At 39.5% G+C, this 71266-nt stretch overlaps 3 protein-coding genes across 3 annotated transcripts; 1 reads left to right on the forward strand and 2 right to left on the reverse strand.

Annotated features, from left to right (window-relative positions):
* Positions 1-534: 534 nt before the first annotated feature.
* kpna3 (karyopherin alpha 3 (importin alpha 4)) lies at positions 535-20252 on the reverse strand. The gene is made up of 17 exons (XM_085920068.1): positions 19963-20252; positions 15117-15161; positions 12764-12853; positions 11921-11950; positions 11777-11829; positions 11576-11671; positions 10928-11013; positions 8456-8542; positions 7359-7528; positions 7103-7147; positions 5203-5334; positions 4985-5113; positions 4112-4216; positions 3892-3963; positions 3525-3687; positions 3345-3439; positions 535-2753 (listed from the first exon to the last, which is right to left on the reverse strand). Exons 1-17 carry the CDS (start codon positions 20029-20031, stop codon positions 2655-2657), a joined length of 1566 nt encoding a protein of 521 aa, XP_085776194.1. The 5' UTR covers positions 20032-20252; the 3' UTR covers positions 535-2654.
* An 815-nt stretch (positions 20253-21067) lies between these two features.
* On the reverse strand, positions 21068-26177 carry spryd7b (SPRY domain containing 7b). The gene is made up of 5 exons (XM_085920956.1): positions 26015-26177; positions 24488-24604; positions 23373-23539; positions 22813-22915; positions 21068-22089 (listed from the first exon to the last, which is right to left on the reverse strand). The coding sequence occupies exons 1-5, from the start codon at positions 26118-26120 to the stop codon at positions 21992-21994; spliced, it is 591 nt and encodes a 196-aa protein (XP_085777082.1). The 5' UTR covers positions 26121-26177; the 3' UTR covers positions 21068-21991.
* Positions 26178-26541: 364 nt separating this feature from the next.
* Positions 26542-29010, forward strand: trim13 (tripartite motif containing 13). Its single transcript, XM_085920955.1, is given in 9 exon segments — positions 26542-26784; positions 27775-27841; positions 27844-27900; positions 27903-27935; positions 27938-28086; positions 28088-28216; positions 28218-28265; positions 28267-28421; positions 28423-29010. Coding segments are annotated over 9 exon segments (783 nt in total). The 5' UTR covers positions 26542-26766; the 3' UTR covers positions 28550-29010.
* The last annotated feature ends 42256 nt before the right edge of the window (positions 29011-71266 follow it).

Here is a 71266-nt window from a genome sequence, read left to right on the forward strand (position 1 = left end):
TATATATATATATATATATATATATATATATATATATATATATATATATATATATGTGTATGTGTGTATGTGTGTGTGTGTGTGTGTGTGTGTGTGTAAATAGAACGGCAAAGAGAGATACACATCACATTTTTATACAAGCCAAGAGTGTTGAAAGTACTGTGAAGGTGCACCTTCTTCTCCCCCAAGTTTCGGTTTCATTTTTGTCAGTGAACATAAAAGCCTGGAAACGAATGAGGCCACACTGAAAAGAAACTAAATAATACCATCTAAAAAAAAAAAAAAAAAGTCTCGGTTGTGAGAGTCTTCAGAAAAAAATAATGTCAAAACATTATGCGTAATAAGTTGTCATTTTCTTAACAGTTGTGACTATGATGAAAATGTTATGAGAATAAAGCGATTTGATACGGTCAAACGTCACTTTTCTTTGAAAAAAATGTACTGTTGCGTGGGGAAAAACATTGCATATATACGTGTATATACAATTTTTGCACAACATTCATATATTGTTGTAATACTATGAATTCTTCTGGATTTTCTTTTAACATAAACTAACATTTCTTGTGACCCCCCCCTCATAATATTGCAAAATATACTTTTTTTTTTTTTTTTGGTTGTGTCACTTCACCAATTTTCCCCAATACTACATTCAGACTACTTCTAGTACCGCTTTACTTTTCTTTTGTTTTCTAATATTGCAACTTTATTCTCCAAATGGAATGTTATACGGAAAAACTCGCAACGCTATGAAAAACAGCTTTTTGAAAAAGTTCAACGTAGTAAAAATAAATTTGCTTTTTTTTTCCCCACGTAGCATTTTTACTCTATTACCCCAGCATAACATTTTCTTCAGAATACATTTTGGATAATTTTACATTCTTTTAGAAGCTACAATGTTATCATACCAGGAAGACAATTACAAAAATGTTGTAATTTTTGTATTAAGAGAATATGACAGAATTTTGATATGAAAAAGTTGTAATATGAAAAAAATAGGACTTTTATCACAATAACAAACTCAATTATATCTTCATCCTAATTTTTTTCCAATTTAACAGCATCACCTCATTGTTTAAGTCAGGACTTTAGTAGAATAGTCGTCAGATTAAGAAATCCACATTTCACAAGTGTTATTTGTCATATTTACTTTTCTGCTCATAAATTTAAACCTAAAAATATTTTGTGGGCAAAACAATTGTCCTCAAACAAGAAAAACGTAATGCTAAAAGCTATGAGAATAAAGACAATTTTACTAGTAAAAAGTACCACAAAATGCACCACTACAAAATTTGTACAACTTTTTCCGCATAACATTTTAACTTAATGTGAAACTTTACACGTTTTTTTTTCTTTCTTTTCTCGTGATGTTCCAACTTTTTTTCTTGTAGCTTTTTTTTCTCTCAACTCCCATTTCTTGTGATTCGGGTGACTTTTTCCTCAAAATTTTCCTTTTCTCCAGTGGTTTTAGCAGTCCGCCCTATACTCATAAGATTAAAATATGGTGAAGCTCCAAACAAAACGCAATTGGAAGATCCAACCAGAAGTAACCACATCATGAACTGAAACTTACAAGAAAAAAATAATAAGAAATAAAATTCAATTCATATATACCAAATATTCAATTCAGCCCAGATTTAGCAAATTGTGATATAATCCCCACCTCCCCTGTGGCCCCCACCACCAACAACTTTGAATTTCACATTACAGGGGAATCATGAGCAAATAGGACGTCCAGTGCAGACCAGTCGGCGGGAGGAGACGCTACAGTGGTCACAGAAGGTTTCTGCACTTCCTTCCCAGTTACCTCTTTTCTTACTCTGCCAAGTCCTTCTTAGCAGCTAGTTCAGTTTTAATTAAACAAGAAAAAATAAAAATGATGGCAGTTACTTCACTTTTGTGGAAAAGGGCTTTAGTACACGCCGCTGAATAATTCAATTAAAGTCACATTAAAAAAAAAAAAGTGACATCATGAAGTCCGTCCGGTCAAGTCTGTCTGCCACCATTGGAGCCCTTTCACGCTCAGTGGAGTGGGGAGCGAAGGTGAGGTGATATATCCGTGGTTAATTATGGCTAATCATTACTTGGAGGGGTGGGCTAGGTGCCTGGGGGTTAAACCTTTTGACCTGAATAGTGGGTGTGTTTGTACACCAAGTGTGTGTTTGTGTGAGACAAAAGGAGGGCAATAAAAACAAAACAGCAGTATTTCTCTCCCATTTGTGATATGACGGCTTCCAAAAGAAGTGTGCGCACTAATTGTGTGTCAGTGAGGGAGACGACCAACTTAAATGTGCTAGTGTACATTTTGGCGATCAAACGTTGCCACTGACGATGCTGTTTTGGCCTTCCCGTTTTCTGCGTTGTTGTGATATGTCGAAGCAAAAATCCTTCTTGGGATGCAGGCTGGCAGATGGTGGCAAGGAGTGACCATTACAAAAAATGCTAAATGCAACCCCCACAGTGCAGAGGTGGTGGTGGGGGCCATAAATCCATCAGTGACTGTGAGTATCCACGTTGAAGTCAATCTTTCCATATCGGGGTGCCAGATTTGAGGCGAAATGGATGCATGTCATCATGGGGAGGGGGTGGAGATTATAGAGTACCCGTGCAGCTGGTTGAAGCAAATATCCTGGCTTTTGTTTTTTTTCCTTCTCTTTTCAGAAATTAAACTCCTTTGCCTGCATGTTGGAAGGAGGGTCAAAGTTGAAGGTTCCTCCTTGAGTGCTTTCCGGGATCAAGCTGGAATCTTCATCGATCTAAAAGGGGTAGGGGAGACCCACGGTGAACTTCGACGTGATTGGAATAAGAATCGATCATCAGAAACTTATACAAACGGTGCTGCCCGATGACATTGCTTCCATACAACATAGTAAAAGAGAACTAAATTACCCTTGGGAATATTAACACTATTAGTGGATAATGTAAAACGCAAGGGATAATATTGGCAGTCTGGAAGTATTTTGATTTGGTTTGCTATGACAGCGCAATAACTACTTGTGCAGTCTGGGCGTATTGAACGGAATATTTCTGTTGTTGATTTCAAGATTAGACTACGTGGGCCATATTATATTGCAGGGTAGACCATATAAAAAATAAAAACAGTCATTGAAAAAGTACAGTGGATGACCAAGAGGTGGAGTTTTCTCATCACTCATTCACTGGTGAGTTAAACACCACTGCGACACGATGTTGCACATTTTACGTCAATGGCGAACTGAGCAGCATCCTGCCTTCACAACTAGCGGTATTAGAAACAACGACTAGATCTAGTATTAGGTTTCAGGACTGTGGCACTGGGGGAATAGTGTCTTATATCTGTGGATTCCGGTGACTTTGCGTGAACTTACGTCATCTCCTGAAAAGTACTGATCAATAATCTCGAAGGCTAGTTTGTAGATGTCCTCGTTTTCATGTTGCTGCAAGCTTTCGATCTTCTCCAAACCTGAGAAATTGAGAGAGAAAGGGGGATGTAGGGCTAAAAAAATAGCAAAGTAACACAAAACAAAATGCCGCGGCACACCACGCACCACCACACTCTTCGATGATCTCGGCGATGGTGCTGGCTTCGTCGCCCGCCATGATGAGGATGTTCTTGAGGCCGTCCAGAACAACCTGCACAACCTGGGGGTCCTTCACCAACATCAAGTTACAGAATGGAGGGATGACATTCTTCTCCACCAGGTACTCCACCTACACAAAACACATAATATTCACAACTTATTTGCTTACAAGAGTGGAAGATCAATCAACATCACCTATAATGTGCTCCTTGAACAATGATTTATTAAAAAATACAGTCAAACTGAGTTAAAAGCTTGGTTATAGACTCAAATTAAAATTCATAATTCAGAATTACTATCACTGTACGTGCACGCCTCTCTCAAAACAACTCACCTGGTCTTTCCTTCCACTGATCGTGAGGTTGCTGATGGCCCACGCAGCTTCCTTCTGAGTGCCAAAGTCCCCCTGTGGAGAGTCAGGCTGTCACTAAGACGTACGTGACAAGGTTATTCCTATCACACAGGCTGTAGGGCCCAGTCGGCACATCGTGGTACAATATAGCAATAATACTATAATCCCTGAAGGAATATGGAAGAAAAAAAAAAAAGGAGACCTTGGCAAGTTGGTGAATGATCATGGGGATGAGTCCAGCATCGATCACAGCTTGGACCTGTTGCTGGTTCCCAGCTGTAATGTTGGACAAGAACCACACTGCTTCCTACAAATCACATACAAAAAAAAAACAAGAGCAATTTTAAGTTCAAACAATCCTTCATACATTATACACAAGAACTACATACCACGGAGCATGTGACTGCCATTTTGAGTTATTTATAAAATTGGTGTCATCCCAAGTCCTTTATTGAGTATGGCCTTGATTCAGTGGCTATTATAAAACATTGCCACATACAAGTCGTTCCTCTTTGGTGCTTTGAATGAGTTTTTTTTTTTTTTCTTTTCCCCCAAATATTTTTGAGACGTCTTACTTTGCTTGTGGTAATTGAACGCACCTCAAGGTGTACCTACGAGTTTTAGTGAACTGGGGTTTTAGTGAACTGGGCGTCTTACTTCTGATTTAGAAAAAGAGCCACCAAAAAAACAATATTTTATAAGAAATTTGATTGTTATTGTGCCAACAGTAATATAACCATATATGTGCCTATAAAGATAACTGTGGATAGTTTAAAAAAAAAAAAAAAAAAAGCATAGACGGACAGTTCCTTTAAAGAGCTGTATTGTATTGTATTGTATTTGATTCCACAAGGATTCCAATACTTGAAGTGGAAGTCTAGTCAAAACGTTCTTTAAAATAATACGATTTATGCAGTCCCTCAAGTCTAAACAGAGTATTGTGATCTGGAACAGTTTTTGAAAATCAACTAACTGAGGTCAAACGTGCGATCCAGAGCAGATTGCATGGTGGTTCAATAACAATCCTTCATGTGAAGGTAAAGCTCATATCTGTTGTGTCCCGTGCTTGTGGTACCTTATTGATCTTTTCTTTAGGGTGTGTGAGCAAGTTGGGGAAGTATCTGAGGACCTCGCAGTTGAGAACGACTTGCGTCTGCTCGTCAGTGCCGGTTACGATATTTCCCACTGCTCGCAGAGCTGCAGTCTACATGTTGAGACATAGCAAAGGCAATATTTAGGTATCACATTATCAAACAGATTGATTCATTCATTCATTTGAGTCTGGAGTCTCACCTGCACTTTCACTTCCTGGTGGCTGAGGAGAGGCACAAGAAGTGGAACGACACCAGAGTCAATAACCATCTGGATCTGCTCATTGCCACCGTCCGTTAGGTAGGACAACGCCCACACTGTGTCAACAAGGATCTAAATGGACAAAATGTCAACACATTATGCCAGGTGCACACCCAGCAAGTCTGCTGAACTCGGCGGACTGGACGATCGAAAAACGCATTGTGTTGGAAATTGACCCTTGCACACCTATCGACTATTCAGAACTCCTTAAAGTTATAAAGCGAATTGGTCTAAATTGTTTTGAAGTTAATCGTGACATGTTTCTTTGAGAGTTGAATTAACCTGAATAGTTTAGGCTTGAGAGAACTTTTACATGTTGGTACTAGTTAAAAAATTTGACAAAAGCCACAAATACTCAATAATCTCTTTGAAGTCAATTCGTATTGTAAAATGACTCTCCTTGTAACAAGAAACTCACTGCATCATACCCTCTCGATTTGAACCATTCCTTAAACTGGTGTCTCACTGAGCGGTGATTGATTGTGATTGCTTGCGAACACCGCAATTGTTGCGTTTTCGTCAGGGTTCGTAAAAGGTTGTAAAATTGTTCAGAGTCTTTGAAGAAATGTTGAACTTGTTCAAAATGTCCTCATAGTATATTCTTACACTGTATGTGTATAAACACACATATGCACACACAGGTTCTCGAGTAGTGCCTTAACATGCAAGTTTTATTTGTCCCGTGAGCATCATCTCAAATCAAAATACTCATGTCAATAAACTTTTTTTCATTTAATTGAACGTCATTTATTGTAATAAAAACAAATGAATGACATCAATAGAAAAAAAAAAGTATGAAACAGTTTTTGTCACATTGCATCAACTGAATGCTTCTCTTTCTAGTCTGGATTGGCCACACGGAGGCAGTAAAAGACAGACAGATGGAATATACGTATTGCTTCTACCAGCTTTATGGATTAAACCTGAGTTCTAAGCACATGCAGTCCTTCCTGATTGCAACAGCCAATCATATCGCAGCTGGACGTATCCTGCCTTGAACTCACCTGCCTTGAACTCACCTCCCTTAGCTCATTAGGGCAGCACTAATATTAGTCGTTATATGCAGAGGATAAAGGATATCGCATATAAATGTGAGTAATGCTTAATAATTAATTATAAATAAAAATAAAATTTAATAATTGTTAATGTAGTTGCACAGTTTGTTTTCACTATGGGCATTTGGAAATTCATACTGAGCGTACACAAGTTCAGGTGTGGCCGTTGGAAAATTCAGTAGGTTGCTCGATTTTGCCTTTCGGAAATTCAGTGCACCAAAATCGAAGTGCCACTCAGTGCTCAGCCTGGAGACACTTTGTGCCAATGCTAGCTGCATTCAGAAATTAATGGGAGCGGAGCGCACTCCTCTACGACCACGCTCACTCGCAAAGTAGTGCACGGGCATCAGTGTGAATTTCTGAACAGATTTCTTGTTGTTGTTGTTGTTGTACGGTTAAAAGCATGGCAACAAAGATAGAAATTTTGGTTAGCATTACGCTACCTTACAAAAAAGCCAATCCACAGTGGCTTTAAATATACAAGGTGTATTTTATGTTAATTTTGACAATCAATTTTAACTTGGAGTGGCATTAAGTAGTCTTGAGTTTTTTTTTTTTTTTTTTAAACCTTTGCCAAAGTGCTGCTACTACAAAGGGACTGAAATGGAGTTCACTGCTACTATGTTCATATCAAGTTTGAACTCATAGGTCAGACAAAGAAAAATTTGATGAAAAAAAGAAATCACCAAAGATAAATCACAGCTCATATCACCGAACAATTGAAAATCCGGGAATGTGATACAATCAGGATTATGGAATGGAACTACCTTTTGTTTGATACTTACATTTATATCTGTGTGATGGATTAGCACACAGAGGGCAGGCAAAATCTGTGTGGGAGAGAGAGAAGAGCAGTTTAGATGACGGCTGGACGAGGGAGGAGGGGTTTTTGCATCAAAATATGAAGTCAAAACGATGCAGAGTCAGGAGAAGAAAACAACAAAGATGAAGTAGCTGTCAAGTGCCAGGCTACAATGTTTCAAAAAACATCCCCTGTGGTGGGACAAGACAGACAATCTCTGGCTCATTCAAGCATTTTACCTCTTGCACTGTCTCCATGGGCGGGGGCGGGTCCTTATTGCGGCACAGGTTGACGATGACCCACGTGACGTTGCGCAGGAAGGTGATGGGGATGGAGGGGTCAATGAAGGAGAGCAGTGGCTTGACCACGCCCAGGGAGATAACATAATCCCTGCACTGTGGCCCGTCACCTGGACCGGCAAAAAGTACAACTCAAGGTATTCAGGCACGAGAAAGAAGTTTCTATTTTCCAATGAAAAGTATACAACTCCATATTTTTACATGAAGCGGTAATTATTTTAGTACCGTATTTTCCGCACCATAAGGCGCACTTAAAAGCCTTTAATTTTCTCCAAAAAACGAAGGTGCGCCTTTTAATAAGATGTGCCTTTTGTGTGGATCGAATTCCAAAATCTGTAAAGTTGTTTTGTGTGGCTTCCGCAATGTACAGGCGAATTATGAAGACCCGATAAACCAATCAGAGGACATTACGTTTTACATAGATCGAGGCGATAAACCAATCAGAGGACTTCACGTGACACGAGTACGTACCCCCGCCGCCATTGATAAATAAATAATCTCGTTTGTGCAAAGAAAACAGCATTAGGACCCTCTAAAATGGCACAGACAAAGAGACATACTTACGAGGCACAATTAGAGCTTTCTGGAAAGCCAGGATCATTGCAGAAGAGCAACGTGACAACAACGAGACAATGACGAGAGGGAACTTGGCATGTTTAATGGCAAACTTGCCCAACTGTTTCATTTGGATACAGAAGATGAGGACTTGGACGGATTTGCGTGTGAATAACGAGTAACAATAATGTGAGTACAGTAGAGTACCTGATCAAACAGTAGAATAAAGTACAACTGAACTCACTGTCTTGCTCCCGTGACGTTTTTTGTTTTGTTTACCCTGCTATGCATAAATACAAAATAGACCCTGCAATTGAGTCTGCGCCTTTCAAGCTGAAGCCCCATATGGTGCGAAAAATACGGTAATAGAATTGGGATTAAAAAACATTTACAGTACTAAATTGTGAATGAGTACAACAACAAAAATACTCAAATACAAGAGTTGATATTAATATTTGCACAAGTGCACACAGTCTACTGACCTATAATGTTTCCCAAAGCCCAAACAGCTTGTTCACATACGTTCTGATGAGGCGAGCGGAGCAGTCGCAGGAACAGCGGCACTGCATCTGAAGACACACAAGCATCATCCTTGAGCACTCAATGACAAAACATTAACCACATAGTGCAGCAGCCAAAATCAAAAGAGCAAAATCAAGCAGAAAGAAATACTAGGGAGAGACACAACAATCAGTTAATTTATTTTGCAGAATTCTGTGACCTCATCTTTTCTCTGAAATAAGGTGTACATAAAAGTCCCAAAGAACCACAGAAGTAGCTCATCAGCCTGTTGTGAAAATAGCATCCCAGTGATGGGGCATTGTGATTACCTAGCAATATTGTTTGTATTGTAAATTGTTTAAGTGATCTTTGGAAATAAATAGAAAATAAAGCATTGGTATTTATATGTTTATCCATTGTGGGTGAAAGCATTGGCGTTTTTTTTATTTTATTTTATGCGTATTTAATGATAGAATGTGGTTTGATCATCTAAGTCACAAGACGAAACAGAATCCACTTAAATTAATATTTTACAAAGAATTTCATATGCAGATTTTTATCGATTCCCTTCATCAGGGTAGTGAGGAAAAAGTGAGCGAACGCTTCGGCAGCAATAACCTCAACCAAATGGTTCTGTAGTTGCAGATCAGACATGCACAACAATCAGGATGGATTTGGGACCATTGCTCTTTACATAACAGTGCATAAGAGTTGAGCAAAATTCCTGGGAGGTCTTGTGTGAATAGCTCTCTTGAGGTCATGCCAGAGCACCTCATTCAACCCAACCAGTTGGGGTCAAGTTAGGAACTGACCCTTTGTCTTGACCCTGTTAATCCGTAAGGAGACCAATCCTAACATTACACGCCAAAACAGTCCAACCAATTGCGATCTTGTGGGTGGAAAAAGGAAACCCTCGGCCCACTGATCTTTCGCAATAATCTGGAGAGGGCGCCCAGATTACCGAGCATATCCTCAGAACACCCTAGAATGGTTGGCTGTTTGGCGTGACAAGCTATGATGATGAACCAACCAGTTGAGGTCAGGACTTCGAAACTAAACATCTTCAAGTTCATCAATCCATGGTTAGAGAAATTCAACATGGAGAAGTGGCCCTTCTAATTAAGATTGCAAGAGCAGATCACAGAAAGCCCAATATGGTGAAAAAAAACAAAAATAGTCAGTTGAGGACAACTGGCACATGCCACCACCATTGTGGACAAATCTACCGTACGACAAAATGAAACAAAAATGGGGTTGATAGGAGAACACCAAAGAGAAAGCCAAAATATGCTTGCAGACAGATGAAACCTAAGTTGAATTGTTTGGAAGAACACAGAATGCCATGTGTGGGGGGAGGAAAATGGTACATCACACCAACATCCATACATGACAATAAAGCATTCCGGCAGGAACATCATGGTGTGGTCATGCTTTGCTAACTTAGGGCCCGGACAACTATTATCAATAGAAAAAATAAAGTCACAAGTTTATAAAGATAATTTGTAGTGAGGCAGTTGAAACTGCTAAGGGCAATGATCCAAAACACAGGAGGCAATCAACAACAGAGGGGCTTCAGAAGATAATACACATTTCAGAGTATATCAGAAAAAGTTTTGAACGCAATCTGATTGCGAGGCTATGTAATGATCTCAAGAAAGTTATTCATACCAGAATTTCCAGGAATATTGCTGAACTGCAACAGCTTTATAAAAAGAAATGGTCCAATATTCATTCATTCATCCTGATTGTGCAGGCCCGATCAACATCTACAAGAAAGCCGTTTTGAGGCCGTGTGTACAAAAGATGGTCAATCAGTTATTAAATACATTTACATTTCCCATTCCTATTTACATGTTATGTTCTATGAAAAATAAAATACAATTGCTTGTTGAAGTGGTCTGTTTATTTTTCTTATTTAGATGATCAGACTACTTTTTATTAGCATTTTTTTTTTTTTACAGAACGTTGAGAAAGTCCAAAGGGTTCACGTACAGTACTCTTCCATCCCACTGTAGTTCCAAAAATGTTTGTGACCTGCGGTCTATGCTAAGACCACTACGGCATTAGTCTTTTAGGCACCATTACACAGCTCTATGCAACATTTCCATAGAAACAGAACTTCAGAGGATTCACCCCAATATTTTGCCAGACTTCAATTGCAACCTTAACTAGTCCACCAGTGACTAGTGGAATCAGTAAACCTGTATTACTTGCATTGTAAAGTAATTGCTGAGTGTTGCTAGACTTTGTTTACATTAACATGATCATCAACTACAACCTGCAAGCTGTTTTATGTTGTTATATGTGCTCTGTTAGTTGCCTGTGAAGAGGTTTTGTTGAGCAAATTCTTAAGTCTAGATAAGATAACACTAAAACAAAATGTATGATTGCTGGGCAGTCTGCCGCAAACACAAATAGCTGGGGAACACTGAGGGGTGGTCAGGTCAACTTACTGGATTCAACCACAGCTTGAGTCTGCGCTGACGTCCCAGAGGCAATGTTGGTCAGGGCCCAAGCTGCCTCGAACTGAAGAGAGGGGCTGTGGGACAGCAACAGAAACACTTATTTTGTCATTTGGGAAACAGGAGGAGGGGGTGATAAAAGGCGGACAAGCATCCCAAAGGAGTGACGTGATATGCAAACAAGCATTGTCTAAAGCAGTGCTTCTCAAATATTTTCTGCTATGCTCCTCCAAGGGAGGACCAAATATTTCTTGCCCCCTCCAACTCGCCACAATAGCAAGAAAGCGTATCAATTGTCTATAAAACTGCAATAAGTACACCTCTGCAAAACATAGTTAACTAATTCATATGATCCCTAGGGTCACACACGGGGAGGGGGGGGGGCACTATTTGAGAATCACTGGTCTGTCGAATGTAACACCAACGGGTACTTCGTGTTAACATGACACTAGTCACTCCTCCTCCAAATTCCTTCAATCCAGTTATTCATCCGCTCATCCACGGTGAACACGGGGTCCCGGGAATTCCGGACCTCCGAAAGGCAAGAATGCTGTTATATTTGGCCCGGTCCTGCCAACTGGCTGCTGCATTTCCTCAACACTCACACAGATGCACACCAACACTGTGTTTCAAACTCACTTGTCGTCTCGTTCCAGGCAATTGACTAAAGCAGGCAGGATACCAGACTTTATTAAGTCGTCAATTGGGGGGTTTCTGTCGCTGGAGAGCAATTTTCTGACAGATGAGAAACACGCTCATGTTAAAAATGAACTGGGGGTCACAACATGCATTGGCACTTCTGTGTGTGGGTAAATGAGAGTGCGTGTGGGAATTTGTCACCTGGCCGCCTGCACGGCGCTGAGCTGGATAACCGCGTTGTCACTGGTGGCATTCTGCAAGCGAGAGAAAAGAAGCCGGGCATGACTGACAAACAGCTAAGGCGTCTCACGTGTATATTTGCGAAAACATTAAGGCAGCTCTTACCAGTAAGATGGCATCAAGTGTAACATTTTGCTGCAAAAGAAAAAAGGAGGACAAAATGAGATACTAGCGCAGGGATGTTGACGCTCAAAAATTTGGGTTAAGGCTATATTCCAAAACATCAAGGTCAAATGATTCCCATGCTTTTTAAAGCGTAAATGTCAGGTCAAGAAAATGCAGCTTCAGAGGGGGTCGTCGCTTGAGTGCAAAATGTAAAACCGCTTAGTCATCGCAACAGTTTATAGAATTTCTTTCGGATCATGCATGTTTTTCTACTTTCCAGATTTGTCTAAAAATGTCTAGCTTAGCTTTCAAAGCCATCAGGCACCTGTTTTGATATTTTTGTCTTTTTGTTTTGGGGGGAATCCCTGGCGCAGATGCATGGCTTGAGCCGGGCAATTTGTTGATATATGAAATATAGAATGGCCAAGCTAAACAAATATTGCCATTTGTTTTTAGGGAGATTTTTTTTTTTAAGTTTCTAAAGCAATTCAACCCTTTAAAATTTTAATTTGGACTGCTGGCGTTCAACTTTTAGTCATCTGCTTCAGCTTGAAATATATATGTGAATCAGAAGAAAAAAAATGTCTTGATTGGTGGGTGAGCACAGTTGTCGACGAATATTTTAAAATCATTCAAAAGTTTTTTTTTTTTTTTTTTAATGGGGTAATGAAAGCAATGTGTATGTTGTAAACCACTGTTTCCTTTTTTGTATGGTGTAGAAATATGTCACAGTCCTTAATATTTATCTTTGGACAGCAAACTGGTAGACACTGAATCAATTAGTGCAGTCCATTTGCCTCAATTGCTCCAGGAGACAATGCAGGACAATAGACCACTATTTACCCCTTTGAAGTCTGAGTCGACGTCAGAGTCCTCCAGACTCTCCTCCTGTGGGACGTTTCTCTTCTTCAGTAGGTGCTCGTCTCGTTTGTTCTGGGAACGAGACAGAAGTCATGAAAAGATGAGTGGGGGCGGAAGGCGTTAATGCATTCATGAATTCTTAAAGCCCAGTGAATGCAGGCCATCCTCATGAAAGTATTCCTTTTGTTTCTAAGGGGGGTACAAGAGACTTCAAAGTTAATAGTTCCAAAAATATGAGCCTGCATCCTTACTGACAGGGAGTTGAGACACATAGACTGTGAATGTGCTCTCTCTCTCTCTCTCTCTCGTTCTCTCTCCCTCTCTCGAAGAGATTCCCTTGGCCTACATTCTTGTGCATCACGCCGCTGTGCGTCAGCGATGACTAATCAGCCTACTGCACTGTTTTGGTCCTGACCCGATCCAGCTCTGTGGAATGTGCTAGACGCCAAAGCAACTCAGCACTGCTCGGCCATGACGTGCTAACGTTGCTGCTTTTTACCCGCGAGCCCCATACGCCCGCTAATCGTACAAGTGCTTACTGACACAAACTCCCGCTGCCATTTATTTTGTACTGCAATTAAACAGAGCGCCCACACACTGCTGTACCAAAACATGTTGATGTGGTTCAAGTAGAGTGTTTGCAATTTGGCCTGTCTTAACCTTAGCGTGCATTGACAACACAGCGTTTCATATAGACTGTTGTTAGCGCATCCTGTGCTCATCTATTCTATATACTACATAAAGTCCGGAAGCGTGTGTTTACCCTGATATTGTTGACAAAATATTTTGAATGAAAATACAGACTTCAACAAAAGCACACACCATCATGGTCCACACTACATGTGGAAATGAAAGTTAAAAAGCTAAAGTAAAGTTAATAAAGCTTTTACAATAGGAATAGTTTGAAACGAGAGCTGATCATTCTTATTTCCATGTCTTAAGGTAAAAATATAAAAATATTTAAAAAAAAATTTTTTTTAAATGGAAATGCTAACAAATTGTAGATTTAGAGGCTCATGAAGTCTTGCGGTACGTTGGGATAATTGTCTTGATATTGTGTTAGTACTGTGTTGCTCCATACAGAGAGACCTTCTGGATCTTGCACATCTTTGCATTGCAAGAAATGCGTTGATTTAAAAAAATAAAAATAAAAAAAATAAAAGTGTTTTGGCAATCAGGTGACTGTGTTTGACAGCAATTTCTCTTGCTTTGGAAAACGATTAAGTCATTGATGAAATTGTCGTGGCTAAAAACTATATAATAAATGTATTAAACTAATTAAATATATTACATCTAAACATTTTCTTTGCAAACCTTTCAGTTTGGTACAAAATTGGGATGGTTCATAAAAAAAAAAAATTCTAAATTGGCTGATCTGATGCATGACAGCTTGATGTTTAAAAAAAACCTGCCTCATAAAATGTATTGAAATATATTTTTGTTATTAATAAAGCAATCATGAGGACGTTGCAAAATATCTGTCTTTGTTCCAGATGTATTTGTGAACCGCACTGTGCGTCAGCCCTAATGCTGATGTTCTTTTATAATGTAAGAGAGCCAGCTCAGAGGAATAAATGTGACATTTAATCTTCCAAAAATATTTCATTCAAACTAAGACTTACTTTGAAATGGATTTTAATCTTGATAGATCTAGCAGACACTGCGAGGAACAGGATGAAACAAAAATGAAAACAACTTCTTTGCTACTTTGGGAATCAAAATGGCCCCACAGGGTAGTAACCATTCAAGTTACTTCTTCTGAGGGACTCCCTATTACAGTGGATGGAAGGGAAGAAAGATTCTTCACGAAATGACTGATTCTTTTGGCAGAGCTGCAATCCGTTGATAGATGCACTTCCTTATAAAGTTCGGCGTGTCAGTGACAGGCATTACGGGGGCTGCATCATTCACATGACTTTCTTAAAGTGATAGGCGCATTAACGCGAGGCTTCTTACTGATGAGCTCGACACATGCGCCGACATCGGTGTTGCCGTACCAATTACTATGAAGCATGTATTTCACTGAGCAACAAAGGTTAGCAAGGGTTCGTGCACAACCTCAATGTTGAAACGGTCGCAAAGATGTTTCACGACAGTTTTAATAGTCGTCGAGAAAACACTTTGAAAAAAATTTCAAACTTTTTGGAACCCTGACAAAATACCAATATTTGCTATGTATGCAAACACTCGCAGCTCAGTGGCATATGGGCTTTAGAAAGCACCTTGGAGATGTTTGTGTAAAGATACCCATTTACCTTATTTGGTGGTGGTGTGTGTGTGTGTGTGTGTGTGTGTGTGTGTGTGTGTGTGTGTGTGTGTGTGTGTTGCACCTCACCTTTCTCAACTCCACTGTCACCTCATTCCGATGCCTTCGCATAGTCTGTAAGAGAGGGGGGGGGGGGGGGGGTAACAGTTAATACATCTTTAATTATATAGCGCTTTCATTTGGATAACTTGCCCCAAAAAGTGAGTTCAACTGGAAAAGAAGCGCTCTGCACCACTATTACATCAAAAATGTCACAGAAACCAGGATTACAAAGAGGATAACGATTAATTAGCTCACAAGGTTAACTACTCATTGTGAAATGTGGACTTTTATAATTGAACACAAAGTGGCTACACTTACATGAGGCCAAGACTTACAAGTTCAGCTCCTGGTTTATTATACCTTCAGCCATCTAAAGGAATATCATTTAATTGATGCTAACAAAAGTGAATGTGGATAAACTGCATCGATTTAGGATTCTTGTGAGTCAATGTTTATAATTATCAGTGAACAAACAAAAACCTTGGAGTCAGCGCTCATTATAGCACAGAAGTGAGGAGAGACCAGTTGGAGTAATTGCTGTATTTGAGCCTCTGTTGACGTTTGCCGTTTGAGATCTTGTGACTCTTTCAAAGGGTTCATGTTGCCTTCCCAAATAGCCTCTTGCATAACGTCCTCACAGTCGAAACTCTGGAGGCTACAAAGGTGTCGCCCCACAAACCACTGCTGGCCAACACATAATGAGACGAAAATTAATTGATGGGAATAAGTGGACAATGAAAAACAATTCATGCGTCAGTGTCACGACCCAAAGTTCTCTTTGATCGATTTTTCCCCCACTTTAAAACTGATAAACACAAGAAACTGAGAAGACCGAACCACCTTGAACTCATCAGTAACAACAAAACACTGACAAAAAACAACAACAATGGAGGAGAGTGAGTGTGTGCTCAATCTATTTAACTGCATGCGGTCACATTTTTAGACCATAGGAGAGTTTGGGCAGCAAGAAACCAACTCCGACAGCAACATGGAGACTATGGCGTATGATGAGACTGCATCCACAGCTGAGGTACAGCAACAGGTAAGGTAACGTTAGCATGCGGGTGGATGACAAACCAATCAGAAACCAGCAGTAGTTTATATCATTTGTGTTGTTGACTTGTGCTTGAAACTTGGGTTGTCCAGGACCTAGAAATAGTGTAGGGTACTACTTTGTATTCAGGGGTAGGGGGAATAGTTTCATCTCATTCGAATAGCACTAAAGAGAAAATAAAGCACTCTATCCATCTCATTCATATATCCCATGATCCTTTGCGTGAGATGTGGGACGCACAGGTAAAGTGAAACCAGTGTTTTATTTCTATGGGAACTGTTGGTGTGACTCCACTTTGTATGACTGGTGACAGACGTTAACAATGTAGGGACGCCAGTTGGTAGAGAAAACATTTCAATCTCGCTACCTGCGAATCTAGCGAGCTAAAGGATAACATAAAAAGGCGACCAGAGCTAAGTTGCAGTCATGCCTAACTACATTCCAAACTGTCGCTGCAGACGTGAGGCGTCAGAAAATCTCTGAGGCATACCAATACTGACACAGTCATAAAGTTGGTTTTCGTTTTGTTGAAAGATCTGTTTGCAGCCACTTCCCACTACATGCTAATCACGTGACTATAGCTTCATGTCTGTCATAATACTGCAATCATTCTTCAAGGTTCATGTGAACATCACAAACTAATGTCAACATCAAATGCCCGCTGCAAATATTAGAACCATCGGCTTCAATATTTTGAGTTTTATGAGTTAAACCTCGCTTAGTAAATCTTACTGACAAACATGCTAGTTACTGTTCATAAAATCCAAACTATTGTAGCGATCCTTCTGATCATTTCAGAGGTTGACAAATACTTAGGTTTGCCACACTCATTTAAACAAACAATAGCTGATGTTATTGTGGCATTGACCCAGTAAGTGGTTTAATGCAAGCGCATGAGTACAACATTCAATTCGAGCGTTGAAATGAAAAGTAGCACATGTACAACAGTTGTACATATTAGTGTAGTACACACTAATTCTTCTGGAATCTTTAGAAGCTCAGCACTGTTTCCTTGTCCGGCAAAGCCAGTTATAAACAATGCTCTTGTAGTCCCAGATTTAACTTCTTCTGCATATTTGTAAAACAACTAGCAGCGCAACAAGCTCCCAAGGCGTGCAAGACAATTTTCAAAGCCGGCCTTCAGCACACTTGGAACTATGGGCTGACCAGGTAATAGAGGTTTTACCCTCGAGTTAGTACTTTGTTTTGCCAATGGAAACATTCATACTGCATAGTCATGTTGAAGTGGGTAGGGGAGATAGCACAGCGAATTACGGAGATGGTGGGCATTGATCTGTCGATCTGGTGTAAATGATGTCACTGTGGATGGTCAGTAAAAGTGCTCTAGTGTTCACCTAAAAAGCTGTAGTGGGAGGCAGCATCAGTGATGAAAGGGAATTTTGCAAATTTGAGAGACTCACATTAACAGGATATAATGTAATAGATACTACTGATTGTACACTACACAGCATTCGTGGATGGATAGCTCATTAAAAATTGGTTATGGCCGGTCGCTCTGGAATTTCTGTAGGCTATGATATTATTGAAATGTTAAATGCTGTGAAAGATTGGCTCTGCATGGGAATTGTAGATTTTTCCTTCGCCCGACCAGCCTTCAGTGGCATTGTGATGGTGACAATTGTGAACCTAGAATGATGGATTTCCAGTTGGCTGGTCATTCCGAGAATTAATTATGGTCAGCCTAAGCGGTTCCACTGTTCTGGCATGTTTGGATTTTTTAAAGCTTCTGAGAAAAAAAAACAAAAAAAAACATCAGTGTTACTCAAACTTGAGTGCTACAACCACCTCATAGATTGTGTATGTAAATATGGGTTCAGATCATCCTAAAATAAACAAATTAAAGACAATAATAGTCATTCTGAGTCATCTACTTAAATCAGGGCTGTGTCGATCAGGCCTGTTGTCGCAATTCTACAAACAGATAAAACTCCAAGGAAGTGTTGTGCAAAGACCCCAAAACATAAGAGTAAAGCAAACATGCTGTTCAAGAGAAGCTAGGATGCCTGAAATAGCATCAAGAATGCATTGGCAAAGTCCATCTGCCAAAGCAGCCATGTGCTCGTTGCACCGACTCCCAAACAGATTCAAAACAAGCACTGACTGGACATTGAACTGGAAGTTTGAAGCTGAGTGGATTGGTTGAAGACGGGTTTTATACGCACTGTGCTGCACAAGGATTATCTCAAGATTACTAATAGAACAGTGGGGATGAATAGTGCTATTTCTTTACAAAGATTGTACTTTTGATGAATCCTATTCATTATTGTCAAATTAAGTTTTATCTTGGAAAAGCATAAGAAAGGCTTGCTGTTTTGAACACAGGAGCTAGCTGTATGCCCAGTATGTATCCGTCGCTGACTGGCTGTCTCATAGAATAATTGCATATGCCTGTATGAATGTCATCATATAAAAACACATTTGTTAGAACTACTTAAAAGCATGGAACTGCTGTTTTAAGTCTTTCACTGCTTTTGCATTATTAACCTCACCACTACACACCATTACTGATAGTAATAGACGAACTAAAATCAAAATTTCAAAAAATAGCAACTGTTCACGTTACAAATTACTTTGAAAACATTGTGTTAATTTATTGGGGCCCGAACGTTATGGAATTTTTTTTAGACCAATGCTGATATTTGAAAGAAAGAAGAAAAAAAGATAGATAGGTTATTTTACAAGTAGAACAACGGTCGATTTAATCGGCAGAATAATTATTCGGTCGGGCCTTAAAATTAGTAGCTTCTAGTTAGGCAAGGTGATATTTCAAATTCACAAAGCACACATTTTTCCCTGCTTCCGCCAAAGTTAGTTCGCCCTTTATGTTCCTGTAACCTGCCATGTCTAATAATTTCCTATTCTTTCCTTTATTATATTTATTCATTCCTGAGTATTTCAACATGTGAAGTGTATGTTTAAATCACATCACCTGACAACCAGCTACGAAATCTCTTTAGCTCTTTTTTTAACCATTATTTGTGAAAGTGAGTCCTTTTGTATCATTATTTTAGGTTCATCATGACTATATATTGTCTGATTCTTTTCTCAGCCTTTTGAAAATAACAAAAAAAGTCCATCTAGAATCTTATCTTTTAAATTTTCAATGAGAATGATACATAATTGGAATCGTCTTTATAAGATCTGACCCATAACCATTGACAGTGTTGAATACAGAGAAACATGCGCGTGAATGTAACCGTAACGTCACATGTGATTAATGCTTAATCCCGAGGCTCGCTTTAGCTAGCTCACCTGGCAAACTCAGGAGTGGCGCTTGTGATTTGCTTTTAATCAACAGAGTGTTCGCAGTTCAAATAGCGCCTGCGACAAATGTATGCAAATATTTTAATAAAGTGGTCGGAATGGAATAAAAGGGCTATCATAAGGATCATTCCACCGGCCCAGGCCCGCCCTTCGAGCAAGCCACCGGTGTCCAGCCGACTAGCCAGCAATTAGCCGCCACTGACAGCTAGCTCCATAGTTAAGCCTACATTTGATCAATTCCACCCAAACGTGTCGCCGTATCCACTCAAGAGCAACACTACGATTTTAGCAACGATAATCCTATTCGGTAGAAATGCGTGGAAATGTCCAAATTGTAAACCAACAAGGACTTTTGACAGCGGACTTTAAATGCTAACCAAGGTTAGCTCACTTGGAGCTGTAGCCGGGGCCGGGCTGCTACTCCTGGTGCTGCTTCTGCTGCTGTTCCTCCTCCTTCTCCGAGCGAGGCCCAAAGAGACCCGCTCGAAAACTACCCAAATGACCCACGGTCGTCGAATGGACTCGCCGGCTCACCTCGACATCGCGCCCCTTGTTCTTAAAGCTCTTGATGCGGTGATTTTCCAAGCCGGCGTTGTCTGCCATGGCTGTGTGCGTGAGTGTAGAGGCGGGATGGGGGGGGTGGGAGTTCTCTTCCGTTTCTCCGGCTTTCGGGATATCCTTCTTGAGCGATGAGGCTCAGGCACGGCAGCTCGTGTCCTGGTGGTGCTGCTGCTCCTGCGGGTGCTGCTGCTGCTGGGCTCCGGAGTGCAGGGCGGACGGTGACGTCACAAGTCACATAGCAAAAGTGGGCAGGGTTGCGGGCTGCTGCTGGGCTCCAGAGTGGATATGGGTGGGTAAGTGATGTCATATGTCACGTGGAAAAGTAGGCGGGGTTACTGGTGAGCGTCGGCATTGGTCGGCCATCTTAGAACAGAGGACTGTCCTGTGTGCTGTGCTATAGTCAGTGGTAAATTGGATGATTTACTCAATCAAATACTCGTAACTTTTTTTTGAATACTTGACTGATTGGCAAACGGATTGGTTTATTATAAACCGTAGTACATGGCTATGATTCTGAATAAATGTTTAAACCACAGATTTTTTTAACGCAGCATAGTTTGTGTCAATACATCTCTGGCAGTTACCCAACAAAACAAACCGTTTGAAAATTGGTTGTGTAGGGCAATTGAGTTAAACTCAATTGACTGATTTTATGATCTCTGGCCTAAGATGGCCACCACTGGCAAGTCACTTTAGATTGGCAGATGTATCCAGTTCACCACTACGCCATCTCTCTCTCCCTCTTTCTCTCTCTCCCTCCCCCCATCCGTCCGTCCATCCGTCCGTCCGTCCATCCATCCATCCATCCATCCATCCATCCATCCATCCATCCATCCATCCAGACACCTACCTACCTTAACTATCCATCTTAGCTTAGACAAAGAACTATTCACACTTAGAATCACTCCTACGAACAATTTGGAGTGGTGTATCGACCAATCTGGTTGAAGTCTTTATTACCTTTTTTTTTTTTGCTTTCCAAAAATATTGAAAAAGAACAGGCAATTATGCTTTGTAGCTGCCAAGATTTTATTTTTGGGAGCGTCAAAATGCTTTTTTTTTTTTAATGATCTGAATATTAAATAATTTTTTGCTTTTGATAATTATAAAACATTTGTTTTGGTTAAACATTCAATCAAAATCATGCAGAAATATTAGCGTAAATGTGTATAGAAAGCCTTTCCTGGCTATGAATCACTTAAAACAAAAACAACCTAATGATTCCTGCAGACAAATGTTTAATCAACAACAGTATTTGGATTTGCTTGTACAATCAATTACATGGTTAGTGCAAACAAAGACAAGTACAGAGCTGGAAACTTAAGCAGCAAACCTCCAACAATATGAACCATACAGCATTTCATTATCAGAGCCTAGCGTCACGACTTCCGATAATATTCATATTGAAGAATAAATACGTCATAAAAGATTTCAAGATATACATCTAAGGAGAAGGGGATCAGAAGGTGTCTGTAGAAATGACTTCTCATTCCAATCTTAATGTTTTTTTCTGTCAGTTCCAAACAGCAAAAAAAAAAAATAATTGCCATCCTCAAGGTTTCAATAATGAACTTCATGAATTCAGACAACGCAAAAGCGATCAAGCCATTCAAAAAAGAGAGATCATTTGAAGTTTGATATGTGAATAAAATAAATATAATTACAGGTCAGTGCAGGCATTTTTAAACCATTAGACATTATAAAGAAATATCCCCAGAAATGGCTTCCGATCCTTGAAGGATCCACTCTTAGGAGTCCAGAATGAACAACGAGGAGGCTTTAGTTGAAGTGATACAACTGATAATGAAAATACTGACTGGATCATTCTCCCCACTATTAAAAGCCTTTGTATATGTGAATAACCATAACAAATCGACATCCTTGAATGATCATTCGGGAGAGACGGGGAGGGATCGGTCAGAGATAATCCACCAATTACAATCAAAACATTATATATGATACAGGTTGCAAAGACGAGGACGAGTACGAGAAAGGCGCTGATTTAGAAGATTTGCTGTTCGAAAAGGATCTTCTCAAATCCTTGAGGAGGCGTGTGATAGAAGTCACTGAACTGGCAGTCTAAGATGGCACTGTCATCCACTGGAACATCAAACAAAAACATACATTGGGAGGGACAACTTCAGAGCATCAACATCAGTTATTTTATTTTGGTAAGAGTGGTCACACATTGACTTAAAAAAAAACAAATGCATAAAACATGGAGCAGGTTTGAAACGTGACAAAGTGGAAACATTTTATTTCTATCATATTACTTTTTTTTTTATTCTCTGTGTGCGCTCAGAAAATTTTGTTCAATAAATAACTTGAGAAAAAAAACTAAAAATAATTTAAATAAATCTGTCTAATAATTTTCAAAAGTAATTTAAACAAAACAAAGGGGGTACATATGTACATCCATACATACATACATACATACATACATACATACATACATACATACATACATACGGTCTGAATCAAGATTGCACATTTGCTAGCCTTGTAAATTTAATATGTAGGATCTATTTAACAGTATCACAGAATTGTTCTGCTTGAGTTGGAAGATTTTTTTAAAATTCTTTTATGTTAGATGTTAAACAGAATTTTCAAAAATACCTTCACTTCTCAGCATGTAAAATGTGCAAAAATGATCCTGTGCTATGATGTGCTATAATGGATCAATAAGCTTAAGTTGCCCTGATTCAGCACACCACTATTTGACAACTTTTTGGTTATATAGCACATTCTCCCTAATGCTCACAATATTGAATCCTAAAATATGTGATCGTGTGCTCAAGTGACGTTGTAATCAAATGCACTTACCATAAACAATGGGGTACACGGTGCCTCTTATCCCCGATGCGGGACAATGCATGTCCTTTCCATTCAGATACAAGTTCATCTCCACATGATCATATGTGATGCCCTGTGGATGACATGAATATAGGCATTTGGTACCATGTTAAAAATTACTGCATGCATGCATTGAGAAAGTATAAAAAAAAGTGGGGGGAACCCCCCCCCCCCCCCCCCCCCCCCCAACATACTCATTTAATTCGGCAGCATGATTTATAATGTGCTGTATTGGAAAGGTATGCTTACAAAGGTAAGCTTACAAAGATATAGTTACTATATCTATAATATATTCTATATTCTAGTATATCTTAATTTTTAAAATGTAGCGTCCTCTGCTGGATAAAGTGGGACACTGCCTCACATGCCCTTGAAGTGAAAGTACAACTGATCAATTCTGCACTCTCTCTTAATTTTTTTTTTTTTTTTATGAATTAATTCAAACGGATGAAAACAATGCCATTTGGACTTTTTGGCAAGATTTGTCGTTCTGTCATAGACACACAAAAACGACTTTATATGACACTCACCACAATGTCGCCCTCCTGAGGAAGGTTGTTGGCAGGCAGGCGGTTCTTCTCTTCACCGTTGTAAACCACACAGCCATCATGTCTCAAGACGAGGCTGTTGAGGTCTCTGCCTAAAGGCACTTGATTGAGATCGGCTTTTTGTGTGGCCACGCCTACTCCCCACACACCTTTTAACACACACGGATTAGCAGTGAAGGGGTGCACGTCAGAAACAAAAAAAATCAGACAATGACTCTGTGTACAGTTGAACTTTAAAATTCTAAATGAGTAAAACTGTTGGTAAAACAATATTTTAACTGGTTGTAAATTATCAAACCGCACATTTGACAACAAAATTATCTTTACGTGCGGCAATATTGCAGTTACCCTATTTTTAAATTGACATGTGTTAACAATTTAAATGAAATTAGCGTGTTAAGTTACCACTGAGCTTATTTTGATGACAAAAACTACGTTGTATGCAAGATTTGTCGCGCTTCAATAAATACTTTGGCAACACAACGGATATGAGAAGTTACACAGCACAATTCCTGTTGCTACTCGCAGCTAGAGAACAATTGAGGACGCTCTGAGTAAGCTGTCAAACACATCGCAAAAGGCCCAGCGAATTACGAAAGGCATCGCGGAATTCATCGCAATGGGTTTGCAACCGTACTCTGTTATAGAGAATCGGGGATTTCGGAGAATGATGGAGGCAACGGAGCCGAGGTACGTCATCCTATCCCGACGCTATTTCACCGACACGGCCGTCCCGGCACTCTACAAGCAGACTAAAGCAGAAAAAACATCATCGCTGTTGAATGTAGACCGAGTCGCCGTTACATGTGATGCGTGGACGTCTGTAGCCACCGAGTCATTTGTTACTCTAACTGCGCATTTCATAACCGATGAGTGGGAGCTGAAAGCACACGTGCTTCAAACAAGAGCAATGCATGAAAGCCACATTCCGTGAGACAAAAAGAAATGTGGAAAAAGTGCATCATATATATAAATTAAAAATGCATCAATAATCGTTTTATAATCGAATCGGAGCCTATGAATTGTAATCGTAAGGTGCCTCAAGATTCCCAACCCTAATAAATAGTGACTGTTGGACATCAGAAGTTGAGGCTCACCAGTGGACTGAATCTTGAATTCAAAATAACTTTTGTTCTGGTGTAGAGGAGCGTTTGCAAGACATGCTCCAGTGCCACAAATCCTCCGGCCACTCTTCACTATGACAACATCTGTGCCTGCAATACAAAAAAAAACAAAAAACAAAACGGTCAGTCCTTTGTAAAGCTTTTAAAACTAATGACAAATTGAGCAGTAGGTTTCAGAGAAAGTTTGGGATGGAAGAAGTTGAACCACCGGGAAGGGAGAATACACAGCAATTCTGTTTCCACAGGGGTGATGTAGCCCAAATTTGTACACAAGTCTGAACGCAGCAAGCATAGTGACAATTACAACAATTAGTTGTATAGAAAACACTTCGAAACCATACATATGAATCAATTAAAAGAAAACATTTAAATAGGGCAATAATTCTTTCTTATACCGCTGCACAAATTAATTCACTAGGTGCCATTTGTAACCTTGCAACATTGGGCAATATAAACAAACACCCACCATATTCTTATTGGGGAAGATTTTGGTATAAAATTTCCATCCATCCATTTTCTGAACCGCTTTGTCCCCACGGGGGTCGCGGGCGTGCTGGAGCCTATCCCAGTCGTCATTGGGCAGCAGGTGGGGGACACCCTGAACTGGTTGCCAGCCAATCGCAGGGCACACAGAGACAAACAACCATTCGCACTCGCACTCACACCTAGGGACAATTTGGAGTGCTCAATCGGCCTACCAAGCATATTTTGGGGATGTGGGAGGAAACCGGAGTGCCCGGAGAAAACCCACGCGGAAACGGGGAGAACATACAAACTCCACACAGGGAGGGCTGGAGGTGAAATCGAACCCGCACCCTCCTAACTGTGAGGCGGACGTGCTACCCAGTACGCCAACCCAGCTTCCTCCCATATTTCTTGAAAAAAAAACAACAACAACGGTAAATTGTCCAAAGGTGTGATTTTGAGTGTGATTGGGTGTTGGTCTACATATCCTGCGAATAGCTAGCAACACAATGCACCCCGCCTCTCACTTAAAATCAGCCGCGATAAATTCCAGCACAACCTTGACCCCAATATAGATGGGCAGCACAGAAAACGGATGAGTGGATGATTTTACAGTCAAATATCTGGCAACACTGAAGGATGTAGCGGACCTCAGTACTAGGCCTCTCACCCAGCAGGCCTATACAGTTAGGGGTGGAATGATATGTTTGACCTTTGTGATATCATGCTTGTTGAATTGTCTCTAGCCACAGTTGTTGGCAGACAGTCAATGAATAAAGACGTGTTCCTCACTTCTGACAAGGTAAGCAAATGGAAAACAGGCCCGCGACAAGGCAAAAACTGAGATATTCAAATAAAGACATGATGAGAAACGGCAATACAAGTCTTAAATTTCTTAAAAGGTGGGATGCGAGAGAAAGCATCAATTATGGACTGCTTGTAGCCAGTAACAAGTAAGCTCGTATCTGAGGAAAACACTGAACACATTTTATGTCGATATACAAACCCACGTAGTTACGGGAAAATGTAATTTACCCATGCGATGAGTGTCTAACTGAACCGTGGGCATTTCTTTTAGTTGGATATGTCCCGATCCTCCATCTCCGCAGCAGTTCAGGCAACACGTAAACATCGCCGCCATCTTCCAAGTAAAGAACGCACGGCACCACTTCCGGTAACCATTCCTAGGCCTTAGGCCATTTTAAACCACAGCGCTACCGCAAGGCGGGGGTCAGAGCTACATCATCCTACCGCCCATCCAATCATAGTGGCACCGATAGGCAGTTACTCCTGATGGCATGGAAACAAGGGAAGAAAAAAAATCAGGGTCAAAATATCCCACACGTGACTCAATGACTATTGGATATAGCTGTTATATAACCACGCGTGAGTGAGTGAGCTTGGAAGTAAGGGATGAATACTTAATCTTGATTAAATGCGAATTCGTGCTTTATTATAGATGTTCTAACATGAAGATTGCATCACAAAGTATGAATTTACAAAGATAAGAATGCACCGTTTTGAGTTAATGATGCAGTCTTTAATATTAGATGCCACAGCTACTTTTGCAGCCTACATTGCAACACTCTTCTTCTAAACCTCAACATCTCGTCTACCAGCAGCACATTGCCGTCATCGTACAGCGGTACAGAAGACCTGTCCAAATCCCCCATAGTTTGTGCGATCCACGGAAACATCATGAGGATCCTTCAAAAGACCCAGCCTGTGAAGAGTCCTCGAGATCGCAGTCTAAGAATTTGGGCCCAGAAATCGATGACACTGATGAAATGATCTGCGCAGTGAATGTAACAAAACTATGATTCTAGTTTGAGAGCATTGCATCGTACTGACTTCAGGTTATAATATTTTGGTGACCTTAACTGCTTGAGAGGGACAAAATATCAGGGGCATATACAATATTAAACATTTTGCTAGACTAGTACAATCACTGGACATAGATTGCATTTTTTCTTTATGATTGCCACTGTGTTTGCATGGTGCAGGTGTGCCTAATATTGTGACATCTGAGCATTTAAGTGTTGCTAGGTTTAATTTGCATCTTTCATCACGATGTCGTACATTATCACGTACGCAGTGGCAGAAATAGGGCAGCATGAGAATTTGCACAACGCTAAAGTGGGTCTTAAAACCCAAGTTGACAGTTTTTCCACGCTATGGCGTTTTGCATGGCAACAACCCCTCCCGCCCTTTTACGTCAGCCAGGAACCGTCAACAAAAGTCATAGGTAAAAACGCAAAATAGTTACGTAAATTTTCAGTCAAAATAACTCGATGTACAATTTGGCCCAAAAGTTATTAATTTCAGTCATTATCTGAACACAGATGAATTAGTAATTTGTTAGGGTTTATTTTCCGCGAGTCCTGTGCGTAAAGGGTTGAACTTGAACCCGGAAGAAACGTTAGTAAGTCTGCTCGGCAACAAGCGCCTTAATGCGCGCGCGCATCCTGCCAGCAGCTGGCGAGTGAGCGCTCTGCCTCGACCACCCCCCAATCCCCGCTTGTTACTATGCGCTCCCTAAATGTGTCACGGAAACAGCGGCGTCATGACAGTGAACGTCCGTCGACGGCTGTGCTTTTCGGAGCTCGATGTCGATCTCGGTTGTGTATTGGCGCGTCCATTTTGATTTTTCAAAGTTCATTTGGCTGACTGTTACGTGGCATTCCACGTCGTGACCGTGGAGACATGTCACGTCATGCAAAAAAGTTCCACGATGGGGTAGCTCCGACGTGACAACCACTTTTTTTTCCCCCCCTTGCGTGTATGTTTTTTGACAGGAGCCAAACATGGAGCAGCTGGAAGAGGAGCTGACGTGCCCGATCTGCTGCAGGCTCTTCGAGGACTCCTGCTCTTCCACTGTTCGGACAGCTTCTTTTGGAAGTGCCTGGACGATCTCCTTGAATCTCTTCTTTCTCCAGATCGCCGTTTAGGTGCACAACGGCCGCAAGGAGAGCTCGAACAACGGCGCCAACAGCCTGCATGTCAATTACTCCCTCCGCGGCATCGTAGAAAAGTACGCCCGCCTCAAAGTGGCACCCAAAACGGGCTTGTGCGCTCACCACACGGTGCAGCCACTCAACATGTTCTGCGCCACAAACCTGAGGCAGCGCCACGGACCTGAGGCTCATTTGCGGCTGTTGCGCGACCGCCGACGAGAACCGGGGCCACCGTTATTGCTCCCTTGAGGAAGCGTACGAGATAGAGAGGCGAGCCTTTGATTAACTTGCTGCGTGGCGCGGAGGGCTGGACGATCGCGGATGCCCTCACCCCTCCTGGAGACTCTGCAAGCCACCAAGAAGGACGCGGAGCGGGCGAGTGACGACTTGTACAAGTTGGCAGCCGTGCTGGAGAACAAGAGCGAGATCCTGTGCGACTTCGAGACGCACACGCTGGCCGTCATGCAGGCGTACGACCCGGAGATGACATATCGGACCGTCCGTGCACCGCGGAGTCACGGAGCCGCTCGAGCATCTGCACGACTTCCGACAAACGTTGGTTGACCTGAATGAGGAGGGGAAAAAGAAGCAACCTCTCGGAAACCCCTGGGAGTAGCCCCTCTCGTCGTCAAAAATTGGGACGCGGCGATGCTCGGTGACGTTGATAAATAAGATGACACTGCCCCACGAGAAGGGAAGGTGGCGGCTGAGACGTCACGCCGGTGGTCCATGCACTGGCTTGCCCTGGTCTTCCTGGCGTGGGGTCTTTTCTGGCGCCGTCCACGTTGGAGCATGGTGGCAGCAGCAATGGGGAGCGCCTGTGGCAGATGACTGGCGAGTTCACGCGGGTCGTGGGCAACATCATTGACGTCCTGTCACTTACATTGTCATTTGTACGTTGATTTAAGTGAAGGTATTTGTATTTATACACATTTCTTCTTTCGGGATCACCTTTGAATTCTGCAGCCTGGACGCAAAATGAGTACATCCATTTTTTTTTATACACCACCTAATTAAATGTGGTGTTTTTTTTGTTCCTTTTCCTTGAGGCATTTCCCAAATAAAAAGGCAATCGTTTTGAATGCTTGTTTGAATTAAACTGGATGCTACAATTGATTTAAATCTACATTTACCCACGCTTGTCTCTTCAATGTGACACTGGTTTCATAACAGGGCCTGCGTGGAAAAAAAAAAAAAGGATTGCAAAAAAAGTCATCACCCCAGAAAAAGGCAGCAATCTTCATCAAAAGCCAAAACCAACGCAAAACAATGATTTCTTTACAAAAAAAGTCATATTAAAACCACAATTTACGAAAACAAATCTTGGCCTCGTTCGTTGACTGTGCATTATTTATTTAGAGGAGTTGATTTTTTTCAATGCGAACTGACCAAAATTATCAATGTATTTTTGTAATGCAATAATTTTCAATTATATGGCCGAGGGTGTGTCTCAAACAACATGGGTCCAGTGATGTCAGCAGTGACACACACACACACACACACACACACTCACATATAGATATATATATAGACCTGTTTCCAGGCAAATATGGCATGAAAATACACGCACCATGTTTTCATCAATATTTCATAATTTATTGAGCCTTTAAATATAAATACAAATAAAACAATACAAATATGGAGTTTCGCCATTTTTGAGGTTCCTTGAAACATGAATGACTACATAGCGCATCATGCACATCAGAGGAATTTAATAGGAACGTTATCCAAATAAAATTAATTCTGCAGAGAATGTAACTTTAGAATATATATTATATGTGTATGTGCGTGTGTCTATATACATATATATATATATATATATATATATATATATATAGACCTCTATATATATAGACCTCTATATATATATACACATATATATGTATATACATGTATATAGATAAATGTCTATATATATATGTCTATATAGATAAATGTCTATATATATATATATGTATATATAGATAAATGTCTATATATGTATATACAGATAAATGTCTATATATGTATATATAGATAAATGTCTATATATGTATATATGTATATGTATATATATATATATATATATATATATATATATATATGTATATGTATATATATATATATATATATATATATATATATATATATATATATATATATATATATATATATATATATATATATATATATATATATATACATACATACATACAGTAACAAATCCACACACACTGCACCCAATACAGCGCATAAAAATCCTCCGCCCACACACGGTTTGCCCCACATCGAGTCATATGGTGTTTTACTATTTTAATAACGTTTTACATTAGAAACACTTGCAGTTAGCGCACATCTAATTTTTTTCTTGGGCAGGCCTATTTTAAAAACGACACTGCAATATCTAAAATACGGATTGTAAATTCATTGTTTTGCTGACATTAAGTATTTGCAGTCGTTTTATAAACACGTCCTCTTTAAAATTAAATAAAACAAATAGACATACACTACTAATATAGAAGAAACACGGGGAAAAAATCGAGCAATTATACCAATCGTATTTTTTTTTAAAGGCTGAAACTTGAGGCCTGGTAAAGTTAAAATGCGCGTCAACTCATGCATTATCCTACTTTATTCATCACCAATACAAATGTGATCATTTATTATTCGTGATGCATTCTGTCAAAAAGGCGCGATAAACTGCTGCATGTCTGGTTGAGAAGTGGTCGCACCTTGTAGAGGAAAATGAGATTGCGCAGATTGTCATGCATTTAAAAAATGAAAAAAAAGACGAATGAGTGAGTGTTCATCCGAAAATAAATGTACATAAATGTAAACGAAGTGCAAATATCTTAAGAATTAATGTTTACAAGCGATCTATAGGAATATAAACACATGACAATGTTTTTTTTTTTTAAAGGCATTTGGTGAAGGCGTGGGGGACTTTGGCGTATCAGTGGCCATTTCAGTATTTAACGTAGTCCTATGATTATTAGGAAAAAAAAAAACGCTTCAGAGCGCAAACGTTCACAATGACTTTTCAAAATATGTAAGTCAAAAGTCACATAAACTGTCCTTTTTTAAATTTGAATAATTCATGTTTTCGAGGTAGGTTTTTATAATGAATGTACCGAAAAGTGTGTGATTGGGAGCCAAAATGGATCACTGATCATCAAGCAGTCATGGATTTTCTTCATTATTCAGGTTGGTTGGCGTAAATTGTTTTTACTGTATTGCCTCTTAATGATCATTTAGGCAAGTGCTGGACATTAAAGGAAGGGCATATTTCTGGAATAACAGTAAATGTTCATTTCAAACAAGAAAACCTCACTCCAATAGAAAAATGGGTAAAACAAATAAGTCTTCGCCACATACAGGAAACATGGACACAAAATGGTCGAGAGATTAAAGATACCATCTGTGCATGTATGAAATCCTTAATTGTGCGCAGGGAACTGTGGTAATATGTTCAGGCAATATTTTTATCTTGCTTTTTTGGTTAGTAAAGTTCAAACGGGGTTTGTAGTGAATGAGTTTTTTTGATGGCATTTATTTGTCATCGATGAAATGGTTGCTATTGAGAAAATAAGAGGACACCAAAGGCAGATCAAAATGATATCCAGTGTGTTTATTCATGGCAACATTAATACGTTTAAAACCAGGATTTACTTTGGTGGATGCGTTTGTGAGTGAGTGGTCATCTTTGCTTCAGCAGCACGATCAATACTGGAGGCTTCGGCTGAGAGAGTCCACTCCAATATTTACGTGCTGCTACAGTCAAGTGACCTGCGCCGAAACGTTGCAAGTGAGGCGGCGGAGGGACGAGGAGTGCCATCCGGACGAGCGGGTCGGGCTTCACTGTGGCAGCACGGTATGGCCTGCATCTCAGTGTAACCCACAAACCATTCCGTGCTGCTACGGCACTGCCACAACATATCTGGTTGACGCGTTTGGGTCTTCTTAATCGCATGGGATAGCCTGAAACACAAAATGGAAAAATGACATCAGTGACATACTTGGCATTAGTAGCAACAAAAGTTCAGGGGTTAAAACTATTGTCATTCATCGAATTAAACGAGACAAAGTATTGAACCACTTTGAGATTTTCGCTATTTAGCATTCGCAAGTTTGCAAAAAATTTTTGCGACCTTATTAGGGCTACCAAGATGAGTCGACTAATCATGACGACGTTGATAATTAATTTGGATTGTCGGTGAGTCGTTTTTGAATGCATTTATTTAGTTGGTTCTGTATCTCTCTCTCTCTCTCGAAAAATAGTGCCTCATCTCTCACTGGCCATATGCTTTGTGTGACGCACATGCGCAGTAGAAGTAATCTGGGTCATGAGAGATATAAACAGAAGCATTTTAGTTGGTTCAGCGGCATGGCTTACCCATGTTAGCAACAGAGAAAGTCCAAGCGTATTTCACCCAAAATACTGAATACGATGCTTTCATGGCAAAAAAAAGGCGGTGATAAAGGAGCATCTAAAATGGAAGCACGTTGCGGCTGATTCCTGATTTCTTTTCTGACAGAGACAGTCCTGTCTGGAAGCTAGCAGTTGTACATACTTTGAAGAATTCAAGCTGTAACCTACCGATAGTCATATAAGAGCCGCTACATGCCGCGATTTGAACATGAGCCCATTTGTCAACTAATTGCGACTACTGTTATTGATTAGTTGACTTGCAAAATAATCGTTTATTGCAGCCCTACTTGTGCCACAAGAATATTTCAAACAAGATATTTTCAAAGCTTTATATTTTTTCTTTATGTCAGTTTGTTTTAATACTAACAGTTTTTACCGAATGTTAAAATGCCACTAAATAAATTGCCTCTGTTTGTGGGTGTGGAAAAAAAAAATAGCTGATCAGCATCCTGAAATATAAAATAAAAGCTTCTCTGTAATGATTCATTATCAAATTGACTTGACTTTAGGATAGATTTAATCTGCCAACAATCACTTGGTGCCATGACCCAAAGATCTCACAGGAAGGCGCATCGTTGCCAAGAACCAGGGCATTGGTGTTACAGATGGATGTGAGTTCCGGCTGACTCATGTGACAGGCATTGGATTTATTCTCTGTGTGTCACAATGCACATGATATAATTATGTAAAGCTAAAGTGTGTCTGTGTGTTGGCAGTGGGGGGAAAACCAATAATGCTTGTCTATTGAGTGAGGCTGTGTTTTTACCAGCAGAGGTCTCAATGGACCTGAAATGAAGAGGAATTTCCAATGGGCCTGATAACATCTTTCTTTCAAATACACACAAATGTTGGGTCATTGTAAACTTATCAAGTGATTGTATGTGCAGCATGATCTTCTTAAAGTCAAGGCCAATCCAACACTTCTTTTCACTTACCTTTTAAAAATAATTCTGCTGAAGCATGGTTAAAAAGCCATGCCTGACTTTCATTTCATATCATTTTTATTTATTTTTACTTTTGTCACATTCAAGTTACTTCTGTGACCATTGTGGGGTTTTCTTTCATTAACCGAGGGGTACCAACAATTTACTCCATGTGTGTATGTACTGTTTTATGAGGAACTATAATCGGCCAAATTTGGTCCCATGTTGATCATTTTGAAAAGAGCTATAATCAGCAGAACGATAAATCAGGCAGGCCCTACTATATAATTGCTGACAAATATATATACGATATATATTGTTGCTTAACACTGACACGTTGATCATACGGTTAAAGGCTTTATGAACGTGACAAATATGGAACAAATGAAATTACTTGAAATTGTTTCCTATGGGAAGAAATGTGTTCTACTTTAAAGGTTCCACTGTATATTGCAAATGGTACAGCTCCTTGCCCTGCTATTTACTCAGATTTATTCATAGATAGTACAAAAGAAAAAAAACATAGCTGACCGAGTAAGGATAATGAGTCTTAAACAAGTTTGCTTTCTTAGTTAATTTCTTTTGAAATGCCAAGAGCCTTCCCAGCCTACCCTTCGAGAACTAGAACCTCTCCCTAATTTGTCTCTGCCAACCTTTTCAGGAAGCATGTCCAGACATGTCTGCCTTTGAGGCTGAGCCCTTTTAAGCCATTTACTACAGCGTTTGCTCACCACTCAGTGGCCTCAAAGAGTCATCTGACCCTGCAGTTCAAGGGTCAAGTTACTCTCCGTGACACCGATGTTATACATTGTCATCGTCTCTCAGAGCAAGTGGGGCTGACTTTGTTTTCATCACATCACGGTGAGAAAAAGAAGGAAAGTTCAATGATGGCTCACAAGTAAAAATGCGTCAGCAATACTGCGAATCAAGGGTGTCGAACTAATTTTTGTGGCGGGCGGCATTGTAGTCATAGTTTCCCTCGGAGGGCCATTATGACTGTTAACGTCTTCTATATACGTACAGTATAGGCTACACAACAAACTGATGAAGAACTAGTTATAAAATCAGAGACAAGTAAAAACTGTTCAAATAGTTTAAAAAGATGAATGGCAATGAAAAAATTTAAAAAGTGAAGACAATTTGTTTTTAGTCATGACACAAAGTCGATGCAAAATTTGTCTTCGCAGGCCAAATAAAATGATGTGTCTGGCCCATGGGCCTCGAGTTTGACACCTATGCTGAAAGTGCTTCATGAGGCGTGTTACATCAATGATAAGGGAATTCAGACGGATGTAGCAACAAGTCACGTCACAATACATAAAAATGAATTACGAAAAATGTTGAATACGGTTTCTTACTAAGATGGAGGTGGAAGGGGGGCAGGAGGTATCTCCACCTGTACTTGCTCTATGCTCCACTCTCTAAAAAGTTAAGTAATTATTCCGCAAACAAACCAAAAGTGATGAAAACCCAAACTCATTGGCAACGCTTCAAAGCATGAGAAACTATTGCTATTCTTCACTCACACAAATTTCAAAAGTCTGCAAAAAAAAAAAAAAAAAAACTTTCACAGTAGGGCTGATTGCACTTTGAAAGATATTGCAGTTTCGATTCAATTTGCAATTTTTGTTGAAGTCAAGTGTCAGTGATTCACAATGTGTAGTAACATTTAGAAACATACAGAAAATGACACCATACAATAATAATAATAAAAACATTTAAGTCTATGACGACTTAACTGTTTCAGAGACTGGTTGCTTCATGACAGCCTGAAATTCAGATCAGCGTATTAATCGAATCTTTTGTTCCTAACGGTAATGGCGAGTGTAAAAATCACAACGAGAATATTTCTGATTGTATTATTTAAATGTGGAAAAAGTAATTATTTCTTGTTTAGAAAGGATCAAAATGTATGATATTCATTATTTCTGCTGCTGCTTTGCATGAAATTTTTGCATTTTCATCCAAACATAATTTCTTTGATGTAATAAAAAAACCCATTCCCCTTTACAAAGAAAGATAAGTTGTATATAAATAATTCCGAGACCTATTATTGTGACCCAATACTCTGCGTTGTGAAACATTAAGATAAAAGCAAATAACATTGCAGATATTCATAAATTTGACATCAAGCTTTTTCACGTGGCTGACGACAGCATGTTCCGCAGTTAGCGCTGGTGCTAAATCGTTAACGTAGCCGTCATCTTGTCAATACACTAATCGGACTTCAGTAAAAAAAAAAAAAAACTACTGTACATCCAAGTATTTTGGATCTTTCCCAACTTTGCGCTTCATTTTAGCGATTAGCATGCTTATTTGCCTCCTTGGTGAAAAGTGCTACTTGTTAGTGGGGTAGTTTATTTGTTACCATGATAGAAAGGATTCGCATCACGAAGCTCTTTGCTGCTGCACACGGATTTACGTGAGATATAAAGTCTCTGTTGTTGCAGCACAGGCTCACTTTAGGGTGGTCACAAACTAATGTTTAGACTCGATGAACCTATTGATTAATCTGGGAAATATTCCCGCGCAACCGTCTCTTTTTTTTTTCTGGAATGTAACGCCCACAATAATCGAGGGAACACAGTATATATTTAAAACAATTATTTTGTACAATTTCAGCCTCACCCCTAATAAATGCTTGGTGCTCTCTGTAGTTGAGTAAATAAAAATAAAAAAACTGTGCCGAACAGAATCAAGAACAAAATCACACTGGATGGGAAGCCTTGACTTTGACTTGAGGAAGTAATGAGAAAAACATCAAACTGGTTCAACAGCAATCCTGACCTAATTATTGTGCATCAAAAAGGTACATTGTGGATTTGATATAGGAATGACATAGTACGAATACAGCAGCACCATCTGAATATTCCAGGGACCGTGCAGTGTCGATCTGTACTAGATTTGCTCTGAGCGCCCTCACTAGTTCAAACACATCATTCTGATTTGTGGAAGCTGAATTGAACATTTTAGCCACCAGGGGGCAGTATAACAAGAACAAAGCATTTCAAAATAAAATACAGAAATATTCATTTACAGAGGATAAATATGCCTGTGAATATTGTTATTCAGTATGTGTTGCTGCACCATTAGTGTTGAAATGTTCATTGGGTTGTTACTACCGCAGCATTAAGGCTACTTTTGTTCTTCTGCCCATTTGCACTGTGTGCTAGCATGTGGAGGGCTCGAGACTAAGTTTGCGCAATGGTTGACTGGTGTGCCCAACTTTTTGTCTTGGTCGCGCCAACACAAAAGTTAGGTGCAACACTATTTTGTGGCAGTAGGCTCATTGACACAGACAGGGTGATATGACTGAAAAACCGAAGAGTTTCACGGTCAAAGCTGGAAATGTTTTTTTTTTTTTTTTTGTGGGGCAGATTTTTAAATGAATGACTTTATTTGAGGTGCAACTTTCTAATTTTGTGGGGCAATTTTCCTTTCAAGGAAGCCCAAAAATGATTTTATTAAACAAAAAATGACAAATAAAAGTTTTTTGTTTTTTTTAAATATAACCAACAGTTTCTTCTTAGACAGCAAACAGCATTTTCTTGCCTAGAAGCCGAGCTAAATTGATAAAAAAAAAAAAAAAAGACTAAATAACCCGACTGTAATGTAATTTCAAAAACATTTATTGTGCAGACCCCAAGAGCCAAAATCCAAACTCTATTGTAAAAGGAAATGAATAACACTCCAAATAAATATTTCATACTGTGTTATTATGCTTAACCTTATAGGTCACCCCCTGACAAGCAGTGCATAGTGTACAGTAGTTTATTTCTGGTTTAATTTAGAGAGTAAAGAGAGTCTAGACATTGATGACTTTGCCCGCTATTGTACTGTGCAGACACGGATAGCGTTATCCCCACCCCTGAGAATAATCAACTGTTTGTTGTGAAGTGTCGTGCCATCTTTGACCTTCAAGAAAATATAATAAATAAATATTTATAATAACATACACACTCACACATATATATCTCAAACTGGGAATAGTTAGTACTTGGTCAGTCATGACTTGTAAGGCAAAGTACCACTGGACTTTACCACAGACAAGAGGGAGAAAATAATCGGATTTCTGTCCTACTGGATTAGTGAAATCTTGTCATCATAGTAAATTAGCAAAACGTTATTTTTTCTGACTACGTTTTTCCCTGCAGTTACATCACTTCCATGGCATATTGTATGTTATTCTTCCGATTCTTTCAATATTATTTTTCTTGCCGGCATTCCTCCCTTTATTGTTTTTACTCCATTTCCACAGCAGGGAAGTGGTACACCCATATAGTCCAAATGAGTTTACTTTTCAAATGGACCAAATATTTCAGTTAAACAATGTTCGAGAATGACAGGCAAACGGTGACCAGTGGGAACGGTACTTAGCCAATCAAGGGGGCATGAAATTTGAAGATAAAAAAGTCTTTGCCGCCAACAAGACATTGTAGGATCCCAGTCTCGAGGTTTTTTTTTTTCTTCTTTATAAAAACAACATTAACACCGCGCCTTAATTTCCCAGACACTTTTAAAGAGGTGCTTGAGAAGGCTGGTAGCAGAAAGGCAAAGTGTGCAGCGGGAACACATCTTGCTACACACTGTGATAGCGCTACCTCAAATGACCTACAATGGAAGGGATTCACCGGCACATCTTACGTACTCCCCCCTCCCCCATAAATAAATAAGCAGAAGCACACCAATGACACTTGTAGTCTCTCTCAAAAATACCTCAATTAAATAACTAACCAACCGTTTACCAGATGCCCCCCAAAAAACAACACACACTATTGTTTTAATAGATGCACGTGAAGCACAAATAACATCTAACTAAATCATGTATCAAATCTTAATCAATAAAAATAACTAGAAGTGTGTCAATTACAAAAAGACAGTGCTATGCAGGGTTCAATTACAACATAGAGAGATTGTCGCTTCAGACATATTTCATTCTTTTGACCACGTTCACAACACATGCTCTTATTTTGGCAAAAGGGCTGCAGAAGGAGAAAAAAAAAAAAATCAGCTTTGTTCCCTACAGCTGACTAAATGAAATAATGCTGGAGCAAATCAAAACCAAATACTAAAGCAGTTAAGGATGTACTTGAATTTTTTTGCCTTAATGTTATTTCTCTTTCCGTGTATAATGGATAAAAGCTAACTACTGTTAAATCATTTCTACAATATTAACACATAAAGGACAGCCTGCACTATTTACACAATTACAGCATTTGTCCACGCGGGAGGTGGCATGCAAACATGACAGCTTGTGCTGTACCTAATACTAATGGAAGACAGACGGCGTAAACTTTGTGCTGAGCGGTGCAGAAAGGGAAAAAAAAAAAAAGTTACAGGGGTGTATACGAAGGATGGGGAGGTGAGGTTGTGGGATTACAGCACATGTGAGCATGAAGAAAGGAAAGAAGACACACCACGAAACGATGGGTTGCGGTGGGGGCGGGCGGGGGACGGAGTCCATTTTGCCAAAGGGGTCAGGCAAGAAGACAGAGTGATGAGTCACAGAATGTCACACAGTCTGAAACGGCACCACCACACTTTATGAAGACTGTTGTAAAAATGAACGGCAGCAAACAGGTAGTCAAAATGGAAAACTTAACACCATGCTTATAATAGTTATCTAAGTAAAAAATGAATGATCATCTATTTACATGAACGCACACCCAAAAGTCAAACAAAACTTAAAGAGTTCAATCGGTCATTACGTGAGCATCTAAAAGGATTGACCTCAAAATGTTTTCTTTTGTGTATCAATGATGGTAAAGTGTAAAAATCATAGAAGGAAATTATTCTCATTGCTCAGTAGTTTTAACATTTTACCAACATAAATACTATTGTACACAACACACCTTTTTTTTTATGAGGCAAAGAAAAAAAACGTCCCGTTCCCAGCTCATCATGTGTTGTCAAAGGGCGTGTAGTTTTACATCATTCTAGACTTTTAATAGAATACATTGATGAAAGCAAAAAATGCAAAAATTTCTGTCCACTTTGATTCTTTATAATAGTGACAGTTTGGCCTTGGAACAGATTACCAGTAGTTCACATTACAGTATTGACACTTGTATGCCAATAAGGAATTTAGAGAAAATGTCTGTGCAGTTCATAAACTTGTTGGCTTTTATTTTGACTTTGCTATGCTCTTCATCATCATTGTGCGTGTGTTCGCCTAAAATCGACATGATACGTTAGAGCTGGACAAGTTCAAAAACCTTGCCTATTACCCATGACATGTAACAGAAAGTGATACATGATGCTACAGGATGACTACAACATGATGTACTATTATTACTAAGAGCCTTGATGATACTATTACAGCTTCACAATATTGACGACATATCAGAACTAAAAATGGAGCGACACAAAGCAACGGGGATGTGTAAAAATGAAAGTAATATTGTTAATATTGAGTGATTGTGACAAATTTGAATAGCAACGCTGACTGAGTCGAGAGAAAAAAAAAAAAGGGGGTGGAGGGGGGTATTTGAAGTAATTAAATAAATGAACCACATCATAATTAAAGTAAATTCCCTATGATTGGTAAGACAATTGTTTTGAAATACACAGTGGTTTCATAGCTAGACTAGATTTCTAAAATCATGCAAACATTACACTGGAGCATGACAGCACACACAAGGCTGCATGTGCGCGAGTAAAATAAACGTCATGTAAAGTTGCCATGACCCCGCCCCCCCCCCTTTGTTGGAGTGAGTCCTGTGAACCCCCCCCCCCGCCAACACACAAAATTATAGATTTTACACAACAGCAATTTCCTCCCCCACATGCTTTTATGCTCTGCTAGGGGAGACGAAAGTCCCTCCATAATCGCATGAAGTCATTTGCAGCAAACTACAGAAACCACCTTGGGGTGGGATTCTTAAATTCACACAAATTGAATCAAAATACAATCCCGCAAATATTTGAGTAAAAAAGAAATAATACCAACAACTCAAAACTTTATAATTCCATCAAAAGACATGGAGGTCTACGACTACGTAACATATTAACCGATCTTCCTTCAGATGCAAGGGTGGCAAACTAAAGCCCATGAACCATATACAGCCCGTCAAAGCGTTTAATCCGGCCCGCTGTGCTATTCGACTAATTATTAAAACCTCAGCAGACAATTACTAGCACATAAATGTTAATAATGTGTATAACAAGAGGAAACATTTGTGCAAATATTTCATGAAAACTAAAATGACGCCTATTAGGGAGGAGATCAATGCAAGGCGTGGACATGTAATTAAAATTAGATGTTTGTAGTATCCAAAAGTGTTTCTATTTTAAACTCTCCAGCCAATTGCTTTGAATCAGGGTGGGGGGGGAATCTGAATACCACAGGGATGTCAGAGCCAGTGGCTCTATTCGATGAGATTGTTAGAACCTATTTGCATGAATAAACAAAGCATTTAAGGCAGAGTGGATCCTGCAATAAAAGATCTATCTGTATGTTTAAAGGTTAAAGAGTGGATAGTATAGATCTGAATTCATCTTAATCCAGGGGTGTGCAAACATTTGCGTTTAATGGTCACATTCAATTTTTATTCTTTTCAACTGAAAGATGGGCCCGGTCATTTGTAGATGAGGTAAAAAAAAAAAAAGTGACTTTCACATCAAGGGTAAAGTACGTACAGTACATCACATGATGATTTGGTGCTGTTTTTACACTCACCCAATCCATATATTTATTGGGACATTGACTCAGACTCAAGCCCATCCTTACTGCATGTACCACGATACACAATTGTTATTTTAACAGGAAATAACTTAATAAATATACTCATAATTAAGGTAAGGGATTTCTCCAGAATTACTAGTTTATGCCACAAAATCTTATTTGTGATGCAGAAAAACTGGTCTTTATTTCTCACTGGTTTAGTAATATTTTTTTCCTATGCTCTTGATATACTTTATTGAAATTGTACAAAATTTCGTCCAGTCCTGTGTAATAAGCTTTTTGAGTGATGTCTGTTGTGTCTTGTTTGTGATTTTTTTTTTGCTTTGTAGATCCGGAGTTCATCAATAAATTATTGATTTATTTTCAATGTAATTATTTGCAGTCAACCCAAATAAGCAATGACCAATAAACTCAAACAATTAAAAGGTACAAATATAAAGCTAATTTAATTCAACAAATTACAGAATTCTCAATGTGCAGTATATTCTCAGTGGGCCCTGTGTGGCCCCCAGGCCATACTTTGCCCACCCATGTTATAACAAAATATTTTAAGCAAATACCATGAATGTTATTTGATGGACCCATTTAATTTGTTAATCTTGAGCGGTGGAGTCAATAGAGGGAAATAAAACCCGCGTTTTCTGTCCGATCTGCGGTTGTGCGTTTTCCCTCCTAAAAGTGAGAGGAGGTTCCGGGTGCATTTGTTGACACTGCGCGGCTCCGTGCGAGCGAGCCTGGCAGCTGTGTGCACCTCCCGCTCAAACCGAAAAAAAAAAAAGAAAAAAAAAGATCCAACTTTTAATTCAAAACTTTAGCAGATACACCTCGCCGTCGACTACATGCAACCGCACCCGTATTCGCAGCAAAAAAAAATCGGTGGAAAATGGAGCGGCTGTTTTGCGCGTTTCTGTCGTGCCCCCACCCCCGCCACTCCTCGCCCCCAATAGATGCTAACACGCCAAGCTAACTTGCTCGTAGCTACGAAGCTGGCCAAAAAGACTAACGTCTCTCCACGGCAGTCGCTCTCCAGCTACTAACACCACCACTACCTCCTTCTCCGTCAAAACTCAAAATGAAAATGTCGCACGGCGGCAATTACCTTTCTCACCATCGATACGCCGCTTCTTCTTTTGTCCCGTCTCTGAAACTATTTTTTTGTCCGTACAAGAAGGGAAAGAAGCGGCGGTGACGGCTGCTTCTCCGTCTCTTACGTCCGCAGCATCCTGCTGTAAAACACAGCAGCTGCTCGAGCGATCGCTGCTCACTCGAAAATGGCGCCGAAAGATACACTCCTCATTCAAATTCGACAGAGTCTGCTGGCCCTCCTATTGGCTGGCGGCGGGCAGCAGCGCTCGTCGCTGATTGGCCCACTTGGCAACGTACTCTTGAGGCGAGCGAGAGAGGGGGGAGGGAAAAGAGAGAGAGAGAGAGAGAGAGAGAGAGAGAGAGAGAGAGAGAGAGAGAGAGAGAGAGAGAGAGAGAGAGAGAGAGAGAGAGAGAGAGAGAGAGAGAGAGAGAGAGACATACATACATACATACATACATAACAACATTACTCATGTTAGATAGATAGATAGATAGATAGATAGATAGATAGATAGATAGATAGATAGATAGATAGATAGATAGATAGAGAGAGAGAGAGAGAGAGAGAGAGAGAGAGAGAGGTGGGGGGATTGGGGGGCCAGATTGACCCTTTATGAGCCTCAACTTCTGCACGAACCAACACAGTGCGTTAAGGCCACAGGCATGGACATTTTAATTTAGTACAGTGAGAGTAATGATTCATCTACCCTAAATAAGATAATCAAAGGGATAAAAGGCAAAGCCCCACCAGGCGGCACTACTTTTTCTTTCTTTCCCATAAATGTTTAATATTTAACACAGAGCCCCTTTCAATGAAAAAAAAAAAGGGAAAAGCTCTCTACACCACAAGACGGCGCTCTTTCCCAAATATGTACAGTGGTATCCCAAATCAGATTTGCCCATTGAAATGACTAAAAAATAACCCCAAACCTGAATATCTATAACAGTATACTTAAAGAAAATACAGTGGTGTTATAAATACATGTGATGTCAAGAGTTACACTTTTTTTTTGCAATTTTTCTTTCCTTCAATTCAATGAACATTGTACCCTTCCTTCTGGTGTTTAGGCCCTGGCCAGGTGGGGGCAGTATAATAAAGACATGTTGATATACCCCACATATAGGCAGTTTGAGCTCCTCCGAAAGCCGCAGGAAAATTAGTCCTTCTTTGTAGAGATTAAAGAATATGTTCTGTAAATACTGCATTATGAGCTATCTAGATTAGTTGCGCCACTGTTGGGTTCAAATATTTATTTCCAAGTATTTTTTTAAGTATAAAATTAGTCCTTCTTTGTAGAGATTAAAGAATATGTTCTGTAAATGCTGCATTGTGATCTGATTAGTTGCGCCACTGTTTGGTTATAATATCCATTTTCAAGTATTAATTTCGCAACACCCATGCTTTTCTTTAGTTCACCTGTGCCATTTTACATTGTTTGTTATTCTTAAAATAAACTGACTAATCTAAAGCAACGTTATGTGGTTGTTTTAAATACGCAAGGAATAATTTGTGTTTTTTTCTATTTAGTTTGACACCTCACTGGGAGAGGCACCCCTATATTTTGCTTATTGTGAAGTGAGTTGCATTCACAGCGATTGGCTGATGACCAGTTTAGGGTGTACCCTGCCTACCGCTCAAAAGCTGCTGGGATAGACCCTCGTGGGGGATACGCGGTTCAAAAAATGGATAGACGTGCTTCTGTCTAAATAAACTGCCTCAACTCACTTCACTACTAAAATCCCACAACATAATGCCCAAAAAAATGCATATTTCTTTGTCCTGAACACTAAAAGAGCAAACAGTTGTATTATTCAGCAAATGAAGGATAGTTTGCCCCCCCCCCTGAAAAGAAAATATCAGGGATTCTGCATAGTACATTAGTGTGCAGCAGAGATGATCCAGTTTCTCTTTTTTTTTTAAATCAACTATTGACAATTTGGTCATCTACAGTATGCCAGTGACATAAGATTTAGTGAAAGGGAGAACAATCAAATATTCTTTCACTGGATGGCAGATGGTAAGTAAACAATGAGCCCATGTTGTAACTTTAAACGTTTATATTTTTTTCTGATGGTGTGCCATGAGATTCTCTGTTAAAATATGTCCCTCGGCTCCACAGACATTGGGAAACATGGTTTTAAAAGAGTTAAATAAAAGAGAGAGGTGGCAGTTTCAAACTCATTCTTTTTAGTATGTATTTTGATTTAATACAGCCCCTTTTCAAAAGAAAAATCAATGTAGAGATGAAAGAAAATATGGCACCATGAGACGTGCTTGATTTTTTCTTACAAGTATTCCATACAGAGTTGTGATTCAGCGGTAACCAAAAGTTGGGGTGGGGCCCCACAAAATGAAACTGCTTTTCCTTTCACTTATATAGCACATGATCTATATTAAAAATGGAGCAGTGTTTTAATTGTCAAACTATGGCATGAAAATACCACCATATCACCCCCCGTTCTCTCTAGTATGTATTCAAGATGCTATACAGAGACTTTTTTTTTCAAAGGCATAAGGAATTTTTACAAATAGACCTAAATGACCTATGTTGTAAAGATGGTCCTTTTATCAGTCACAAGTTCATTTCTCAAGAAAATAAAACTGACATTCATTTTCAAATCAGTTTTGAAGTAATCTTTGAATCAAAAATGGCTCTTGCCCCTGGAACACGACTTTGTCATTGCCAAAATCGCCAAACATCTCCCATGTTGTCGGTTAGCTGAACTGGATACTAAATTCAAGTTGGAGCTGGGATCATCCGAATGTAATTCCGTGTTGGTTGTGTTGACAGCTGCTGTCACATGTTGCCATCGACCGTACAAACACTAAAGAACCTTTTAAGTTTACAAAAGCAAACGCCTGTGTTACGTCCTTCTTCCAAATTCTCTTTCAAAGAGCTTTACAACACATACAACAATGGATCTTACTAAGCCCGTTTATATCGCCGGAAATTAATCATGATGACTGATGCTTGTGGCTGGCGTAGGCGCACTCTTAGTGAACATGATCAGAGCTATGTCGCTTCTTACAAGCTGGGGATTTCCTCTTTATTTTTGTTTGGCCCAATAGTTAGACCATGAGCGTAAAGTGGTTCTCCCCGCTGGAGAAGCACTATGAGCGAATGCAGTACAATCAGGACTGTGGTTCGGGCCTCATAGATTTGGAGTTTTGCTCTTTATTTGTTGCAGCGAGGATTTGAACAAAACAAGCCTCCTCAAATGTATCAATTTAGACTATTTTCACTCTTTTATTGTCTAAAAAAAAAAACACCTCGCAGATATTCAAATAAAGGATGGCTTTCTACCACAGAAAGGGTTAGGGGAGGGGGTTGAGGCAACGTTTCTCACTTTTTATAAATTTTGAACACTCAAAAGCATTTTAAGATTTGTTCTCAAGTTAATTTCTATACTTCAAACTGGTAAGCGTTAAAGTATCATATAAATTGGGGACAGACACATGTACTACTATGGGGAAATGTCCATGACCTAAATGTGGATGTTCAAAAGTCTTCTAAAAAAAAAAAAACACAAAGACTTTAGCCTAAAATTAATATTGTCTGTTTGGGGGTGATTTTTGTGTGTATTTCTTTTTATATAACTAACTCGTTGGAATGAATTACTCGCTTTAATATTTAGTTTAATTACTAATTACGTTAATCAATATTTCTGGACTAACCCTCAGTTGCATTTATTGGAAAGGTGAGCAGGGCAACGCACCACCAGATCCAGCAGTTGGGACTATATCGACATTTTTCTCAAATATATATTTATGTATCTGCAAATGACTGATTAGGATAAACTTGCTCAGTTCACTCACCACAAGTTCAAGATAATGTGGGTATAAAAAGTCTACACACCCCATTTCAAATGAGAGAAAAAGACAGATATATCTTTTCAAAACTTCTTCCAACATCAATGTGACCTTTAATCTGTACAACTCAAATGGGCTCATGCAGTTGCACAAGTGAGAACACCCTTTTACTACCAATGTTCAGAATTCACATTCAAACTTATGTTGAAAAGGGAGTCAGCGCTCAACTTCCGTTTTTTAGAGTATATCTAACTAAAACAAAAACGGTTTGGCTGTTCTAGTATCCTTTTCCAGACATTTTTTGTAGTCACGTGTTCCAACACAGTTTCTGCAGAATCAAAGGGATCTCATTGTTCAAAGTCAGGAGAAGGGTACAAAAATTTCCAATGTATTAATAACACACAGTGACTATAGTCACTAAATGGAGGCAATATAGCACAATGGTGACATGACCACGTACTGGATGTCACTCCCAAACCGATTAAAAGGCCAGAAGAAAATTGGTCAGGGTGGCTGCCAAGAGGCCAACAGCAACATTGAAGGAGTTGCAGGAATTTCTGGCAGGTTCTGGCTGTTAAGTGCATGTGACAACATTCTCCCATCTTCTTAAAATGTAAAAAAAATAAATAAATAAATAAATAAATAAATATATATATATATATATATATATATATATATATATATATATATATATATATATATATATATATATATATATATATATATATATATATATATATATATATATATATATATATATATATATAATAATCCAGACACTAGAAATTTCCCACGCACTTGTGGGAAAAAAATGTGTATCATGTGTTTGGATCAAACTCAAGACTACTCAACGTCATGCTTTGGGACTGTCAGTTTGGCTGGACCATGTACATTTATTTGTACATCAGAAAAATAAACAAATATTTAAATTGAGTTGTACAGGTTATAGGTCACAATAATAGAAGAAAAAGTTCTGGGCTCAGTTTGGACTCTGTTTTTATCAAGAAATACAGACATTATTCAGAGAGATGAGCACTTTTCCAAAATTGTAGCGGTACGTCTTTCGTCCCTCACCTGCCCCTCTGTCCGTCCTCGTCCCTCCATTGTTATCCGTAATATAATTGTCCCCCGTCCGTCAACGGGGATTCCATCCCCGGTCTATCCGACGTTAGTCCGGAGAAAAAAAAAACGGAAAACAAAACAAAAAACGAAGTCCATCAGATCAAATCTGCAGTTTCATAATACGTACCTAATAATAAAGATTTAAACCTCATGAGCTGGCGAATTTAGTATTTAATTTACAGGCGAAACGTCTGGGTTCATTGCCGTGACACAAAAAGTCCAGCAGTTGGTAATATATTACAAGATTTGGTTAAAGATGTTTTTTTTTCCCTTTAAGTGTTATAAATAGGATTTTAAAAGAATTACTTTTGTTCACTTGAGTCTCTTTTGCCACCTCCCACATAAAGTAGCAATGTTTTTCTTTTTTTTTTTACATTCAATTCAGTCGAAACATAAGGATTGCACACGCCAGCCAGACAAAGCGGAAATGGAAATCCCCATCTCCATCTTTAGCCGTTTTATCCATTCTTGCTTGCTGCCTCACCATAGTCGGTTGGGAGAAGCCTTTTCAAAGTTGCCTATGGAATTGCTCCACACATCATCAAAGAGTGGCCCAACAACACACTACAGTGGTTGCACTGCAGTTGTCTTTTTATTCAACAATCTTTCTCTGGCTTGTTATACTCGACTCCTCGCTTGAACACTCCACACACTCCTTCTCCACTCCCGCCTCATCCTCAAGCCAGCTTTTCCTCACGGATGTGCACTAAGCATTCATACGCCGCTCATAGACAGCCATCAGTCACACACAAGGTGTTAAGATACCCACAAAAACAGACTCCCACGTCACGCATGAATACGCAGACACGGCCGAATAAAGTTTTTAAAATAATACACATATGTCCAAAAAAAAAAAAAAGTTTTTTCAACAACTCGCTGGAGCAGAGGTAAACGATCAAGGCACAGCTCAGGGACAAAAATGTGGCAAAAGCGCACCCTTTTGGAGCGAGGAGGAAACCTTACATACTGCTTTATTCCTGTGATGAGTGACATGGCTATAATGTGTTTTATTTATGATGTAAAAGTAACAAGCGACAATTATAACAATTTGTGTCTTGTCATCAATGTGTGTTGCGGTTTCAGTCAGGGTATTTAAATGCACAAGTAGCTCTGTCTGTTAAGGCATGTTTGTTTGAATATTTCAGAAACTCGCTTAACCTGAATATTGATAGTATCTTGTAAAGCAGTGGTCCCTCAACCTCCAGGCTGCGGACTGGCACCGGTCCGTGGATCATTTGGTCCCGGGCCGAACAAGAAAGAATAAATAACTAGCATTTCTTTACACATCAGTGACGTGTACATAACAACATTACTCATGTTAGATGGATAGATAGATAGATAGATAGATAGATAGATAGATAGATAGATAGATAGATAGATAGATAGATAGACAGACAGACAGACAGACAGACAGACAGACAGACAGACAGACAGACAGACAGACAGACAGACAGACAGACAGACAGACAGACAGACAGACAGACAGACAGATAGATAGATAGATAGATAGATAGATAGATAGATAGATAGATAGATAGATAGATAGATAGATAGATAGATAGATAGATAGATAGATAGATAGATAGATAGATAGATAGATAGATAGATAGATAGATAGATAGATAGATAGATAGAACAAATAGAAGGCTGCTTTCAACAAAACAAGAAGGTGTGTGTGTAAAGTGTGTTAGAATGAATGATTGTTGACAAAACTTGTGTTATCAAAACACATTGGAACTGCTTCAACGAGTGAAAAAGAACCTACATCATGTCTCTCTTAAATCAGCATAAATTCAACATATTTGCCCAAAAGTAGAAGAAACACTTTAATGGACATTTTCTAAAATTCTTTTATGCAAAGATTTATTGCTTGTGAGAAGGCAAAGTCTTGCATCTAAAGTCTGGCTAATTTTCTTAATTTAATTGAGTTTCAATGTCAGCACTTTATTGCTGTCAAATAGGGCCGGGGGCCATGTGCAGCTTGGATTGTGATTCCCACATCTGAGTCAGTGGTACAAGCGAGACAGACATGTCCACACTAAACACGCTACAGCACATTGAAAATTAAAGCTCACTGAGTTTCAGTCTGTCACCCTGCCTATGGATGATGCAGATGATATTGAAGCAGCTCCCCCAAAGTAAATATTACAACAGTCAGAGTAGGTCAGAGTTGGAGTCCAGACAAAACAAGAAATCTGGATGCAAACTTTGGAGCACAGAGAGACATTCTGAGCGTGAGTTTTATCTTTTAAAGAAGGTGTGAGGAAGTGTTTGATCCAGACCATCATGCAATACTAAAAATAATCCCAGAGGATCTTGGCACAGACATATGTTTCCGACTTTATTCTTCTCTTTACAGTTCCAATTTTTTTCCAACATGACTTTATTGTCACAAGATTCCTTTTTTGTCTTCATACTCTGACTTTATTCTTGTGCGAGTTGAACCATTTTTCTTGAAAATATTTTTTTTTCCTTGAAAATAGAATATTTGTGTCTGAAAATGGAAAGATTACTTAGTTATTGTCACAAATTGCGATTTTTAATTCTATAAAAACTGTTCTTCAACTTCTTTCATCATGCATTTCGTTTTTACTGTCCTAATGCTTATCATTTATTCTGGTACCTTTACTCTCATAAAAATCTCTTTTATCCTGAAAATTGCATCTTTAGTCAATAAGATTTTCATTTTATATATATAAAAAAAATAAAAAGACTCCATGCATTTTGACTTTGCTAATCATCCCCCACCCTCCCTCTAAAAATAAGACATGAGTAGCGCAGAGTGCAGTATAGCTGTGCGCATTGATAACCTGTATTTTTTTTCTTTTGGTATTTTCAAGTTAGAAAAGGGCGTTTGCGCTGTTGTGGGAGTGGCTAGTTTCCCAGCCAATTGAAGCGCCCCCTTCATTCCCTTTTAATTCGGGACAAATGAGGCGCACAGATTAAAGCGCTGAAAGTACATTTATGATCTGCAAGCAGATCTTGATTACAGATTGCCATGCCAACCTGAATCATTTGTGTTCATCTGTGACCCCTCCACCCGCTCTGCATAGCAGGGGCTGATTTCTAAAAAGTAATAAAGATGTTAATACTGATGCATTCAATAAATATATTTCTGAGGATTCAGGGGGTTCAATACACGTTGTTGTCACATTTATGAGTGAAATACCTTGACATCCACCACGTGACAAGTGCAGAGTCTGTCTGCATTTAGTTTAAATCCACCAAAATTGTGCTACACCACCTGCAGCACAATTTAGACCTGGTTTCATCTAGTCTAAGATCCACGCTACCTTTAAGAACAAGATTGTCAAGTGTGCCAGGGATGTGTAATAGAAAACATCCTCGATCTGCTGAAACGCCCAGCAAGGAACAGCGTAGTCTGCCAAACTCCCAACCTGGTAAACGAGACTCACCCCAGCATGATAATGAAGATGTGTGAGTTATTATGTCAAACGCCCAAGCGCCTGTCTTCAAAGGTTAAGTTTAAAAAAAAAAAAAACTTCATTATATAACCGGAAAAATTTATTATTACAACTTTTCTTGAAATTAATAAATTATGTAATTCAGCTGTAGTGTTTTACTTGTATGTCTTTAAGCAAATAAAGTCCCACAACTTTTTATTCTAACAATAATACATTTAATTTTTTTAAATCACCTGAGTGCCACAATCACAACCTGCAAAGAGGCTTTTCATTCCTTTTTCAAGGAATAATGCACCGTACGTAGTGGCACAATTCAGGCAAAGGATGAGTAGGCCTATCATATTTGTTATCATGAAAATTTTCTTTTTTTTTTTTCATGCTGAAAACCTAATGTTTTCAATTGGAATTATAAAAGCAGCCTAAAAATGAGAGGGTGCCATTGTGTGTGTGTTTGTTGTGTGTGTGTGTGTGTGTGTGTGTGTGTGTGTGTGTGTGTGCGTGTGTTTGTGTTCGTGTGTGTGTGTGTATTCTGTTGTAATATGGACAATGGGACGAGGAGGTGGTGGGGGGAAAAAAGTCACTTGTTTACAGATAAACTGGTTTGCACAGGAAGCCGGCAAGGAGGAGCTCTGTGTTGTTAAACAGGCATGTGGAGAAGCAACGATGAGCCAGCAAAAACACCATACGGAAGAACCACATAATGCTCACACACACACACACACACACACACACACACACACACACACACACACACACACACACACACACACACACACACACACACACACACTGTATACATACACGTGCCTGCAGTTTTCAAATTCACACTTGCATATCAACCTTGCAGCAGAGTTTAATATCAAAAGCCTGTCCCCCCCCCCCCCCCCCACACACTGATTACGCTGTGACCACTCTCTATAAGTGACATTAACAAGCCCTGCTGTACGCGTTGGTGTCACTATGTTGGAAATTAACAAGATTAAAAGACCCTCGAGGTCGCGGGTGCCTGACAGTAGCTGGGCAGAGCGAACACTACTACTACACAGTCCATCCCACATTGTAACAGCATCACATGAGCGCACACCGCCTTCCATTAAGCAGGAGATCCTTATGACTCACGAAAACACAAGTCACATGCCACTACACAAATGAACCATGCTACTCAGACAGCGCGCTTTATCCATTGCTGCTATTTTGCAGGCCCAAACAAAACTGCATCACCCCTGCTCTCGTCTTCTACTATGCACAAGCCTGAAAGGAGCCAGTGTTGTGTATTGTGTTTAGAATGTACAGTATGTAGTAACTGCTCAGCCACAAAGGCACCATGCAAAGAGAAATTTGTAGTTTGATAGAATCGTATTTATGGTCAGAAGTTTGCTTTGGATGTCACTAGGTATGAATGAAAAACTAATAAGACTTAAAATAATCAGTATCTTTCCATTTCTTGAGAAAGAAAATATTATTTAAAGCTTGTGATTTTTTTAAACATGATTTTACTTCGCAAATCAGCACACCCACTACCCTGTCGGGGCTAAGTGGGATCGAAAGTCAATGGTTGGACGACTTTTATGTCAAACAAATAAATAAATTGATCTGATAAGTTCTTTTTTTTCTCTTAATATGAAATAATTCTCCAAAATATGCCTTTCGCTGAATTTTACGACAACTTCTTTACAAAAATCTGACTTTCTTTTTGTAATATCTCTTTTCATTTTCGATTTCATATTTTATTTTTCATATTATAGTACCTAACTATTGTTCTAATTTTTTTTTAAATAAATCTGGCTGTTATGTAAGAGCTAGAAGATTTTAGTCTTGAAGAAAATACAACTCCTTTCCGAGAAAATATGATAAATTACTTTTATCTTTACTTCTTCCTCATACGATTATTCACAAACCATCCAAAGTTTTTGTAACATGACTTTTTCCAAGGAAGATTCTGACTATTTTTGTAAGATTGTGCCTTTCAATGAATTTACCTGACAAATACGACATGTTATATGTTAAATACGACTTTTTTTTCTACAGTGGAAATAGATGACAGTGCTGGTATGATATGCTTAATTACTTGTGAACAACATCTTCTGAAACCTTCCAAACAAGGCCCAGATCACTTAGAAAGGAGTTTTTACTATCAACAGTGGTCAACTTCTTTTTACACTTGTAGCATGTTCAAGAATGTTAAAATGGTGTCACTTCTGCATTACGGCGCAATACATTTCCTAAATGTTTTACGATGGTGACAGTTTAACTCTGGGAAATTCAATTCAGCACAAAACAGTAATTTTTTTGGGGTGAGCCTTTGTCGGTCTCTCCTGCAAGTTCTCCTAGAGGGCACTGGTGCAAAGGCAGCAGCACTTGTAACAACACAGCTAAATATTCACCGCAAATGAGCAACACATTAGCGCAGCTTATTCGCCTTTCTTGGTCTTTAGAAAACACAAAGAACCCCGCTGAGGACTTTAGTGAGACCCTTCATTGAGGTCTCCTTGGCTCCCCTTCCCCCTCCCTCTCTGAGACATCTGTAGCAGCTGCCCCCTTGTGCTCCTGTCAGCAGGCCTGTCTGTGTATGTGTGAGTGTGTGTAGTGGAGGTGGGGTTGTCTGGGAGGTTAGAGCGGAGCGTGCTATGACACCTCCCCCTTTGGAGAGGTCCGGCCTGCACACTTGTGGGACATCACATTCATCAATGGCTAATAGTCACTAGGAGGTCACCCTGAAAACACTACACGGGCCTTTGACCTCTTCTTAACACGAGCCCCGAGAGGTGGTCCTATCGGTTGCCGGGGCCCTGGAGATAAAAACCACACATTTTCAGGAAAACAAAATAAGGCTTTCACTTCATCCCGTGACAAATACACAGACTCGCATCAAGTCAGGGTGCTACTGAACACAAGTCACATGCTGGGCCTTCGTGTTCAAATACTACAGCATAACAAGTCCTTCTCATTGACACGTTCACACAATACAATCGATTTTTTTTTCAGACAAACACAGATTTTTCCATACACAATGTTTTGTTGGCTTCTACAGAGAGGGGATCAAAGGACAACAAAAAAAACCTGAAGAGCATTGTATTGAAGGGCAAATTTTTCCCTTCATCAAGCTGCTCATTGTTGATATTTAGCTGTAAATAATGATGACACAGTGGACCCGAAATCCACGGATTTACCTATTTGCAGATATTTTTTCCATATTTTTTAAGCTAACCCTCATTTCAATTCGACACAATTAGGGTTGTTTCAAAACAACCCAATTTGGGAGGGAGTTAACAAATATTGGGTTATTTTTGACTCAGCAGTTTTAAGAGTGTAACCCGTGACCAAAACAACATGTACCATACTGACACGGGTTTTATTATGGTACCAGTTTGATTAATTGACTTAACAAGAAGTTTGACAAAAGTTTGTTTTGAATTTAGAACTTGGATGTTACTCTGGATCGCAGAAAAAAAAAAATTGTTCCACTTTGGAGGATCTCCTGTACTAGCACTGTGCATTAAGAACAAATACATCAGAAAGTTTGGGAGGTGTGACTCCTCTCAGACATCTTTTCAACACTTCGACTGATTTATTGGAGTTTAAAATCTCCAAAATGGAAGTTTACATCCTTGTGCGCTTCTCTGGGTCTTTGAGGATTAACCAGCAAGCATCAGGCTGCTTGTCATGACGTTCATCAAGAGGATGTGAGCCAAAGAGGAGGGGGAGGGGGAAGTACGTGTCAAAGTTTACGAGATAAATGCGAACATCAAGTTCTGCGGGAATAACAGAATCAGTGACCTCGGTGGAGGTCTGCTCTCTCTGGATGCACTTCCAGTTCTCTTGCGGGTTTGACGCGAGTTATAAATAATCTTTCAATAGCTCACTTTGTCCATTACGTTGTAGCCTAAATTAGACATCTGTGTTTAGGTCATGACATGCAATATTTGTTTTTCAGCCCATAGAGCATCTAAAAAAAAAAAATCCTGTTTTAATGTTGCTCCAAGCCCAGAAACCATTCACAAGCTAAACTGACACACCCGGTTTTATTGTAAGTGAAAGCGTACGTTCTTTTTGAAATCACCGAGCGGCATCGTCGTCACATTTGAAACCACAGTAAAACTTGACTTGATTATTGGAGCTTTTTATAACAGATGCTGACATCATTGTATATTTACATTTTTGTATCTGTGTTTGACTGCCCAATTGAAATGCCCAGCTTCTAATTAGGTAGAGTTCAGTATGCAGTTATGATAATAGCATGACATCATTCTGCGTCAAAGCAAACCAAATAGGATTCCTGTAGCCAGTTATAAAGACTGCGTGAAATATGAATGGTTGAAAATGAGCAAGGAATACAACCAATACTCAGGCATATATTTTAAAAAGCTTAAAAAAAAAACCATTGCTAATATTTAACAAGCAATGACAACATGTAAGGTTAATGCAAGTAAACTCAATAGCTTATCTGAAAACAATGTAGTAAGTATAAGCAATGTAATGACACTTAGGGGGTGGATTGCGTTTACTGTCTCGACTTCTTCATTAAAAGCTAAACAATGCAGTAAATGTCACTGCTGGAAATGTGGATCTTAAGTAGAAAAAATAAAATAGAATGATAAATGTGAGTTTACTAATACGCTAAATTGTGTTTATGGTTTTAGAGCGTGTACACTGTTTCCGTAAATGCTGATACAATGCAGAAAGTCTCTCTTGAACATTTACATTCGTGGAATTATAGGTTTTAAGTTAAAAAAAAAACATACTATACTATGACAAACTAGAAATTGCAATGTTACTTGTGGGCTCAATTGTGATTACTATCGCTAAAAGAGTGTACACCCCTTCTATAAATATGGATAAGATATTGACTGCTAAACTTTTTTGGTGGGTTAAGCTCATTTACATGTCAATATCCTAAAGATACCTTTGAAGTAAATAGTTTTTTTTTTTTTTTTTTGCCTAAGAGGTGTACACTGCTCAGTAATATCTGACAGGAGGCTGGTGATTCTCTTCATTGGAAATATGGGGTTTGAGTGCAAAAAAAAAATCAAGATATTACAACACAAATGGCTTGGGTGCCAGATTTGATTTTATGCAGGCTATGAAAGCAAATATTTTGTGTCGACCTTAGGTTTCTTGTCAACATCTGTAAAAATATAACCCATAACTACAATTTGACTCATGACCAAAAAAATAGTATTACACCTCTGTGGAATATTGACATCGTTGGGACACTTTTGCGATTAATAGTTGATTGTCTGAAAAATCGTAAGACACTGCCTTAGCAAATGCTCATAAGATTCTGGCAAGCTCTTATTTGCTTATTTAGTCATTGAAAAACGTTTTCAAAATGACACTTGTGTAATACATTATATTTGTAATGCAGTTATTGCTGCCTAAACCAACAACAAACTAAACCATTCATTGTCTTCTTCCCGGACTACAAATTGAGAGCCACTGCGGAAGTCCCTTCCTCTCCTCTCCTCTCCTCTCCTCTCCTCTCCTCTCCTCTCCTCTCCTCTCCTCTCCTCTCCTCTCCTCTCCTCTCCTCTCCTCTCCTCTCCTCTCCTCTCCTCTCCTCTCCTCTCCTCTCCTCTCCTCTCCTCTCCTCTCCAGGCCAGTACCTGGATGATGTAACCCCCTTTCCAAATATAGCGTGTTGCCGTTGACTGGCGAGCCCTCCCATTGGTCATAGCGTCTGTCAGTCAAATGACGTCACCTCGGTCATGTTATTATTGTAAACAGCCCTGCTCTAAGTGCTCCTCTCCCTCCACCGACGCTCCGCGTAGCCGACTTCTCCTCGCAAGCCCCTTCCTTTGTTCGCAAAAACACCGACACGACGCAAATACCGACCGGCACCGCAAAGTTCCACGCACAGTTTTAAAGCACGAAAACCAGAAGAAATGTATATTTAAAAAAAAAGGTCGTTTTATTGCGTGACGATATTGAAGCTCCCGAGGGCGACCGTTTGTAAGCCGGCGAGTGCCGCTGAGGTGACTGACAATAACAAACGAAAGGAAAGCACGACAACTGCAATTTAAATACTAGTCCAACTTGTTTGAACACTGTCACTTGCTCTTATGTGTGGTACGAACACAACAGACATTTTTTTCTTTTTAAATTAAACGTGCCTAAATGTTAAATTGTTATTTTAAACAAAAAAACGGTGCAACTTCTCATTCATCACACAGAGTTCTCGTACACTTTATCCTCAAATCGACACTTGAAAAAGTTAGAAATAACAATAATAACATAATAAGTACTTACAGAGCGACTGGATGCTTTAGTGGAGTGCTCGCTCCGCATCTTTGCCTCTCCGCTGGGGTGACACCCTCCACACCACGACCGCCGTTCACCGCCTCCTTCCCGGCAAGTTGAGTTGACAACACGCTGCCATTCTGCTGAGTGGCGGGCAAGCGCAGCTTCAGCAAAGCTTCGAGGAAGTTGTTTCTTTTGTTCCACTATTTTGCCTTGCGTCAATATTGCGAAAAAGCAGGAGGGTGGGGGTGAACGTGGAGGAGGAGGAGGAGGAGGGTGGTGATGGTGCTGGGGGGGCGGTGACACCTCCCTCCCCGCTCGCTTGCGTGTACGAAGCAGCAAAAAAACAAACACACGCAGACACGAGCGAGCTCACAATGAACGCAACACCATGCCTTTATCATACTATTAACACCGGGTGTGCGCATGTGTGGTGAGTTGCGCGCAACCAGACAGCGAACGCACCACTGGTACCCTGGTTGTGTTACTCCAACAAAAGTTTATGATGGCTTTTATTATGGGTTAAAGGGACTCTGGGAACCACACGACAAGTAACGCGTTGCATTCACTTCCCCAAACGAGGAGTCTTCATTTGGGGAAGTCGAGAGAGATAGACAGAAAGAAAGCGAGAAAAAAAAACAACCTTACGTTTCCCATTTTTGTTTGTTGCGTTCTCATTTCAAGCGGGTCGCTCCCCCACCCCCTGACAACTTCTCGTATCGTATAGGTTTAACTGGGACAATTCGGCATTCAGTTTTGAGCGTCACTCACTTACTCAGAAACAATACCAAAAGCGTATTTCCGGATATACGCACACATATACACTCACGCAAGGTGAACAGAGACGGCTTATAAGCAGAAATAGGATCATGTGCGTTCATCGGATAAAAGGGTGAAATGCGCCACCCCCTCCCTCGTCTATAGTCTTACAGTGGCGTTGCGTCAGGAAGTTGCTGGAGTCACTGAGGTCACTAGCCATCAAGACATAACTCAAGTCTTCCTCTCAACTACGCGTCCATACGATAGGATGCCTACAATAGTTTGCAGCGCATTAACATAGCATCAGTTTCTACATCAAGACAATTTGGGAGTTGCAAGAACATCTTCACATGCTATGAATAATGAATAAATTAATTCGATGAGCACAAGCTGCAGATTGAACAGATATCATTTTGACCCAGCAGATTGGGTTGAAGATTGGATTTGTTAAAATGTTTGGATGGCTTGGTGAGGAACACCACTGACTTTGGACATAGATATTGGAGTTGAAATTCTGCTCAGGGTTGACAACCTACGCATTGTGTCAGCAACACCATCTACAGGAGGAAGTGTATGCCTTCTTCTGCTTACAAATGTGTGTCATGTAATTTGTATTATTTTCAAACAGCTACTGTATGATGACTGATATCCTGGGAAACCAATTCTTGGTTGCTGTAACTCATCACTAGGGAGTACACCTTGGTGGATTAAAATCTTGACACAACGTGCAGGGTCAGATCCTCAACCATATTTTGGTATAAATAACTCAGCATTAGAGCGGTCCTTTTCGAGCAATTTTGGTTGCAGAGCAAGGTGTGGCTCAAGGTGAAAGTGAACCTAGTAATTTGACTTCGCCCACAGTGATTCATTCCTTTTTTAGGGGATTAAACTATTTCCTTGGTTGCGTTGAAGATGCGTTGTTTTATCATGTCACACAACTGATCATCAAAACTCACAAACTCTCAGCCCCCAGTCAGTCAAGGTGGAGCTAACTGACGGAAGTGGTTGAAACGGCCATTTTGACATCCATTCTGGGTGAGCAATGGGTCGTAGGGCTACTGAAGTATGTCTTGCGTGTTCAGGGGACCTGAAAATAGGGGTCAAAAGTTGTGGTCAAAAGAGGTCCTTCACATAGAAAGAAGCGAATTAGTGCAGTACCACATGTATCCAACAGAGGCTGCACTCCCTGAATAGTTGAGGTTATTATTTGGGTTTCAGTCGGTCGGTAGAAGGCGCTTAGGGTTGAGAATTAGTCATTTTCAATGTTCCATAAAGTGTTTAAAAAAGCATGATGTCATAAAATGCAAAAAAAAAGCAGCCGAACGGTCAATCTGTTTAGGCAGTCACATGTTGAATTAGGTCCATCCCAAATTGAGCTATGCCTTGAAATGTGCCCTGCCACCAGAGCTTACTCGCCCCTTGTGAACCCAGAACTGGGTAAACAATTTTACCCAGTTTGTAATGGTGAAAAAAATATCATCCATCCATCTTCTATAGCGCCTGACCATCGTAAGGATGCAGTTGACCTGGAATATATATTCCCATCAAACGCAGGGCACAAACAATCTTTCATATTCCCATTCACACCTTTGGACAATACATCTCAAAGAACCTAACATGCATGTTTTTGGAATGAGAGAGAAAACCTACACAAGCATGGAGAAAATGTGCAAACCCCAAGGCCGAGATTCAAACCCGGAACCTTAGAACTGTGACGCAAATGTGGTAACCACTCGTCCCCAATACAACCCAAATTCTTCCCTAACTTTCAAAAGGTAATAAATTATATAGTAATTCCGACAACATGTCACTTTTTACATAGATTCTTATTCTTATTTCCACATGACAGCCACCCCGCTGCAGAATGTTCCATTGTGGTGAAAAACGCTATAAAGTGTCACTCAGCCAAAGTTGTCCTCGTCAGTGGAGACAACTGCTCGGTGATTCAGAACATTGCTGCCCCTCACAACTACACAAAGAAGCCCTTGCCAGATAATTAGAGACTATTTTCCCTATTTGCCCCCTTAAAAAAAAAGAGTTGGCCTTTCAGTGGTGAGTACAAAGCAGACAAAATATGATCACTGAACCTCCCCATTTGTGTTTCAATTAAAAAAATATATATATATATTGGTCAAGCTCCTTACATTGCTATTTTCTTCTCTCATATATTTAAAAACAGGTTGAAAGTTGCACGTGTCCTTTCCGTTTTTGTGTGCAACACTTGATCTAAAGGAAGAAACATACGAAGCAGTCAAATGGTGTCACTGTCCTTTTTTTAATCAAGTTAAGCAAGATTTTTCCTCTATTAATATATCTATATACCTCTAAATCAGAAACACTGTCAACCCATTTGAATTATATTTAACACTTAACATTAAATGCAGAGGAGATTGTACTGTAGGAAACAAAATGAATGAGTGGCACTATCTTGCAAGACAGGGTAGCGTCGAACAGAAAGCGGATAAGCTGACACACATACGTGCTCACTCAGCGCACAATGGTAGGCACAAAAAGCAGCCCACATTTACAAGGCACTTATGGGTCGCTATCCACCGAGACAGCGCATGGTCTTGTGATAACTCTCTTGTCCCATGTGGTTTGGCACAATGGAACCTAACATGCAACATAGCAGTCTCTATTTACCACAACTGAGGAGAATTTTGGACAAAAATATGTTCTAATTAGGAGGAATGGCATTTTTTTTGTGTGTTACTTGAAATTCCTTTTTTTTATGAAATTAAAATCAGTTATGATGACAAGATGCCCTCTTTTCCAAACCGCAGTGCTTTGAAATGAGGAGTTAAGTGTTTTAGTTGTACTTTTTCTGGTCTCCAGCAGCTGCTTGTTGTTGTTGAATATAATATTGTATCTCCAAGCTCATAAAAAAAAAAGATTTCCACTAATCACACTTATTGTACTCTTTAGCAGCTTGGTCCATTGAGCCAGCAAAAAGGGACAGGGAGCTATATTCCCCCAAAATGTGTCAAAAAAATGATAATGAATAGATTGTAAAAACTACCGCAATGGAATCACTACTCTGTATTTGAAATAAAAACTTACTGTGAAACACTGCATGCATTTTTTTCACGATAAGCTCATCAAGTGGATCTGATGGGGCAGCGCTTTACTTGCCCCTGTTGTTTTGCAGTATTTACACTGTGATCCATGCTAAAAATGCTTACTGTGCTGTTTCCATTGCAAATTGAGGAAAGAAAAACACAACCACCAGAAATGTGGACTTTAAGGAAAACGTAAGTCCAATGAAACCTTACTGATTTGAATGTAATGTGTAATGAACAATTCAGCTCACAAAAAACCTTTGGGAACACATTGTATTTGTGTATCTTAGTGAATTATAAAAGAAAACAGACAGATGTGACAGAAAACACCACTTTAACTGGCGATTATTAATTTTAACATTTCATGACTGGCAGAGGATGTGATATAATTTCAAGTTTTTGTTTATGCTTTTGTGGTTTTGGTGACCAAAACCCTAACAAGATGAGATTTTTCGACATAAAAGTAGCTGTTCTCTTCTTTTTGCCTCCGGATAACATCGTGATGTCACCGTGACGTAGGCTGTAAAATGTTCCACGGGAATTTCATTTCACAATGGAATGACTACTCTGTATTTCATAGAAAACATATCAAGCAGATTAATGGATTTTTTCTAACACTTGTCCCCTCAATACAAAAATGCGTGTTACTTGGTAAAATTCTCGTTCTTTTTCTAAATCCTGTACAAAAAATGTGGCCTCAACCAATCAAGCTCATAAAGTACAATACAGCAGAAAAAGGACAAAACATTTACTGTATGGGTGACTTTAAGACAGCATATGAGCATTATGAGACAGTTTCACAATGGAATTTCTCTGTATTAAATGTAAAACATATATTGGAAAAGAAAAATGGATCGTGGGATGACATGGAATACGATGTCTTATTTGAATCTCTTGGTCTCAGGCACCAGTTAGCATACGCACGCTAGCATGATAAAGGAGGGCAGAGAACCACAAACAGTGGACGGCAGCTGCTCACTTGTGACTAAGATCGGAAGAGAGTGGGAGGCCGCCCGTGCCAATGTTGCCAAGCCATTGTTAAAGATAATACAGCGAAGGCAGGACTAAGTGGACAGCTGACGGATATACCAAATAAAACCACAACTAGCAGTAGGTGTCTTAATAAACATTTTCCCACATGCTTGCAATGCATGTAAAACTGTTTCGTGTTTTGATCAGACATGATGTATAGTCTGTTGATTGATGTTGTCTGTCCAATAGAAAATACTACAAATATGGTTTTGCACTATTAAGTAATTATTTATCCATTTATTTAGAGGAGGATGGGCAAAACATATGTTGGAAATGCATAGAGTGGACTAAAGGATTATATGTAATATATATTTTTAGGTATGTTGTGATCAGATGTAAAAAACATCAAAACTTTTATTTTTCCTTCTTATTAGACTGGGTATTGTTTAAAGTTTTCCCTATTTATTCTGATAAAGTCATAAAACAAGTTACCTGAGCTCAAAGCAAGTGTGATGGTATTTTCAGTCCACCCCTTCACATGGTTAAATAACGGGTGCATTTCTTTGCTTAATTCATATTCCAGGAATGAAATTTAAATCAGAATGCCACGTTTCCTCTAATGGGGGCGCAGAGAACATATCGTAAACATTTTTGGGGGGGTTAATGTCGTCTTTCACATCCCATACATTGATGATACATTTGGCTTTGGAGTCAAGTAGGCAACTTTGTTACACATTTTTGTTATTGGAAGTAAGGAATTTCCCATTTTAGTCTCATTGTTGTGTAAATAAATCATTCAGTTTTGGTTGAATTGAAAACATGGAAAACAGCAGTTTAAGAGGAACTAAATCCTGACACACCATATTTGTGTTTGTTAGCAGGCCATCTATAAACTGCTTTGTTGTATGTTTACATTTTCAGCTTGTGAAACTCCATTTTGCATGGAAAATAAACTTTCATTTTTCCATTTTCAATGTGTCTGCGGTAGGCTGGGGTGCAAGCCCAAAAGCGCGAAATGAAATGATTTCATTCTTCTGTGTCCTGAATACATCATTTCACAATGAGTCCTACAGTTATCGACGACTGTGTGTCACTCTCCTGAATAAAACCTGATCACGTTAACGATAGTCGGTGCAACACAAAGTCTTCCTCCTCCATCTCCTCTGGTTATTTATTTTTTTAATCCATGGAACCGACTCATGATCCCTCCCTCATTCCCTTCCTATCTCTCATCCCTGCTTCTCTCTGTCCCACACTGCATGCCTCTCTATTTATACTATTGAGTCAGTTTGACACTGACGGTCATAGCACACAAGCGATAAGAAACACTGAATCATTCTGAGCGAAAAAAATAAATCCAACACTCGTATGTTTTCGGAAACTCATCGTGTGCCTAGCAGAATGTTCTCAGCATCTTCCCGAGATGCTGGCGGTGAAGGTGTCAGGAATGGTTGAGAGCACAGTGTGGAGCATAGCACAGCCAAGTGGACACTAATGGAAACATGCAGAGACACAGGTGTTCGTTCCTGCAGTCACAATCAGACCCAGAAAGATCTTTTGTGAATATATTTACGTTGGATGCCTGAACAAAGCCCTTCCTATCTACATGCTCTGCTATTATGCTTGTCACATTCCAAACACATGCAGTGGGATCCATCTCCACGTGAGGTGGATAATGTGATGTGTTTGCATGATGTATGTTTGCGTGGAGAGCCGCCGGTATTGATTCTCTTGCACTCTCGCTGCACTCGAGCATACTTCCCTCAGGACGCCAGCGCTAAATGGAATAACACTTGTGAAAAGGGACCAAACGAGGAAAGCGGCGGCCTCGTCTAGTCAACAAAAGAGCGGGAAAAATCTAGCGTTAAAGTCACCTTTTCTAACCACGCCATCTTTTTATTACCACCCCCTCCCCTCCTTCTTCTTTTACTCACTGGAGGATGCTAAACCATCAGGTCTCTTGGCTCTACTCCATGGGATGATGTCATTGTAGATGACATCATCATGCAGACACACTTACACACACGTTTGCACACACACTTACACATGCGCTTACACACACACACACACACACGCACACACACGCACACACACACACACACACACACACACACACACACACACACACACACACACACACACACACACACACACACACACACACACTCCCTCCCACCTTAGTTTTATCCCTGAGAGGGAAGGTTCTGTTTGACACACACCCGTGATACCACAAGCCAAACTGCCCTGTTAGCACAAGGACTTGGATTGAGAAGACACACACACACACACACACACACACACACACACACACACACACACACACACACACACACACACACACAAAGGAGGTGTGGTGAAAGACTACGAAAGAGGGGGAGGGGCACACAGGGTACAAGTTAGTCTAATTACACAACACTGGTGGAACCATACGACCACAAAGCACACACTGTCATTAAGATTCAAACCAGTACGTTGTTAACATGCTTCTATTTGCGACACCACTGTCTGGTGTCGTATTACGATAGGCAAATTAGGCTTCCAAAAACGGTTTGTGTCAAGGTCTTTTTTTGCCCACTATTTTTTTTTTTTTTTTTTTGCACCCATATGACGAATATGGGAAGAAAGTGGCAAGCTCAGCACTGCCTGCATCCTCACTAAATTAGCCTGGAAGTCTAATTACTTAACAGTTTGTTTAGTCAACAGCAAAAACAAACAGGTTTTTTTTTTTATGCGTCAGGATATTTCTTGTCCTCAACTGTATAACTGCACCATTATGAGATAAAAATGACCTATAATGTGACCCTTTTAAATTCCTCTTTGCGGCTATAAAGGCACTTAAATGGGGATAAATTACAACACAGACTAAAGCTGCCAAACAAAAACAATACTAACAAAAGTATATATATATTTTTGTCAGTGTGCCTGTCCGCTGGCAATTTATTGGGTCAGAGAAGATGATGTGAGACAGCAATGCACCATTCTTGATTATGGGCAGCAGGAAATAAGTGTTGTATTTGTGTGATAGCAAACTACTTCCTTGTTCGCAGAAAATGACACAAGACATAGGAATTGTACTTTTTTTTTTTTGTGTTTGTTGGCAGGCTACTTCCTGTTTTGCCAAAGACGATGTAAGACAACTGAATCCCACCATTTTTTATTCAGCTGGGAATGTTTTGGATCAACTGCAAAATAAAAAAGTGGAAATCAATTATGCAGTGCTGTTATTTGTTTGATAACAGGTTACTTCCCAGTCCACTGAAGATGCCATCGGATGACTAGACTGAATCAGCCAAAGAACACCCGCTCCCAAATAAGTGATGAAACTAACACAAAACACTTGAAACTGTCCTCTGAAAAGTCCTGACCTAATTGAATCCTCACTAACATCCATCCATCCATCCATCCATCCATCCATCCATCCATCCATCCATCCATCCATCCATCCATCCATCCATCCATCCATCCATCCATCCATCCATCCATCCATCCATCCATCCATCCATCCATCCATCCATCCATCCATCCATCCATTTTCTGAACAACTTATCTTGACGAGGGTGTGGTGGAGCCTATCCCAGCAGTCTTGTGGCGATAGGCGGTACAATCGCAGAGCACACATAGACAAACAACCATACGTTAACATGTTCTGCTATACTGCTTTTTGACCAAAGTGCTCACTCTCCTTCCAATCTTAGATTGCAGATATGTAGTACTAACTACTACATAGAATCTATGTCATAGATCAACTTCAAAAACTCTCATCCATAGGCTCGCTGGCATCTGCTTTGTGCCCTGTGCTCTCTGGTTATCAGGTTCGCTTTTCACTCATGCAGACAAATCCACTGGAACACGGTTATCTATAAATCACTCATTGGCAAGACCCTCACCATCAACACTCACAGTCTCTGTTCCACCAGTTTTACTCACCTCTCGCATCCCAAAGGCTGCACTATTTTGGGTTGATTTTCAAACAACTGGGAAACAAATATTAAAACTCCCCTTATTCATTCCAATGTGGTCATTTAAGAAAACTTAGTGACAGATATTGTACAGTGTATTGCAATTACATTAAGAGCACAACCAAGTGATTTTTTTTATTTTTTGCTGTTGATTCAATATCCTTTAGAGCAACTTGTTGAGGAACGCTGACCAACACCACCCTCATCACAATCATGTCATGACTAATTTAGTAGAAAGATCCTTCTCACCCTCTCATCTCAGCGCACCAGAGGCACTCCCTCACTCCTGAAACACGCCTGGCCTTTATGGAGCGCACTTGGCACGCCGAGAGTCGGTGATGTCATCCGGGTGAATGGGACTAATGACATGTGGATCAGTAAAGTGAGAAGAAGGCAGGGGCGTGATGGGCAGGCGTAGATATTCCGTCTGTACGTCCAGCAACACTAACAACAATTTGCTGCGTTTCCCGGGACACTGGTCCTCAATTACATTTTGCGAGGCTCAAAATATTGAGGCGTGATTGCAGGTTTTCATGTGGCGCTGACGAAGGAGGTCTGGAGAGTGGTTACAAGTCTGCCCAATTATACACTGGAAAAGAGAACAATGCAGATGAGATGGTAGGATCTGATATTTACTACACATCAACTCCAAGCTATTTCTGCATCAATAAAATTCTATAATAATGTAGAGAAATATTTGAGAGCATCTGGTTGGTATCTGGTTACTCATGTTGAGCTTCGCAGGTATCGTTGCTAACAAAAGGCATATTATCCAAAAGCCATTTGTTACTTTTAGGGATGTTTTGTCAAGATGAAAAATAAAACATACACACTAAAGTTCTTGGTTGTTCAAAGTCACTGCTACTTTATTAAAAATAACAAATTAACCAAGAAAAGGAGCAATGCAGCATGGGAAGTAAAAACTTTTGAGCTTTAGACTTCATGGGAGTGAAGCTCAAATTTGATCCAATCAAGGTACTCCGACTGCACAAATTTGTCATACAAAAATGAAAGACTTTAAACAGAGGGGTAAACAATTCTTAGATCCGCTGCTAAATTTGAATTTTTTTTGTTTTTTTTAACAAAGAATTTAACATTCTTCAATTTTATGTTGAGGCGATTATGACAATTGTATACAGGTTGAATATTGACTAAAAATACACATGTAAAAAAAAAACATTGTTCATTTCGTGGTGTCAAACAAGTATCGGATCACCTACAACTCTCACATATTTCTTCCTCCCATAGATCGGGTGGTGTACATGGGACGTCTTATCAGATGTGTTTTACTATGTACATTTTTATTGTGAATGTTTCCAACTTCCGAGTAGTCTTGTATGCAGCATTGGAAAGCTAACATTCACAAATAACAATCCATAGAGCCAGCTAACAAAGCAATTTTGTAAGAAAGTAATGATAATTTGGATGATTTCAATAAGCTCGAAGATATTTGCTGAAAACGTGCAGAGAACAATGTAGCACTCACTTGTGGAGTTATAGCGTTAAATTATTTCTCACCATTATGGTGATTCCGATATTTTGGGTCTGGCTAAAACAGGTCTGACATATTTGGGTGCCGGTGCCCACACATACACACTATATAAGAACTTGAGCGCTTTCATTTGCGTCCGTAGTTAGGCGTATGGGACGCAATAACAATGGCAAGATGCATCCCCTTTACTGTGGCTGCATTAGAGCACCTCGTTGTCTGCTGGAAGTATGTGTTTGTCATGCTGACAAAGGCGAAAGAGAGGAAATTCTTTTAAAAAAGCCTGACTTGACAGCCAGCGAGAGGACTAAGGGTTTGGGCAAGCATGGCTGCTTTATGTTGGTGTGGCTGCCTCACTGTTGGTCATCAGTTTGTGCAGGCCAAGGAAGAAGAACAAGATATATATATATTTCTTTTTAACTCCACTCCAATGTAACAGGCTGGGTTGGTCATTTTAGAACAGGGATGTCAAATTCATTTTTTTTGCGGGCCGCATTGTAGTCATTATGACTGTCCACCCAAAAAAATGTAGGAGCACCTCATATATTATAAAGTAAAAGCTACAAAACAAACTGACAAATAACTCGTTTTCAAATCAGACGAGTAAAAACTGGTCAAATATATATAAAATAAAAGATATTAAAAGTGAAGACAATTTGCAATTCTTGTAATGACACAAATTTGATGCACAATTTGTCTTCGCGGGCCACATAAAATGATGTGGCGGGCCGCATCTGGCCCCCGGGCCTTGAATTTGACACCTGTGTTTTAGAGTGTCTCGTTGTTGCACCTTGAAAAACCCTCTGATGACCTGGTGGGATATATTCCAGTCACCAGAGGCTTTAAGTGGATTCATGTCTCTAACATGTATTGGTGAGTAAAAAAATGAAGTAGCAGCCACTTTTACAGGCCACAGTAGTGGTATTTTATTGAGAGTTCAAGTTTTAAAACATGTTTTTTTTTGGGGGGGGGGGGGGGGCAGAAAGATGAAAATGTATTTTCCTTCAAATTAATTAAAAAAGAAAGGTTAAACTAATAAAGGCCACTTCAGAGGACAGCTAGGTAAAAAAAGACCAATCCCTGCAATACATTCTGGGATTTGTATCATCGCTGATAGTCGTTAAAAAAAATAAGACCGGGTCAGTTATATGTGCAGTAAAATATTTTCTGCATTTTGCTGCACATATATAGTAGTCTCCTTTTTGCCAACGGTACATTGCCAGTTTTAAACTGTAGCTGTAAACGAGTGATGCGTTGAGCTGGGGGATGTCAATATCTGTGCTATTCCTGAATGGTGAGGTTCACAGCGTTCGTCATGGCGTTCACCCATCTGCCCGATGAGTGTAGGCCAAGACCCCCGTCATTTCCACATGCTCTCGCCTCCATGGGGGTGGGGGCGACGATAAATTTAGATGACGATCAAAAGTCATCCGCAAAAGCAGAGATCCTCCAGATTGTTGGGGCCCTAAATGGATATCAAACAGTAAGTTAAATTTCTCTTATCTTCAATTGGCAGAACTACTTCAGGCGGATGGGCAGCCACCAGAGTATACTTCTGCTTGAGCCGACATCCCTTGCCCCTTAAAAAACAAAACAAAATTTTAGATAAATGTTTGCTAATGCCGTAATTCCCGAGTCTTTACGCGATAGCCATTAATCGAGGATTGTTAGGGTATTCAATAAACTTGTTGAAATTGAGTATTTATGTCAGTACAAAGGTTATCTGGTCCACTAAAGACATGTATTGGTATTAACTTGCCTGGCTCCAGAGTGGGGGGGGGGGGGGGGGGCAGTGATTGGAAAACGTGATCCAATATTACATCAGCAGTACTTTGTCTGGCCCCTCACTTTGTACGTGTTTGGTGCCAGGGGCAGACAACCTAGCTCCTTGGATCGTTGGGACCCCTCAACCACGATAAGGTAACGGCATTTTTAATAAAATAATTCAATTAAACATTGTTACCCCTAGTTCAGCTCTGACAATAGCTGCAGTATACATCCAGATGTTAAAGTATTTTTATTGGAGTATTTTTTTTTTTAAATGGGCATGAAGCCATCCTCAACACATACGGTGTTGCACTCAGTGAAAAGGTCATTTAGGAAAGCTTGCATAGTATACACCAAACTAACAGAGTGAGCTACTTTTAAACAGGTTTAATATAATGTTTAAATTCTAATTGAACGTTGCATGTTTTCCTGGCATGGTCTAATATGAGAGGCTGTGTCCTGGCTTCTGTCAGAATGTTTACAAGCATATTATTGGACATATTTAGTTCTAGATGGGGGGGGATGTGGAGTTGCTCGCTTTATTTGTTCTGAGGCCAAATGACATCCTTATCGCATCTGTTGTATGTTTATATCACGACGCAGGCTTCTTGAGTGTGTGTGTGTGTGTGTGTGTGTGTGTGTGTGTGTGTGTGTGTGTGTGTGTGTGTGTGTGTGTGTGTGTGTGTGTGAGCGCGCGCAGCCAAGCCTAAAAGCATTTAAACGGGAATGGGAGAGGGTCTGGAATGGTGGGATGACATCATTGTCCATGATGTCATTTCTTCAGGGTGACTTTGGCACATGTGAATGAGCCTGGCTGGTGAGGTCACACATTTGCTTCAATATGCAATCGCTAATTGACAACAGCTCAGCTGCTGATCAAAACGTGTTGAATTAAAATGACCAATCATGTTGGCACAATTACCGTAGTGTTACAGGTGATTCATATTTCCAGTAGAAATGCCAAGTTGTTTAAATTATTATTTACACACACATGCACACACGCACGCACACACACTTGTAATTGCATTTTCTATATTTCTAACATAAAAATAAAATAGCAATTGTTAATCATCATCTTGTATTCAAGCAACTATTCTTAGAGGAGCAAAAAATGAATAAAATGGTTGAAATTATTCTAAAAATTCTAAAATGTATTTTATTTGGTTGTATTAAAAGGTGTAACTTTGCTATTTTAATGAGCAGTTTAAAGGCTTACAAAATGATTATCACAATTTCCGTATTCGAACTTGATAAAAATATACTATATTAACATCATCATGTATGCAAACATCTTGTTTTAGTGTAGCAAAAAACAAATAAAATAGCTGCAACAACTGCGACATCCAAATTCTGAAATTTGCATTTTCTTTGCTTCTGATTGTTGTATTATTTTATTTGCTTGTATGTGACTTTGCTATTTTACTGAGCAATTCAATTTATTACAAGATGATCAAAACAGTTGATCACTTGCATTCATCAACAGCAATTTAGTTTTTCAACAGAGAATCACATAGTAATAAAGATACAGGTTCACAAAGTCTATCAAATATAATTTACTAATGAACCAGACATTGCATATACAGTAAACAAAGACATCATATATTATTTTACTGGTTCTTTTATCACAGACAAATTGTTTAGGTTGAATTACCTGACATGTTTCGGCGTGTACTTACACCAGTAAAATAATCTACAAGAGAAGACAAAATGAACGTAGTACAACTAAGACATCATATAACTATAATAGAATCAGCTTTGATGATTGCCCATATGCTAATTTACAGTTAAATTGATCTTTCAATTGGGTTATTTTTATAACAGTGCTGAGTTGAGCACTGAAATCATCTTCCTTCACTCCTGATTGTAGAGAAATTAAATGCTACATGAGGACTAGCTGTACTTTTTTAACTTCAGCTTTTTGAAACATTTTTTAAAATTAATATAAATATAGATAAATATAAATAAATTAAATGGTGCTAAGATTTTTACTTCCATTACTGAGAAATAGTCACACTCAGAAAAAATCTGAAAAAAAAGGTAAAAAAATCTTTAATTACATGACAAATCAATGCTTTTCCCAAGTGACAGTCGTCAAATTTACATGTAACTAAATGTAGTAGGTTAATTTGGATTACAAGTCAATTTAAAATGTTTTGTAATTTAAATGGAAATAAGGGCAGTTGGTCTAACATTTCTAATATTTAGGTGAATATTGTTTAGCTTCATGAGGGGAGAACATTACATTGGCAACAGGTCACATTATGATGCAGTTCACCACTGCAAACTACAACCAGAATAATATACAAATACATGTTGTCAATGTCAATTCAAAATTAGCATCGAAATCTTCGTAAAAGCAACATTTTTAATCAAGCTTTTTTTTCACACTAAGTGAGTACATTGGTGAGTGAGTAAATCAAGATGAGCTCATCATTATTTCAATATCCTATATCATTTGTTTGACATTTGTGTTTGGTGTTGTGCCATGAAATATTTCTCTAAGTGCCTTAATTGGCTCATTAAAGGTTGGGAAACCGATTTTACTGAAGGATTAATATGTGAGAAGATGTGTCACACAGAACACATTGATGGAAACTGAAGAGAATTACATTTCAATCTGGGTAGCATGGAG

The sequence above is a fragment of the Syngnathus leptorhynchus genome, chromosome 9 (assembly GCF_054491065.1).
Source record: "Syngnathus leptorhynchus isolate UIUO chromosome 9, UIUO_Slep, whole genome shotgun sequence".
In the NCBI taxonomy this organism is placed as follows: Eukaryota; Metazoa; Chordata; class Actinopteri; order Syngnathiformes; family Syngnathidae; genus Syngnathus; species Syngnathus leptorhynchus.

Coding starts and splice junctions, on each gene's coding strand:
- kpna3 (XM_085920068.1), bottom strand. CDS start 20,031: ATGGCAGACAACGCCGGCTTGGAAAATCACCGCATCAAGAGCTTTAAG. Junction 12,854..15,116: donor TGACAGTGGAGTTGAGAAAG/GTGAGGTGCAAC, acceptor TCTCGTTCCCAG/AACAAACGAGACGAGCACCT. Junction 11,672..11,776: donor AGCGCCGTGCAGGCGGCCAG/GTGACAAATTCC, acceptor CTCATCTGTCAG/AAAATTGCTCTCCAGCGACA.
- spryd7b (XM_085920956.1), bottom strand. CDS start 26,120: ATGGCGGCGATGTTTACGTGTTGCCTGAACTGCTGCGGAGATGGAGGA. Junction 22,916..23,372: donor CTCAGGAGGGCGACATTGTG/GTGAGTGTCATA, acceptor TGTCATCCACAG/GGCATCACATATGATCATGT. Junction 22,090..22,812: donor CGTGTACCCCATTGTTTATG/GTAAGTGCATTT, acceptor TTGATGTTCCAG/TGGATGACAGTGCCATCTTA.